This window comes from Phragmites australis, chromosome 4 (assembly GCF_958298935.1).
Source record: "Phragmites australis chromosome 4, lpPhrAust1.1, whole genome shotgun sequence".
Taxonomy (NCBI): Eukaryota; Viridiplantae; Streptophyta; class Magnoliopsida; order Poales; family Poaceae; genus Phragmites; species Phragmites australis.
This window is the reverse complement of record NC_084924.1, coordinates 41,608,813-41,680,495: the sequence shown is the minus strand read 5'-3', so window position 1 is coordinate 41,680,495 and position 71,683 is coordinate 41,608,813. Positions and strand designations below refer to the sequence as shown.

The 71,683-nt window shown below is 48.2% G+C and overlaps 2 protein-coding genes, 1 non-coding gene and 1 pseudogene across 6 annotated transcripts; 2 read left to right on the top strand and 2 right to left on the bottom strand.

Moving 5' to 3' along the window:
• Positions 1–17,948: 17,948 nt before the first annotated feature.
• On the bottom strand, positions 17,949–29,890 carry LOC133916579 (uncharacterized). The gene is made up of 2 exons (XM_062360315.1): positions 29,618–29,890; positions 17,949–18,410 (listed from the first exon to the last, which is right to left on the bottom strand). The coding sequence occupies exons 1-2, from the start codon at positions 29,728–29,730 to the stop codon at positions 18,203–18,205; spliced, it is 321 nt and encodes a 106-aa protein (XP_062216299.1). The 5' UTR covers positions 29,731–29,890; the 3' UTR covers positions 17,949–18,202.
• Positions 29,891–39,933: 10,043 nt separating this feature from the next.
• Positions 39,934–43,607, top strand: LOC133916577 (glucan endo-1,3-beta-glucosidase 7-like). 4 transcript variants are annotated; one of them, XM_062360313.1, is made up of 5 exons: positions 39,934–40,289; positions 40,446–40,567; positions 42,100–42,479; positions 42,581–43,210; positions 43,292–43,607. In XM_062360313.1, the coding sequence occupies exons 2-5, from the start codon at positions 40,495–40,497 to the stop codon at positions 43,499–43,501; spliced, it is 1,293 nt and encodes a 430-aa protein (XP_062216297.1). In that variant the 5' UTR covers positions 39,934–40,289; positions 40,446–40,494; the 3' UTR covers positions 43,502–43,607. The 4 variants fall into 4 exon arrangements, with proteins under 4 accessions (XP_062216297.1, XP_062216295.1, XP_062216294.1 ...); XM_062360311.1 differs by having other exon boundaries at positions 39,934–40,373; XM_062360310.1 differs by having other exon boundaries at positions 39,934–40,567.
• Positions 43,598–50,538, bottom strand: LOC133916578 (uncharacterized; annotated as a pseudogene).
• Positions 50,539–50,618: 80 nt separating this feature from the next.
• Positions 50,619–50,692, top strand: TRNAE-UUC (transfer RNA glutamic acid (anticodon UUC)). The gene has a single exon. It is a non-coding gene; the product is annotated as a tRNA-Glu (tRNA).
• Positions 50,693–71,683: the final 20,991 nt, after the last annotated feature.

Genomic DNA, 71,683 nt, shown 5'->3' with positions numbered 1-71,683 from the left:
TGGGAATGCTTTATTTGATTCAAATTGGGTCAATGCCATGTATGATGAATTAGAAAATTTTGAGAAAAACCAAGTTTGGATCCTTGTAGAGTCACCTCATAATATTCACACTATAGGCACAAAATAGGTTTTCAAAAATAAACAAGGGGAGGATGGGTTTGTAGTAAGAAATAAGACTAGACTTTTGGCTTAAGGTTTCACTCAAATAGAGGGGATAGACTTTGAAGAGACCTTTGCACTGGTAGCTAGGATAGAAGCTATTAGGATCCTCCTTGCATTTGCTGCATCCAAATGGTTCAAGTTGTATCAAATAGATGTCAAAAGTTCTTTTCTAAATGGTTTCATAGGAGAAGAGGTCTATGTCGGTGACGTAGGAACAAGGGATCCCCGAGTCCCGAGGCCAGGACAACAGAGTGCCACGTGGCACCCTCCCTCGGGGATTATTTCCCCGAGGTCCGAGAAGACCAAGTTCTGGGAGAGGATGCTCGGGGCCATGAACAGTGGTCCCCGAGTACCCGAGTTCCCCGAGGACCCGAGAAGTACAAGTTCCGGAAGAGGGCACTCGGGGCCATGAATAGTGGTCCTCGAGTACCTGAGTTCCCCGACGACCCGAGCAAACACAGTTCCGGGAGAGGGCGCTCAGGGCCATGAACAGTGGTCCCCGAGTGCCCGAGTTCCCCGATGACCAAGAAAAGTCATATCCGGGAGAGAGTGCTCGGGGCTATGAACAGTAGTCCCCGAGCATTCATAGTTTCCCCGAGGACTGTAGAAGTCCTCGCTGGTGGTCCCCACAAGGGCTCAGCGGTGAGGTGTCAATTGGTGAGAGGCCCGATACTGCATTTAAGAGGGGGCGTGGCCTGTCACTTCCAACCACTCCCCCCACGCCTGCTGTCAGTCCCTACCACTGCCTGGCAGGGAGGCGTGGGGATATTTAATGCGGCGGGTCCCATTGCGCGTCATCTGGCGCACCTCGGGATATCATCGCAGGGCTCGAGGCATATCGTCTGCCGCCCTGCTGTGTCAGGCTCGCTCTGACCGGGTGGGCACGCGGGGTTACTCGGTGGCTGCCTGGTGGGCCCTCCCCGCTGCACCTGCTAAAAAGCGGGATGATGACGACAGGACCAGACGGGGCGCGTTTTCAACCCCCCCCCCCCCCCCGTAACATCAAACTGCAGCCCATGATGGTTGCTTTCCATTTATGGCGCCTTGGGACTTGCGCCATCCTTTCTGGGCACGCTAGGCCACCCCGACGGTATAAAAGGTGGGGGTGCATCCCGACGACAAGGACAAGTTCTTCAGGACCGAGACAAGCTAACGAAGAACAAGCCACACGAAGCTCTAGACTTAGACAAAAACCCTTGTAACTCCAAAGATTCTCAGAGAGGCATTTCCAGAGCATTTATAGCATACACACAGGAGTAGGGTATTACGCTTCGTGCAGCCCGAACATGTCTAAAATCCCCTAAGCATTTATTTCCGCTAACATCTGATCATCCATCCCACCTGCATCTCATTTACTCTCATTCATTTCACGTACGAAGTAGATTCAGAATCATCCTCCTGGCCGAATCTCAAAGGGGGTCCCTCCGGATCCCCACTTGTGGAGTTCATCCTTCGACAGTCTATGTCAAGCAACCCTCTGACTTTGAGCACCCTAAATACCCAAAAAGAGTGTACAAGCTTCGGAAAGCTTTGTATGGGCTTAAAGAAGCACCTAGGGCTTGGTATGATATGCTTAAATCTTTCTTGCTAGAACATGGGTTTGAGATGGGGTCAATAGATAAAACCTTGTTCTCTCTGAAGCATGAGAATGATTTCCTACTTGTTCAGATTTACGTGGATGATATCATTTTTATGAATCTTCTTATGCACTTGTGGCCAAGTTTGCAAAAATTATGAGCAGTGAGGTTGAGATGTCAATGATGGGTGAGATCAACTTCTTTCTTGAACTGCAGATCAAGCAATGGAAGCTAGGTACCTTCGTCCACCAGATGAAGTACACCAAAGATTTGCTGAAGTAGTTTGGCATGAGTGATGCTAAACCCTTAGTGACACCAATGGCTACCTTGACCATGCTCGATCCGGATGAAGATGGAGAGGAGGTGGATCAGCGAGAGTACATGAGCATAATTGACTCCCTCCTGTACATGACGGCGACAAGACCTGATATTCATTTCGCCATCTGTTTATATGCTCGCTTCCAGGCATCACCGAGGATGTCCCATCACCAAGCGGTGAAACGTATTCTAAGGTACCTCAAGCGCACTCTTGAGTATGGTCTTTGGTTTTCTGCATCTTCTTCTCTTTCTCTTCGAGGTTTTTCGGATGTGGATTTTACTGGCTGTAGAATTGACAGGAAGAGTACCTCCGATACTTGTCATTTCTTTAGTACTTTTCTTGTGTCTTGGTCTTCTTGCAAACAGTCTAGTGTTATGCAGTCTACTACTAAAGCTGAATATGTAGCCGCTGCTAGTTGTTGCTCGCAGATTTTGTGTATAGTTGCTACCTTGAGAGACTATAGGTTAGTTTTCAAGAGTGTAGCACCTTTCTGTGATAACACAAGTGCCATAAGCCTTGCAAATAACGCAGTCCAACACTCCATAAATAAACACATAGATGTGAAAATTCACTTCTTGATAGATCACAATGAGAAGTGAAACATTGAGTTGAGCTACATAGATACCCAACATCAACTAGCCAACATCTTTACCAAGCCTCATTATGCAACCAGATTTGTCTATTTGAGGGGAGAGCTTGGGGTGTGCCATTCCTATGGCTTTGTGTGAGGGGGAGTAGCCTTTGTACATACTCTATTTTAATTCTGTTGTATTTGCATCGCATTGTATTTTTTAAGAAAATCATAGTAGTTGAGCTTCACTTATATGTTCATTGCATTTTCTTATACTAGTTGTGAATTTGTGCTGAGTGGAGTGGATATATAACAACTTGTGCAAGCTTAGATTTTTTTTGAGACATAACATAAAATCTATTGAGAAAGCTTGAATTTTCTAAACTCAAACTTGAAATATGAATCTAATCACCTGTCACCCTTGAGTATTTACTTTAGCTTGACCAGTGCTTAAATTAGGGCTAGTTCTATGAAAAGCTTATGCTAGGTCAGACTGGGGTTTTTGATCTTTATCTATGTAAATGTTTAGGTCATGATTAACTCTTAGGAGAGCATGCGCTCTTTTGTTTTGGTTTTGTGAAAAAAAAATGCATATATTAATCCTATGCTGAGTTAATTAAATGAGTGATAAAGGTTTGAGCTAAAATTGAATCCAATTCGATGGCATAAGGCTTCATGTGATTCGCCAAAGAAGTGAACCCAGGGTTGCTTAAGTTCACCTAATGAAAGTTACATGATGAACTGATAAAGCTAATTTATGCCTTCTTATGTGCTAAGAATGTTCTTTTTTGTCTTGTCAAACTAAGCCTTGGATTGATATGTGGGTGTTTGCATAGCCGTTGGGTTGAACTTGGTTTCTTAGTTTGAACTTGACATAGCAATAGTTTCTATAATGTTTACACTGATTATGAAATTATGGATGCTCTTGTGGTGACACCTTTGGATAATTGAACAACATGATCAAACCATGCTTCACTCTCAGTGCTTGTGACATGGAAAAACTTTGAGACTTTGTGCGCCTTTGAGTTATATTGCTTACTCCTTGCAAGTGCTTTGACATCGCTAGTCCTTACAAGTGCTTTGTGATCTATATGTGAAGCTTTATAGGCTTGCATTTTATTTGCACATCTTTTGTATTGCATGTTGTTTTATCTCAAAAGAGGAGATATATTGTCATTGGTGTTTGCATTTTCAAAGTGAGAGAAAATATGCATTAATCCACAAAGAAGAACCTTGCATAATGAAAGGGGAGAAAATCCATAATTAAATTTGTGCATTAGCATATTCATTCGAGCCTTTAAGGTTTTTGGCTTGCCTCTCGTCTCTTTTCGAGCTTTTGCAATCTTTCTTATGCCTAGTGACATGATTTTGCTCTTGCTTGAGTTTTTGGTCACTTGGATGAACTTCTTGTGCTTTGTTCGAACCATTCTCTGCTCTTTGTGAGGTTATCAATGCACTCATCAAGGGAGAGATTGAGAAACCAAGTTAAAATGAGCCTTGGTTTACATATGATGAGTGATTGACAAAGTGTTGCTTTGGTTTGATGATGTTTTGATTGCATAAGTATGTATATGTGTTGCAATTATAATCATAAGTAACAAAAATTGAAGGAAATAGAGTTGGCGTAGTTCTGTCGAAGTCCATGGAAAATTGCACTCACTGGATGGTCTGATATGTGGGTATTTGCACACATCGGATGATCCGGTGAGCACTTGGAGACAACACCGGAGCATTTAACAAAGATGCAGGTTTTCATTGCTAGAGTTGTTCTACACACCGGATGGTCTGGTGTGAACACAGGAGGAACTTCAGACTGTTTAACAGAGAAGTGAAAAATCATGATTTGATGGTGGTCTACTGACCGGATGGTCCGTTATGAGGGCAACAGGAGCGCCAGAGCATTTCATGTAGAGAAGAAAGTCTTGGCGTCAATTATGAAAAAGTGCACCGGATTGTCCGGCGATTGGACTGTGAGCACTGGAGTGTACACCGGAGCTATTGTTGAAGAAAGGATGCAAACTTGGTCTGGAGGCTTTTTACATGCACCGGATGATCCGGTGTGGTAAGTTGTGAGCACCAGAGTAACTCAGCGGCCATTTCTTGCAGAGAGTAGATTTTGCAGGGCATAGTGGAAGTTCCACACACCGGATGTTCTGGTGCTTAGAGGTTGTGCACACCAGAATATCCGGTGTTCACAAAATTTCTGAGGCATGCTTTGACTTGAGCATTTTGAGTTTGGCAAACCTAGAGATGGTATGGGGTTGGAGAAACATGTTTGCTTGTCTCATGTTTACTTTGACGGCGGGATAATCAGGGCCGAGCGGAGTGCTTGGTGCCAAACGATCGAGGATGCCAAGTGGAGTCAAGGGTGATCCTAGCTGTGCACATGGAGGTCAAACAAAGCTTGGAAGGAAGGATGAAGATGGCGTGGTGACAAAGTCGAGTGAATGGGATTATGGTACAAGTGACAATAGTGACCCAAGGAATCAGGAGTAGGAGAGACTTGCTGATGGTGAAGATTTCAAGGCGAAGTACACGTGTCGAATTGGGATGCTTTCTTGGGGTCAAAGTAAGCAGCAATAAGTCACGCTTTGAGAGCGCGCGCGATGGTTTCGCAGTTTGGCCTCTAAACCGTGAAAGGGTTAAGTGCACATGGCATTATCGTGAAGGTAGAGTCGAGGCAAAGCTAAGTCATGAATGTGCATGGCCGTTCGATGGATGGAGCAAAATATGCACCAAAATGCTCTCGTGGTAGGTAGGAGGCCATTCTAAGCGAGATGTATTTTAGGAACAAGGAAACATGACATTCAAGGCCTATAAATAGAGGCGTATGACTGTTGGGAGACGGTGAGCCAGCCATTTGAGAGCCTCGTGATAGGTTTTGGAGAAGAGGAGAAAATAAAGTTAGCCTTTGTAATATATTAGAGCTTTTGTAAGAGGAAAATATTATGTATTCTGTCTAAAATAGGGTTGACCTCTGTACTTAATGAAGTTTATTTTCTCGTATTTGCTCATGTTCATCTCTTTCTAGTCTCCTTCTTTTGGTTCTCTTGTATTGGGTGCAAGTCTTTTCGGATTTTCGTTTTTCTGTTTGAGCTAAATGTTTTCACCTTGTTGATGCTATTCTCTTTGTTATTAGAGGTATAAAATTGTAACACATATGTGTATAAGTGGGTATTGAATTCACTTGCCTCTATTCCATTAACTTGGAGGTTTTCTCTAGGTAGCTCGTGTTGATTCAAAATTAGAAGCTTTTATGCACAAAGATACATGGAATGATCTTGAATAAAAACTATGGACCATATACCATCTGTAGAGTCATGTTGCCTTGGAACTTCCCTTCTTAAATAGTCCCTCTAGTGTTTTTGCTTCTGTTGAGGTTTTAAGGTGTGTTGGGTGATCAAATAGGAGAAGACCATCAGTTTCAAAAGAAATTTGTTGAGACGTCTATTCACCCTCTCTAGTCACCAATCTTGATCCTACAATTGGTATCAAAGCCGATTTGATCACTTGTTGACCTTAACCAACTGTGTGATCCGTAGGCAGTATTGGAGAGAAGTGGGAAGATTCTGTTGTTTGATGGTCCAGACTTTTTGTACTAGAAGATGCGCATTAAGACTTATCTTTTGAGCCAAGGAATTACAATTTGGGATATAGTTGATTCCAACTATGAGATCTCTGCCGCTCGAACGACTCACCCTGTCGCTATATGACCTAGTATAGGTCATCCTCGATCCCTGAGCGGGCATAGGTCCCCTGAAAGTTGGTGACAAAATAGTCACACAAGTCCTCTCAGGAGTAAACCGACCCATGATCCAGGTTCAAAAGCCAGTACCATGCTAAACCGGCCAAGGCGATCGGGAAATAGTTAGCCATGACTTTTCTATGGTCTCTCGTGGGCTGCATTATGGTGGTGTAAATCTATAGAAACTCCTCATAATTGATCGAGACATCGTACTTTTTGGCTAGGACTAGCCGAAACTTGTCTGGCCAATGCACTTCTTACAGCCAGGCGGACAAAGCGTTGCACCCCGTCCCGTAACAGGGAGTCGCTCACTGATGGGCGATGGCGCGTGCCTAGGGAGAGAGATGACAATCTCGTGGTCCCTGCGATCGGGAGGTGAGTTATAAGGCTGCTTGCCCTTTTCATGCTCCCATCGAGACTGATCTTCTTGCTCTTGGCCAGCCCTTTGGCTCTAGATCACGTCGCGGAGGTCGTGTTGGTGAAGAGTCATGCAGGTCAGTGGGTCAAATGTCCAGCACAGCAGGGGTCTCCAAGTACTTTTCGTCATGGAGGGAGGACATGATCTTTCGTGCAGCGTGGCCTGCAGTGATTCTTGGCGATCACAGCCTTCACTGGTCCCTACGACGGACATGGTGTTCACCGCCATGGTTTGGTGTCGGGCGGTCTCCACCAAGAGGGCGAGGTCGTGTAGCCATGGCGCTACTTACGAACCCTTTGACACGACCACCGGTGGGTGACTGAGAAGCATTCACATAGTTTGTAGATTCTGCGTGGGTGTCATAGCCTCGTAATCGAGCTGCTGAGCATGGAGAGGCGATATATCGTGACAAGAGGAGCCCCCAATGCTTGCATCGTGTGATGATTTAGATGGCGACGCCACCGAGGGTCGCGTCCTATGCTGGGGTTGTATCAGAGTGCCTTCTTGTTCAGTGCCAGGCCGGTTTCCCTCTGGGCGCAAGGCCTGGGGCTCACTAACAGTGCCCGGGACACGAGTGCCTCTATTGCCCCTGCTGCATGGTCTACCATGCATATTTCATGTTGAGTCTCGGAGCTTTCGGGCTCCAATTCGGTGTCCCAGGCTTAGAGCACACCAGGCTCATCTAGGTCATATCCCATGAGGAATACCTAACAGTGACCAGGATCCTCGGAATGGGACTCTGCGGTTGCAGTGGATCCGGTCATGGGTAGCTCAATTAAGTTATCAACACTTACCGAAACGTAAAAACACACCCTACCTAGTGCGTCAATTGTCGTGGGTTAATCCCTGACAATATATTCGGGGTATGTAGGACGATAGGTGCGTGATCAGCGTTTCTAGTGACTGTTGGTGAGTATGTGTGTCGAAGGAACTCAAGAACATAAGGTTTATCCAGGTTTAGTCCTCCCTCAGGATAATAGTTTTACGTCATTTGTATTTTCTTATGAGTTTGATCATCTTGTCACATGACAGGCCTGATCCTCCACCCTTTATATTGTAGGAGGCAAAGCATACATACAAGTAGAATGTGTCAAAATACAGTGATTGTCCTATACCGAACAAAGATAGCTACTCCTAGGTCATCATTACGGAGAGCGGGCATGCCCGACCTAGCCTGGTCATCCTGCACGCCTTATCCCATCTGCCAACCACTATCATGCCTATTGCGCGCTTACCACGCCCGCCTGCCCGATCGTCCCTCGCGCCTTTTAGGCCATCCCCTAGCATTAAATGTTATGGGATGGGTCACATTGTCTCTGCGCCGATCCACAATTTTGCTCGCTGAAAGGGTGCCTGGGGAAGGAAAACGCATGAGTGGATGATATTAAATACGATTAGATTGGTTAGGTGAGTACCTGCCCCGCGACCAGTCCTTTCTGATCGCGAAAATTCCATCTGCAACTAGGGGACTGCTCACGCGAGCCCCTCCTAGTCGCACAAGGGGGCCATGGTTTTGAAATATCAACCACCAGCTAGCATCTACCAGCCTGGGCCCCGCTTGATAGGGGACCCTTATTCTTTACATCGACAATGGTGCAGAGTAAATGTGAGTATTTTGCATGGTTCGATCAACTGGACAATACATTATGTGGTTGCGTGTTTTGCAACGAAGAATTGGACTTGATCACGGTCCTTGCACAAATAACCAACCAGACTGGTTGGCACATACACAAAGGTAGCAGTGTATTGGTGAGTTCATATCAATTATGTGCCTGCAACATGACTTCTTGCTCTACTTATGGCATTAGATTCTCCCGAACTAAAATTTCCCATATCACATCATATATTTTGCTTCAATTAATAGTTGGAACACGAACACTATCCTTGACCATAGAATTAGGAGTGCTCAAAGCATACCACTAATAACAATGACTCACATTGCAACTAACATAATTTAAACTCACATTATGTTACATTACTCAGAACAACGATGCAAGAACTAAACAGAACATGCCATATGTTCTACTGTGCTCCATGACGACTCCATAGGTGCTCCACGAGATCATCACGTAGTTGGTGGTGCAATGCTCGGTTCTGGATTACTTAAGTTACTTCTATATATTGGAGGACAGCTTGGTCTGGATCATGACCCATTGTCGCTTTCTCGCCCATATAGTCACACACCTCCTCCTAATTAGAGCCGCCCCTCTCGTCCTCAATTATCACGTTGTGCATTGTAACACATGCGGTCATAATGTTGAGAAGTGTGATTTCATTCCAAATTCTACCTAAATCGTGAATTATGGCGAACCTCACATGCAAGATGCCAAATGCGCGATCAACACCTTTCCGGACTGATGCTTGCATGGCAAAGAAATGCATGCTCTTGTTCCCCCTTGGTGCTGAAATTGCATTCACTATGGTTGCACATTCGGGGTAAATTTCATCGCCTAGGCAGTAGCCCATATCATATGTGTTACCATTAATTGTGTATGACATAGGACGTGTAATCCCGTCTGTAAGTCTGCTGAAAATATTAGAGCGGTGCAAAATATTTATGTCATTTAGACTACTGGGCATTCTAAAGAAAACATGCCATATCCATAGATCGTATGACGCAACCACCTCCAAAAATATGGAGGGTTTGCGTGTATGACCGGTATATGCATCATGCCACACTTTCGGACAAATTTTCTAAACCCAATGCATCTAGTCGATGTTCCCCAGCATCCTAGGGAACCCTCTCTGCTCGCCAATGGCTAACAGTCGAGCAGTATCCTCCGCAGTGGGAGCGCGGAGGTACTGATCGGAGAAAAGCAAGACAATAGCTTCCACAAATTTTGTTAGGGTGAGTATCGCTGTGCTAGCCCCGATTCGAATATAGTCGTCCATTGCGTCTGCACTAACTTCATATGCCAGTTGTCGTATGACGGCTATCATCTTTTGGAGGGGGCTTAGGCCTAGCTTCCCAGTGGCGTCCCTCTTCTGCTGAAACCATGGGTCATAGTTCTCCACAGCAGCGACAATTCTCAAGAACAATAACCAACTCATCCGAAACCTTAGAGGGTGACCAGTCGTCAGTACTCATCAAATTCTATAAATGTGTTACTACTGAAGATGACCTCACCTATGATGGAACAATATATCATCATACACTGGGACGTTAGAGAAGTAGTCCCGGAATAGCCTAGTAGCACCTTTCTGATGCCCACGGTCTATGAACGCATATCCTAGCACTGTGCAACCTTGGACAGCAAGCTATTCTTCCTCGATGGTGACCAACAACATCAATTCGTCCTCATCGTCGCTCGAGTCTGATGAGAATGACATGAACGGATCTCTGAATGTAGACAAGCTCATTGTGTAAATTTGAATTGAGCCTCTCTACTTTGGCACCCGCCCTCTTTTATATCTATAGCAGTCTTCTTGAGCAAGCAACCTGCGTCTGGCTTCCCATGCAATCTAACAGGCATCTGCTTCCTAGCTTGCACTGGAATAATTGTGACCACAAAGCCACAACATGTAGTTCCTGGCTTCCACGAGAAGAACTATGCCCACAAAGCTAGCTGGGAATTGGGTTTGGAATTAAGACTGTTTACTTACAAAATACATACATATATATATATATATATATATATATATATATATATATATATATATATATATTGCTGGTTGATTTGTGCTTGGAGCCATAAAATGGGTAGCGTGCGTGCTGCTCTACTCTTTGGATTTGGGAAAACAACGAAACAAAGAAGAGAGTGGTAGAGAGATTGGTCGTGGAGCGGATTTGGGTTGGAGACGTAGGAAACATTCTTCTCCCCGTACAAAATACATATATAGTGTATATGTATCATTTATTGAAGCTATATTGTATACGTCATGACAATTATGTGAAAATAAGATAATATTAAAAATCTGTTGAGGAAGCAAATGAAAAAAGAATATTGTTAGAGTATAGAAATCTAAAAGAAATAAGTCTGATAAGGGAATCCCTTTAAGAGATTTTGTCTTCTTATGCTAGAAAGGAAATGAAATGAAGATTAACGGTTAGATGGTCTAAGGATATGAGCTGTTCGTTCAGTTCGAGGGGCGTTTACGTGGGCAGGTGCAACACGACGAGTTCCAAATCTATCGGCCTGGCCATGTTACGGGAGAAAGAGCCATGCCTAAAGTTGAAAACGGCCTACTCCTGGACCAACTTTGTTATTCTGGCATGTTGCTTTTGGTATTAAAAAAAGCTCCTATGCGAGTGAAAGACAGCAGGGTTACGTGGGGAAAATACAGCCGAGGGTGGCTGCTTCTGTTGACGATGTGACGTCCTTGTGGTTACCTGGGCTGTAGGTTTTGTGGGTTTTTCAGAATCATTTCAGGATTAAGTGATATAGCCTCCTCCTTGTCTATGTTTAAGTAATAAAGTAAATGTCATTCATCGTTTGGGTAGGTTAGGTTAACAATGTTTGTCCCTAATAATGATATTTTGTTAATTTAATACACTAACCATCAGCACTCATGACGTTGTGTTCCTGTAATTAGGTTGGTAGAGTCCTATATATCAGGTTTATTCTGCTCCGGTGATTATTTTGGCATTAATTTAGGCAAAAACCAAAGCCGGGTAATAAGATTTGAGAGGACCAAAATCATGGGAAATTGCTCCCAAACTTTCATCGCCAAGCGGCTTAAAGTTTAATTAAACAAGGATAGCACGGATTACGAAATCATAACTGCTCTAGGTTAATTTGAAGGATCCACCTATGTTTACGCACGTTAAAAAACACATGACGTTGATTATATGGAGCAAATGTGGTGCTATATATCATTCTCGTGGAAACTATGCATTCTAAACGAAGCCTTTTAGCTTGTTCTTTTGTTCTTCATCAACCAGGTCTCTGAAAAACATTTAAAATTAATAAAAACATTCTGTTTTGATTTAGAGTAACATGCATGACTTAAAAAACTATACGTGGTTGGATCTCATAAAAATAAGAAAAAAATATCCTGCAATAAACAATAAATTACAGGTGGTTGGATGTACAAACAATTTGCCAACATGTTCTCCTAATTTTTTCCAAAAAGACTCTTTCAAAAGCTAGGAGGAAACTCCAGATTTGATGAAGTTTCATTAAAAAGTCTTTCTTGAAGTCCCACGTCCCGATCCCTTCATTTTCCCTCTTCTCTAGCAAAAAAGTACTCCCTTCGGTAAAAAAAATACATAACGTTTTGATGCATATATTTAACCTTTTTTTAGAACATATATATAATCCAAAATATTTATGAGATTATAAAAGTATTTTTTAAGATAAATTTACACATATAATTTCTATATTTTTAATCTTAATATTTAAAAAACTATTAATAATCAAAGTACTAAAATTTTGATAAGATATTGTCAAAACATCAAGTATTTACGATGGAAGGAAGTATGACATACTAACATGCTCCCCGATGGGAATCAGGCCCGATCATAGTGCGGAAAAAGGGTGCGAATCAGATTCCCCATGTGCCGGTCGCATGTGCACTGACATACATTCAGAGCAACTAGTACTATCTGCGAATCTTCCAGGAGGACGGACGTACACATCCTAGCCGGCGCGGTCAACAATATACAGCTCCAAGGTAGACCGTGGTGCCCATTTCAATGGCAATGTGCGCGGCAGACGCCCACCGAGCGCATGAGCATGTGGTAGAAGTAGAATGCATTTGTGTGAACAGCTCGGAGCATGCAGGTGCATGGGAGGCAGGCAGCCAGGCACTGTACCGCGCGGTACAGGCCATAGTTGCTCTACCCAACTCACGTCAACGTTCAGCTCGTTGGCTTGGCTCAGTCTGCGCTTGGAAATGATTAGGTTGAGGTCAGCAGCACACGAGAGAAAGTTCCATGCTGACTCGCCCATGCGTGTGCACAGGGACAGACCGAAGTTAAGACCACATGTGTAAATGATATCAGTTAAATTTTTATTTTTTAGTACTTTATTATATATAGTAGTTTATATAACATATCTATTATATTATTATTTAAGGAGAAAAGTGAGTCACTATATTTGTTTTTAAGTCACAAAATTACCATGTTAATCAGAAAATAAAAATGATCTAGATTACTTATTCTTACGAGCATCTAACAGTCTAAATTAAACTAAATAGCTCATATCAATACAATTAATAAATAGCTAAATTTGAAACCAATAAATCCACATCAAATATGATTAATAAATACATAAATTTGGAATTAAAAATTATGAAAAATTAGTAGTTCGATTTTCACACGGTCTATGTAAAATACAATTAATCAATAGCTAAAATTCATAATAAAAATAATTATTTTTTAAAAAAAACAGTAAGATAATAAATTAACAAGCAACATGTAACTCAAGGTCATCACGTCAAGCACACAGTAGGAAAGGCAAATATATTTTGATTTTAGTTGAGCTGTCTACATTTGACGTACGATTTTGACAGTTGATCAAAATATATACGAGTCGAACCAATACATGTATATGATTCGGTACAAATTTGAAGTATAAATAATTTTCTTTTTTACTAACATAATTTTTATTTCTTTATCTAATTTTATGTGTTTTTTTAATTAAATAACACTAACCTTATTAAAAAAACTAAAGAGACTAATATTTAATAAAAAATTATCTGATAAAACATTTCAACAAAACTAGTCACGCTATTAGTATAGATCACATTACTAATTCTAACATGATAAATAGGATATCGGATCTTTAACCTAATATATAAGACACCCATCCATTTATTCAATAGCTAACCATCCCAGCTATTACTGCTCCAGCAGCTACGGCCTGATGGATTGGTCCCGAGAGCTGGCCCGCCGGATGGAACCTAACGACGACCGATGAATCGATGAGGCCAAGTTGCGCGCGCGAGATGGCCAGCGGGGAGCAGTAGTTTGTGTTGCCGCTATGCGTCGGTCGCATGGCTCGCCATATCCACGTCGCTCTCGCCCCGGGCGCCGCGCGTCGCCGTCACGCGCGCACGCACTCGGTGACGCACGTGAGATCGATCGGACGCGCTCGCCCCGCGCCATCGATCAATCGGCGGGGTCCCCCGTCTTGTGCGCGTTACGTCTTTCTCCCTCCCGGCCCAACCGTGCGCGCAGAGCCAAATCTCCCGCGCCGCGCGGAGACGACCCCACCACACCGGCCGCGGAGTCGATCCACAAAGCGCCGAGACCCGAGAGGGGGGGGGGGGAGGGGTCCAGCTAGCCGAACGCCGCGACGCGCGTCGTGCCAGCGACGCGCGCGGCCGAAAGCGACGCGCGACCGAGCGAGCCTCGCCTCCGTCTCCGTCGCCGTGGAGGGGTCATGGCGCTTGACCTCGCGACGCTGGACGGTTCACAACGTCCTTCTCCCGGTCAGATCAGGATGTCAGGCGGCAAATCTTGCAGCGGCATGGCTTACCTGCCTGGCCGTACGCCCGGGCCACTCGCTATTCATGAGCCGGGAGCTACTGGTCCTGCCCACTGCATATCATTGGCTCGGGCCCCTCGAGGCGAGGTGCGGAGCTGCTGAGTGCGCCCATCTCGGCGTCCAATCTCCATCGAAAATTAAGGCCCATCGACGGACGGACGGACGCATGATAAATTGGACTGGATATTTGGACTGATTGGGTGCATGCACGTACAGGCGACGCGTTGCGGACTGCCTAACACGCGCACGGCGACGTACTCATCACTGCTGCATCGCCTGACACCGTACGTGATCGATCGCGGCTCTTCCTCTGCCGCGTCGAGACTTTCTGCTCGATCGATCGGTTGGGGACGCTGTGAACCGCTGGGCACTTGGGGGGCGGTCTCTTCTCTACAGACGCGTACTGTGCTGGCCACAAGCACTAGTTTTGTTCTTTGACGCTGTTCACCGTTCCATTGGTGGGCGACCATGGACTCGAACCAATCATGATAGATCAAGATTTCAACTGTTCACACGCGAAGATCTCCGCGAGGTTTCAGTTACCGACGGACCTTAAGATGACATATCATGTTGAAAAACATTTGGTCAAGGACTACGATTACAAAAATATAGGAGCACGAAAACACACTCATTGAGGTAGCACGGTATATTTATTCCTTAAATTCTGGACCACAAGGTCCAAGTTAATTGTGCTCATTCTGTCCAAATACATGCTGGCTGATACAACTTTGTTGTCGCTCTTTTTGTTCTTGGTTTGGTTATCTGGGTGCATGATTTTAGTTCTCTTCCATCGTTGGTTACTATCCCCAGCAGATTGATTGTTTTGTTGAACCTATTAATCACTTGTCTTCATAAAAGCAGGGTGATCCTTGTCTCTAAAAAAATGTGCTAATTCTTGTCCTTAATATATTGAAATACTCTTAAATTCTACTAATAGAATCCGGGAATCTTTTGTTCTGGTCTCTGAACAATATACTTGCAGCTCCAAAGTTTTATTCCAGCAGCCGTCTTTTCGTGCCTGCATTGTTGGCCTCTTCTTTTCCATATCCTTGTGCCTTTGACAAGTTACAAACTTACAACCGTGGACATTGAGAAAGATCGCACACAGTGCCATGCGTAGGGATGGCCAAATAAAGCCTTTGACTAGAAAAGGAGGCATGCCGTTGCACGGGTATGGATTACACACCTCTGCATAATTTCTTATGACCAAACCCCATGAGTGCTGTGCAGTCGTCCTTGGCTTCTTGTCCCTTGCAACAATACTTATCTTCTTTCTGTTAAATATACAAAAGCAAGGACTACTGGCGGTAGCCAGCTCTTAGCTAGTATCAGAAAAAAGTTCGGTAAACACTGACCTGTTTTCCTTCGTGAAATCAGTTCGTTCAGCCTGACCTGCTTTTCTGCAACTAGGCACCCTAATCGTGCGATTGAACGTTGATTTGATCTGATTTTACTAGACGACGTGTCGGCAATCCTGTGCTATAAACAGGTTAAAGAAAAGGGGGGAAATAAAATAGAACACTAAGTGTTGGGAAGGATGGTTTGATGTCTCTCGACATCATGAATGTGCATGAACAAAAGATGATGCCGGGGGGAAGGAAAAGGAGGACTCCATCCATATGCGACACTTCGCTTTTACCTAAAAATGCAACTATGCCAGTGCACAAAGATGTGTCGATTGCTCGACAGACAAACGGGAGCCTATGATCAACAGGCAACTCGATGGGCTTACCATTTGAATTTTTTAAATGTGACCAAGAGGTGACCAGGTTAGACAAAGAGCAGGCGAGAAACCCTCGAGTGCGAGCTGAAGTGTGCCGAGTTCCGTCGCCGGAGCTCAAAAGGACATGCACTCGTGTCAAGGGTCATCTATCAAGGCTCTTCTGGTCCCGATCGATCGTAGCAGCTTTAGCATTCCACCGGGCACTCGTGCGGCACAATTAAATGCTCTTACTTTTCGCTAATCTGCCGCGAGATACTATAGTAGTTGACTAGTTGTAGGAGCTTTCAGCTGAACACGCAAATGCAATGGTTCTTCAGACAGCGACGGACACGTTGGCGCCGGGCACATTTTTATCAGGGAAAGCTGCTACTGCTCGGCACATGATGTCAAATACGCAAGCACATGATGCCAAGACCAGTTGCCTAGCTGGTGGTCAAAGACACACTGATATAGTGATATCGTTGCGTTTGCGTATGGAACAAATTGGGATCCGGTGACCTACTAACATAGGAGAGCGGCGCCAGAACGAACGTGTCAGTGCAAGGGGGCAGGCCTTTTGTGACAGGAAAAAGACGAGAGGGGTCGCAGGGCTTTTCGCCCCACCTTGGGCAGAGCGAGTAGTGGAACTTAGAACCCTGCGATCCGAAGTATAGTGTAGTGGCAGAAAAGCGTGGCGAATGGAGCGTGCAAAGCTGCTTAAACTAAAATGGGTACGTAGATAATGATCGAGTACACTGGTACATGCAAGGAAGTGAAGGTAAGTCATGCCGGACCCATATCGGTGCTGTGGTGCACACGAAGCAGCAGGTCAAATACGCAAGCACTAAACCGGGCCTATACAAGCACGTGCAAGAATTAAGCAGCTTAGATATTTCGTGCTTGTCCCCGGCGAGTCTGAGTTCTGAAACTCTGGTACGGGCGGAAGGAATGGTTGTGCTGAGCTCCGGCCCCTTGCATTTGCTATCTCTGCGAGGAGGATGCTCATGCTGGTATGCCTCCCTCAGTGGATGACAAAACCACCCACTTTGTGGTAAGAAAACAAAGAAGAGCTCTCACCCCGCAATGTACAGCGGATGGGTCAAAAGGTTTCGGATGAGCAGCGCAAACCAACGTCCGCGGGCCAGAATAGATCCGCGGGGATGATGGTGATCCCAGCTCGGTGGGCACGGGCACGATCGATGCCGCCGAGGGCCAGCGCGCAGGAGCTGTCGACGCGCGCGCGCGGCAAAAGGATATGCAGCCGAGTGCTTTTGGCTGGGCCGACGTGCACGGCTCACTCCGTGTTGCGGGGCGTGGGCTGCCGTTCCGCGGCCGCGCCTGGACCGTGGAATGGAATCCCGTCGCGTGCAACGGCCACACACGTTCGTTCGTGGCCCGGCCTGTGCCGGGCGGGTCAGCGGGTGGCGCCGGCGTGCGTCCGTCCGTGGGGAGCGCCACGGTCGATCAGGGAGCGGCATCGGCGAGATGGGCAGCTGGTTCGATCGTCCGGCCGCGGCTCGTGACAGAGGAGCTGTTGCGGGTAACCCATGCTCCTACGAGCCATCACGCCACAAATCGCATTCCGGGTTAAAGATCGTCTTATCCTCTCGGAAAGCAGGCAGGAGCATCAAGCAGTTTTAAACTATGTGATCAGCAACAGTGTGTGTCTGGACTGAGTAGCTAATGTACATTATCCTGGGGTTGCCGACTTGCCTTTCCCAGGTCCTCCGGGTCCGGGGTCCAAAAACTCCACAGAAGCAACCGTCAGGCAGGATTAGACTGAAGAAACAGAGAACATCAAACAGCAGCAGAGTGTATGCTGGGCGGAGCGGACAACAAAAACAGAAGAGGGGAAAAAAGAGAGCAGCAACTGATACCGTATTCCCACATGGGTGGCTAGAAACTGGCAAAGCAGGTCACTGGACACACTGAACGAAAGCTAATTCCAACCGAGGCCACAATTGACCAGACATTTCACATGATTGCAGCCACGAGCAAATGCATTGGATAAACAAGCTACGAGATTTGTCCAAGATCTGCTGTCAGAAACTCTAACAATATGCATTATCTGTCCAGGATTAAGTTTGAAAAAAGAAAAGGCGGGAAACCAGGACAGGAGTGTCGGAGCATATGTACGCATGCGCATAACAGCAGAACAAGTGATACATACAACATTTTGGAAAGTGTAAGCTGGGGCTGTTAATTGAGTAATCCGCCAGGAATTTCCTATCTGTAGTTGAGCAATTTTACTGAAATGTTACAAGATATCAAAACATATTCACATGGACAGAGGTAACAACAATCTCCTTTCTCTTTTCCTCTTGAGCCTTCCATGCCTAGAGATTTTGAGACTTACTGGGAGAAGAATTCCGAAAAATACAAACATGGCTGAAAGTCTGAACCATTTCAAGTAAAGGGCAACATAGCAGGATACCATGAGAAAACAAAACAATACAGCATAGATGAGAGCAACCTTGAGATCCCTCCTGCAAAACAAAAGATAATGAATTAAAAAGATGACTAAATCTGAGAGTTTAAGCTGGCGGCATAACTTAAGCATAAACATGATATAAATAACCAACATACAATAGCTTTTCCACTAGCCAAATTATCAGTTAGGATTTACAAATTGCAAATACATTAGCTCATTCGCACCAACTGTACTACATTCGGGTTTTGATATGATATCTTGATGCATCATGAATCCATTTCCTGATCATCGCATTACATTAGCACATGAGCAAATTGCTGGCATTAGGAAGCTGATGTATCATTTGTACACTCTAATATTGAGCTAAGCTGACACTGTTTCAGAACTTGCCAAATCCAATACAGTTCAGGATAAGGAGCTATGACACAGTGATATCACTTCCTACAATAATAAAAAATACATTCATTATCAATAAACCAAGCTTACTTTGGAGGTTACAAGGATTTAACCATGGCAGGTTTTTATGGTATCAATTAGATGGGTTAATGTTGAGCACAACTTATGACACAACAGTAGCAGCCTTGTCCTAAGCAAGTTGAGGTAGATTAGAGATGAAACCCACAAGATCTAACTAAAAAGATAATGTGAAAATGATAATGATAATAAATGTACTAGTAATAACGGTATAAGAAGACTGATGTATAAGTTATGGTCCTGGCACGTGAATTGCTAACTTCCACACGATTCTATCTGTGGATAGTTTTTTGTGAATATTACATTCCTACAAGTCTCTCTTTCCGAACTCCTCCCATGTTAGGTTGGGTCGACCCCTGCCTGTCTTCACATTATCAGCACACCTCAATATCCTGCTATGCACAGTTAACTCTGGCAACCTCCTTTGGATATGTCCAAACCATCTAAACCGATAGTGGACAAGCTTTTCTTCAATTGGCGCTACCCCTACCCTATCACGTATATCATTATTTTGGATCTGATCCTTTCTTGTATAGCCATAAATCCATCACAACATACGCATCTCTGCTACACTTAACTGTTGGACATGTCACATATCGACTTGTAGGTGGCCAACATTTGACGCCATACAACATCATAGGTCGAATTACCGTCCTATAGAACTTACCTTTCAACTTTTGCAGCACCTTCTTATCACAGAGGATGTCAAAAGCTTAGCACCATTTCATCCATCCAACTTTGATTCTATGACTAACATCTTCATCAATATCACCATCCTTCTGTAGCATCGATCCCAAATATCGAAAAGTATCCTTCTTAGGAACCACTTCTCCACTAAGGCTAACATCTTCTCCCTCATGCCTAGTAGCACCAAAATCGCACTTCATATACTCGGTTTTGGTCCTACTAAATCTAAAACATTTCGATTCTAAAGTATATCTCCACAACTCCAATGCAAAACTTATGATAGCACCATTAAATATTTGAAGGCAATTATGACTTATGAGCATTAATGCAGTAGCTAGTAGCAAATAACACATCTATGAAGAATGCCAGTGTGCTCCAAAATCTGCAGATGAAGAAACTGAAGATGGTTCTCCAACTAGCAAGCTTAGTCGCTTAGCTTAGATAGTAGCACTTAATGAAAGAGTCGTGTATGAAGATTGCAAACACTACCTTACAACTTTGATTGTAGGCTTTGGCTCTGGCAACCAAACTAGCGACCGCGACTGTCGCCGGCACCTCAGCGGCGACCACCGCGTTGGCTACCGATCCCATTCCAAAAACCCACTCCGCCTCATCAACTTCCCCACCCCCACCCACAGGCCGCCTTAAACACCAAGCCTTTCCCACTTGGCAAGATGCCGCATCTCCAAGTAGTCTAGATCTAGCCCTCTGCCACGATCTGCCGCGTGAGTTCGAGTTCTGGAGTTCTGAAGACGAAGAGGAGGGGGAGGGATGCCATGGGCGGCCCGTGTGTCATGGGGTCAGCAGCAGCATAGATCTGCAGGGTGTGTATCCATCGGCGAATCTCGCTTTAAAGTTCGGTTCAGGGGACTCTGTGTTACCTACGGGGTCATGCGTCGCCGACCACCGGTCTCCGAGACCTGTGGCCAAGGAGGACGGTGAAGGATGATGTGCCCTCTCCGATGCGACCGGATGGGAGGATAACAACCATGCCGACCAGACGGCTGCAACTCTTCTGCTGGACTCCGGCCCTGGCCGTAATGTTTGGTCCCACCTCAGGCTCTTGACAACGAGGCGGCAGGAACATGGCGGCTCAGATGCTGCTGCAGGGTGGCTACCGGTGAGGCGCCCACATTAGTAGCGCAGAAATCGCCCCAGGCGACCTCGACAGGAGCGCCGCATTGAGGGTGATGGCGGTGCCCCCTCTCTACGGGACACCTATTTGAAGAAGCTCTAGGGCCGCTGCTTCAACTACCTGGCTCACGACCATCTCTCCGCCCAATGCCGAGAGCCCTTCGAGGTGCTGGGAGTGCGGTGGTCGAGGTCATCGGGCGGTGAAGTGCCCTCGACGTGAGCCGACGCAAATGCTCAAGCGCTCGGCGGCCTCAGCGCCTGCTCTGGGCAACATGGAGCTTCCTGTTGACCCGTCCCTTCGTCCAGACCAAGAGATCTTCATGCTTCCGATGACGGAGGTGATTCGAGACCGCGTCAACTTCTTCGAGCGTTCTGCTTTGTTGGTGTGGATCATCCGTAATCGTTACCAGGTTATGGACGTGTTCCAGTCGGAGTTCGGCATTCACCTCATGGACATCCAAGTCACTAAGTATCATCCCAAAGACTTCTTGGTGGTCATCTCCGACCCTTTGGCTTTCAAGCGTGCAAGCTCTCGCCCCAGTTTCGTCTCCGCCGGGCATGAGTTTCGCCTCCGGCGCCGGTCTCTGCGCAGTCAGGCTAACGGGGATGCTCTAAGGTTCCACGTCATGCTTACCCTGGAGGGGCTGCCGGCGCACCTGTGGACGGAAGAAATTGTAGCCACAATCATCGGTCACACCTGTGCTCTGCGGTATGCTGAGGAAGCTTCTCGACGTCAGAACCAAACTGACGCCTTCAACCTCTACTTGGACGTCGGATCCGAGCGCCATTTCGAAGGCGGTGTGGGTTACTGTAACCGAACCCGAGCTAGAGGGGCCAGTCCCACCGGTGCACGTTCCTCTGCCACAAGCTTATATTGAATGGTCTGAGCCAAGGGTTCCGAAGAGGGGCCGTTCGTACAAGGTGCTTGTTCACTTGGTGCGCCTCAAGGACCTACGGCCGCCCGGAATTGCTATCAACCCCAGGATGAGGAACTTCATCTGGCGCGAGGGCATTCAGGATGGGGATACACTGGTCGAGGTTGTCCAGCCTAGAAATTCATGCAGCTCCTTCGGATGACCCCATCTCTCGTGCCGTTGTGATGATGATGAAGATGGGAGCAGTGGCGGCCATCATGATGAAGGCGTTGTTCGCCCTTGGTCGGACCGCCGGAGTGGCTGGTTTGGTCGCCTCCAGTGAGGTGCTGACCGCAGCAGCAGCTCCTCCAGGCATGGAGACGGCGGCTACCATGTTGGCGATCGACACCAGTCTGAGGATTCTACGATGGGGGAAGCAAGTGTGACGTCCATCGATCGGACGGCGAATGGTGTTTTGCCCGCCTGCGTTTTCCAAGCAAGGACTCAGGGGCACGCCATGAGGAGCACCTGGATGTCACTGCATCACGACAATCTCCCCTGCCGCAAGCTAAGACCACGGCTCCGGATGCTCTGCTCGCCACCGGATCCCGGGCTCTGGCCCTTGCGCTTGGGGTAGACCCGGTGGTCCAAGATGGGTTTCTAGGTGCACCGGTGGTTCCTGTGATGTCACAATGGGCCCTCCTGGAGGATGAACCGATGTCTGTCGAAGTGTCCATTGTGTGCGGTGAGACGGCGAACTTCATCCCACAACTACCTGACACGGTGACTGAGTCTGGCGGTAAGGTTGGGGGCCCTGTGCAGGCGGCGGAGGGGTCAGCTAACATAGACCGCTTCATCTCTGATCTCGCTGTGCCTTCAGACAGATGCCTCATTTCCACACCCAAGACCATGCGCAATGATCAGCCGGCAAGTGTGAATGCAGTTCGACGTAGTGGTAGGCTTGCTGTCAAGAGGATGGCAAGGGTCAAGTCCGCCGAAGAGACGGCTTTGGAGGTGCTTGTGAAGAAGCTAGGTGTGTTGTCTCCGGATGGAAGTGTCAGCGCCCAGGCCAAGGATAATTTGATCAAGATGTTTAATGCCCCCCTGCCGGCTGCAGTCCTGAATGCATTTGAAAGCTTGATCAAGGCAATGAACATGGATATGAACAAGTTGCCAAAGGAAAGGTGCAAGATGAAGACTGGGCTGCCAGAGTAAGGCGACCGTGGTAGCTTTGAAGTGAGCTCGGAGAATGTTGTTCATCAGGTCGGTGTCTGTATTGCTTCGTTCCTTGTTTTGTGTCTGCTGTTTGGGGGTCTTTATTAGTAGGATAATAACTGTTGCGCAGCTGTACACGGTTCTGTGGTTCTTCTGTGGGAGAGAAGAATTATGGTCCTGCTGGTTCCGGTCTAGAGCTCGCCGCTTTGTCATGACCATGGTGACTATGTTGCGTGGTCAGCGGCCCTTGGCACGCCTGTTGCTCAGGCGCCGGAGTTGCTTGCCCCCTCGTCATGTGTCTGTTGTTCGTCCCGTCTATGCTAGATCTATATATCGCCTGCCTCCGCACTTAGCGGGGTTTGGTTTCGGTTTGTGTTGTTAATCGCCTCCTATGAATATTAGTGACATAAAGCTTCTGTGCTGGAATGTTCGTGGCCTCAACACGAGCTTAAGAGACACTGTCCATAAGATTGTTCGTTCTGCTCGTGCTTCGGTTGTATGCCTGCAATAGACAAAGTTGGGTAACATTGATGATGGAATTGTAGCGCAAGCCTTGGGAGCGAGATTCACCTCTAACTACTCCTAAGCAGCAGCGGACGATACAAGAGGTGGAATGCTGATTGTGGTGGATGATGGAAGCATGCATCTGATTTCCTGCACCAAGTCTGAAAATTCCTTGACTGTGACTATTAGACACAAGGATGATGGAGCTGAGTGGAGCCTAACAACTGTGTATGGTCTCAAGGGGATGCAGACAAAGTGAGGTTTTTGGAGGAGCTTAAGGAGATCAAGCGGGATGCTGGGTCAAATGGCTGATTGCTGGTGATTTTAAAATGATCTACAGGGCAGTGGACAAGAACAATGCAAGGCTGAACAGAGGACTAATGAACAGATTTAGGGACACTATTGATGTGTTAGGCTGGAAGGAGTTAGAGCTACAAGGCCACAAGTATACCTGGACAAACGGCCAATCCAACCCTACCATGACGAGGATTGACAGGATTTTTTGCTCATCGGATTGGGATCTCCTCTACCCAACAGCCACCCTCACCAGTGCGACATCCACCCTGTCGGATCACTGCCCACTTATTTTGCATGGTAATTCTGGTTATAGGAAATCACGCTGCTTTAGGTTCGAAGCTTTTTGGATAGCCATGCCGGGTTTCCACCAAGTCGTTTTTGAGGCATGGAACAAGCCGGTCTTCACTGCGGATGCCATGAGGTGCTTACACATCAAACTATCGCGCACTGCAAGGGCTTTGAAAAATTGGAACAGGTCCTGTATTGGCAACATAAGGCTGCAGTTGGAAATGGCAAAATGGGCGCTGCACAGGATTGAGGTTGCACAAGAAACACAAAGTCTTTCCATTTTGGAAACTGAGTTCAAGGAGAGAATAAAAAAAAAAAATGGGACTCGTTGCCATCCAGAAAATCAAGGCAAGGCAACGTGCACGGTTGAACCGCATTAGAACCTCGGATGCAAACACCAAACTGTTTTTCTTACGTGCCAATGGGTGGAGGAGAAAGAACCACATTCATCTTTTAAAAACAAGTGGTGGAGTGGCTGTCACACAAGAGGAAAAGGAGGTGGAGATCCATAGACACTTCAGCGTTGTGCTTGGGTCCTCTTTCAGGCATGAGCACACCTTAGATTGGAGTAAGTTAGGCTTGCAAACGCAGGAACTCTCTGGCCTAGAGTCGGATATCAATGAAGATGAAAGGGAGTACATTTGCTTAACTCTAGGCACTAGCTCCTCCAGAGTGCTGCTCAATGACACCCTGGGTAAACCTATACAACACAAAAGAGGTCTCCAACAAGGTGACCCGTTATCACCAATGCTTTTTGCTCTTTTGATGGAACCACTTCACAAAATCTTGAGCCTAGCTTCTGAACTTAACATCATCTCTCCGGTGCATAGAAATTCAAGGGTCAGTGAGAATGCAATCTACGCAGACGATGTTGCTATTATGCTAAATCCAAGGACACGGGATCTGAGAACTATAAAAGAGATTCTTTTGTTTTTTGGTAAGGTCTCCGGGCTGCACACAAACCTGGACAAATCTGAGTTTTATCCGATCAGATGCAATGGCATCAATCTAGAGGGGATGCTTCATGATTTCCCGGTGAATGTTAAGTGTTTCCGATGTAAATATTTGGGCTTGCCACTGCAAACGCGAAAGTTACGAAAGATTGACTATCAACCTCTTATTGACAAGTTGGCACGACGGCTGCCTGGATGGCAAGGTTTTCACCTAACAAAGGCAGGAAGGATTGAGCTGACAAAATCGGTGCTAATGTCAACTGTTTGCTTTCATGCAATTGTTTTTAAGCTACTGAAATGGCTGTTTAAGGTACTTAATAAGATAAGGAAGCGATTCATCTGGTCAGGACCTAATGAGAATGAGAAAAGAGGGTGTAATCTAGTTAATTGGGAAGTCATGTGTAGGCCGAAAAGCCTCGGTGGGGCTGGGATTTTAGACCTCAAGCGTTTTTGCACAGCCCTTCGGTTGCGATGGCTTTGGTTTTCGTGGTGCAATCCAGATAGGCCTTGGAAAAACATCTCTGTCAACCTTCATGAAACCGAAGAGGCTCTTTTTATGGCGTCAACAGAGGTTATGATTGGAGATGGAACCAAAGCAAAGTTTTGGACCAATCTGTGGCTTGGAAATCAAAGCTTGGCATGCCTTGCGCCCAATCTATTCAGCGTCGCCAGATTCAAATCGCGAACAGTCGCTCAAGAGCTCAGCAATTCGCGGTGGATCACTAATTTTAAAAACTTTGATAACTTGATGCAACTGCGGGAATTCGTGACGGTTTGGATGTTGCTTCAAGAGGTCGTCTAGACGCCAGGCCACCAAGATACAATCAAGTGGAGATGGACTAAGACCGGCTCTTACACGGCGAGGTCCGCGTATGAGATCCAGTTCATTGGTGCAACGCTACCCTTCCAGGACACGTTTTTCTGGAAGGCGAACGTGGAACCGAAGGTCAGGTTCTTCACGTGGACGGCCATGCATGGCAAACTTCTTACGGCTAACAACTTGGAGTTGAGAGGTATAGACAACGGCATAGTTTGTGCCTTATGTCACCAAGATCCGGAAACGGAAGATCATCTTCTACAATGCCCCTTTGTCGTCACTACAAAGGTAATGCAATTGCAACACTTGGCGGGTACTGTTGAGGTGGGTGTTCTTCAGGGCTCTCTCTCGGAGTGGTTGCATGAGACTGTGATGTCAGAACTGAGCAGTGAGCGCAATGTCAGGCTTGGGGCAATCCTATATGCATGGTGGAACATATGGAAAGAATGAAATCGACGTGTCTTTCAAGGATGCAAAGAGGACGACTTGAAGGTGGCATATAGAGTAAAGGAAGAAATCGACACTTGGAGATTGGCGATGACAGGCGCTTATCAGGAGTCCTAGGTTTACATCCGTAATCCCTTTCTCTTTCAACCTTAGGCTTTTGTCTTGTTAGTTTTCACTTTCCTTGCTTGCCTCCGCTGCTTGTCAGCTTCGAGCTGGCGATGCTAATTGGCAAGCTGCTTGCTGTTTTAGTTTGTAATTTGTTTAGTACACTCTCCCTGTCTAAAATGAATAGGCAGAGCACCTGCCACGTTACTTCAGAAAAAAAATGTATGAAGATTGCCAGCAAAGCTACCACAAAGAAAATGAAGACATTTCACTAACTAACATGCTTTGCTTATATAGTAATAATTAGAGTTAAAGAAAGACAGATCTATGGTTAATGCAACCAATGCTGCACAGAGAGAAATTAAATATGCTTACTAAATACAGATTTTTCCCACTCCAGGCATAAAAATAAGTTTCGCATCACAGTGTTGAAAAGCACCCTTTTAACATTGCTCACTAGCTTGCCCCCATGTAGGCAGGCATCTGGTATATCACTCAGTCACAATAAGTGTAATGCACATAGAAGAAACAAACAGATAGACAGTCAAACCAGTACGTTCTTGATTTATGGTAAAGGAGAGCCAAACAATTTCAAGAAAAACAAAAACGAGTTTTGGGAGGGGATACTTGCTTATGCAAACAACCTTTTGTGCTTTCCAGATTAATGTGCAAATCAGTGCAGAAGTTGTTTATGACATACTCAAAAAATAGTTTACTTTTGGTGACTGGTTAGCATCAGAAGGTTACCAGTTCTTCATTCATGTATAGATATGAAGTATTAGAGAACTTAGAATTTACTAGCAGTCTAGCACTGAGAACATCAACAGAAGCAAATCTATTCTAAAATATAAGAAAATGTATCAAATGCAGATCATATGGAAGTTACTTCAGTTGAACTGAATGCACTTTTACTTTAAGTTGAAAAGACATGCAGGCATGATAAATACATTTTGCCTGCCTTGCTACCCTGCATGCTCAGAGTTCAGAGATGAAGGGTGGAACAAGATGTTATAAGGAGAAATGAATTCTGTTCCTAATCATGAACACAGACGACATGTTTTATCTACTACTTCCATTGAATAAAGTCCTACTTGTCACTGTGTACTCGTTTTTTTCTTTGAGGCAATAGTTTTGTATTATATTGTTGTAAGAACCACTCAAATCGTTGCCAGGCCATGAATTCGTTCCTTTTATTTTTGGAGCTTTTCAGTAGTGACCCAAATCTTTTATAATACTATAGGGCATTTGACTGTGCCAAAATCCAATTGAAAATAAGCACAAAATTAATAAGAGAGAAAAATCCAAAATCATTTAACCACTACTTCTTTACTAAAATAACTTGAGTAGGGAGAGAGACGTTCCCCTAGCTTTGCTCATAAAGTATGGTGAGAATCGAGCCCTGGCTGGCTGGGTGACATCTGTCCTCGCTAGCCAGTTGGATCTCAGGGAGATTCACCACTACTCCTTAAACTAGAGCATTTAGGTTTCGTCCGTACTTACAGGAAATGTTACTACTAACAGGACAACTTGCCTAATCTTTCTTCACATGTTCATATTTTCATGCTGAGTGCCACTTCCTTTCTGTTGACATGAAAAATTATGCTTCTGTATTTCTTTTTATTTTAGTCACCCATGTACAAATGGTATATTAGAAACCTTATTCCCAGTATTACAGCATACAAAATGTGTCCATTGACTACATGTGGAGAAGTGAGGGTGCTCACTAGCAGCCATGCAAGCATGACAGTGGTGCCTTTTGCATTCAACCTAGATGACTTTGTGTGGCATTGTGGCCACTTGTATCCAGCTAGATGACCGACAAACTTAGCATAGCTCATAGTGCCAAATGTTAGCTTCTCATCCATGCTGGCCACTGCACAGATTTGCATGGACGGAAAAGGAGTGGCACCCAACAGCAAGGTGTCAACCTGTCAAATGCTGTCATGTTGCAGTAACAGAGAAGTTCTGTCCCTTCCAACAAAATGGAGTACCCCAATTCCCTTCAAATGTCGATTCAAGTTTGCTACTTTGCTCAATTTTATTCACATAGTGGTCAGGGGCCTAGGTTTGGGCCTTCAAGGTTGTCCCCTCCAGACTTAATCTCTAATTCATGCAACAAATGTCAATTGGACTAAATGTCTCCAAAGTTGTATTACATTCCCGCATAGGTCACTGACTCATGACATATTTTTGGCACGCCAATAAATATGCACTATGTACCACTTCAATCCACCCATTATTTAGGCAGCCAAGGAAAAGTGACGTTGCTATCATGTAGGCCTTCCAAATGGTGTCAAATACCATGTGGCATGCCATGTATATGTTCCAAGTCATTTGGAATATGGAGTGGCATGCCATCTACATTGCGATGCATTCAAGTATCTAATATGGGAGACATGGCATCCTGTATCATCTTAGAAAACTCTTTTAATCAACGTATATGGATTATTAGTGCTAACCATATCCAAGATTACCAACTTGCTAGGTATATTCTGAGTCTAAGGATCCAACTGAATAAGTGGTACAAGTTAGACCTGAGCAAATTGAGCCCTCAACCCAAGGTCAACAGGCTTGGCTCAGCTTGAGCCTGGATTTAGGGCCATCGGCTGACCCAACAAGCCTTTTGGGCTATACCTGAGTCTAGGTCGATTGGCTAGAATGGAATCAGGCCAGTAGCAAGCCTGAAGAGCTTTGCTCACAAGTTTAGGAACGTGGTAGCGCTGGTATTCACTTTATTCCTAATTATTCTTAGTTGTCTGTTCAAGAATACCTTTCTTCAGCTATTGAAGCAGCCACCAGACAAATATCCATGGTTTAACAGTGTTCATGTTGCTCAGTTAATTACTCAAGTACATCACCTATATTGAGGGGAAGAGTTGCATTCAAAAAGCAATCTGCGCAATTCATGAGTTTCATCCAAATGCCAACCAAGCACAGTAGCTATGCTATTGTCTTCACACAAACAGTAGGCCCTATCTCCCTCTGCACATCGTGCTCCCAGCTTGCAATGTAATATGACAAATACATTGATGCTTGCAAAGAAGAGCAAAAGAAAAAAAATGGAAACTCCATGCCAACGATTTTCAACAATCCTGATCTTCAAGAAATATATTTTTCTTACTTCAAACATAGGTCTTCTAACATTATTTTTCTTGCAGTAAATCTCCAACTGAACACCTTTTGTCTCTTCAATGAGGCCTTAAACTGATTATTTTTCTTGCAGTAAATCTCTACCTACTCATCCATCTCGGACATCCCTGAAACCCCTTCCTGCTACCACCGTCCGGGAACTAACCAAGGGGGAAAAACTGCAAGCAAGGCCCATGCAGACCAGCCAAGATCCAGAAGATCATGTCAGCAGAAGATCAAAGAAAAGACGCAATCTTTACCGCGCGAATCTGGCAGATCCCTACTCCCTACGCATCAAATCAACACTGAATCGCATGAAATTGAAAATCAGCCTTCAGCAGGTTGAGGGGAGCCTGACCTGGAGGCGATGTGGGGGTTGGGCGAGAAGACGGCGAGGGCGGCTGAGTAGGACTGGGCCGACCGGATCTGGTGGTCCCTCAACTGCTCCACGAGCTTCGCTCGCGTGATCATCTCCTCCTCAGGATACCGCTCCTCCCGATTCACCTGACGACTGATTTCTTGGCCCTTCTGCGAAGCTGTCCCGGACTTGCCGGAGCAGAAGGAAGAACGGACGAAGAGAGCTACGTGGCGAAGAAGAGGGATTGGCGGAAGAGGAACCCGTATGCTCCCAGTCCCCCACTGTTGCGCGTGTAACACCATTAGATTGCGAATCAACGCTCACGATTTCGTCTGCACGAAAATATGCAGTTTGGAGGGTGGCCGTGGCAGATCCGAACGATTTTTATCTACATATTACACGATTAAAAGTTCACAATCAAAGTTTATCCTCTGTTTTCTCCCTTTCAATTATTTAGAAATTTCAATCAATTTAAAAATCTGTAATTAATAGACGATATATGTATTAAAAATAGGTGCATCCTCAATTTTTTATTTTTCAATTATTATTTTTATGAAATTTTTTGGCTATATCATAATATTGATTTTACATGTTGTAGCGAAAATAGTCTCATTAGACTATGATTATGATTTTAGTGATTAATGGTAATATAGTTAATGGAACTAATATGTTTGTCAAAATATATGTTAGTAGATCTCATAAATATAATGCATGAAGAAGTCACCATAGTCGGGACAAAGTCGGACTGAATTGAAGAAGTGTCAGGAAGATTTGTCTCACCGAATGGTCCAATGCTCCTGGTGTTTGAACTCACCGGAGTACATTTATCAAATGGGAGAGATGACTGAAGACCTCACCGGAAGGTCCAGTGTTTGAGCAGAGTGCTCACCACAGCAATTCTTTCAGAGAAGGTGTTGTGTTGAAAAGTATGCCCCACCGGATAGTCTGGTAATCAGAAAGATGAATGCACCGAAGCATTATTAACAGAGAAGGATGCAACCACTGAAGATCGAATGTTCAACCCATCGGATGGTCCAGTATGAATGGAATGAACATCGGACAATGAACAGTGCAAAAGAAGCATAACAAAGTTTAACCCAATGGATGATCCGGTGATGAAGGATGTGAAACACTGGAGCATTATTTTTAGAGAGGATTGCATTGACTTGGTTGGCTGAAGATAACTCACCCGATAGTCCGTGATGGAGTGATGTGCACCGGATGAATACACCGGAGAAATTTACACAAAGAAGAAAGAAAGGCTCAGATGACTCAGGATAACTCACTGGATAGTCCGGTGATGAAGATGAAGTATACATCGGAGTATCCGGTGTGTTACAGAGGTTTGAGTGGGGTTCTAACGGCTGGTTTGTGAGAGTGTACTCACTGGATAATCCGGTGTTAGTACTACTGTTTTCACCGGATCATTCGGTGTTAACAGCTTTTCAGAACCATTGGGTTAACGACTAGTGCGTGAGTTTGAGACTATAAATACCCACTTACTCGGTCATTTGAAGGTGCTAGAGTCCAGAGAAGTTCATGTACACCTGAGAAGATATTCAATCCACTAAAATGCTTAAAGTGATCATTCAAGACAATTAAACACACCATTAGATTGTGATTAGTGCTTATAGGTCTAATGAGAGTGTTGCTAGGTGATTATTGCCTAGAGAGTGAATTAATGAGTAATCTAACATTGAGCCAAGTGATATGTCAGCATATTGGAGTCTTGGTGACTCGCTGGCAAGCTTGTTGACCCTCTGACTTGGTGTGGAGTGGTGGCAAGACGATTATGCGGGAACGCGAAGACCCTTGACTTGGTGGCTCAAGCTCCGAAGTGATCACAACGGTAAAGAACTGGAAGTGAGGACAGTGGTGAGACCTTATCTTGGTGGCTCATCCGACTGTAGGCCTTGTCTTTGTGACTTGGTGACTCAAGAGCCATGACCAGGTACTGACTAGAAGCATATCCTTTGTAGAGCTCCAACATAGACTAGAGGTAGTATTCATGTCATCGATACTAGCAAAAAATCTTTGTGTCAAATTTGCCCTCTCTACCTTATTTACATTTCTGCATTTACATTATTGTAATTTACCTTTTTAATAAGAAGCAAGTGTTTTGATCGGTACAGTAGATACACTAGATAAATCTGGAACATATTTAGATAGAATTGATATTGGTTTATCTTACCTTATTTTTAAGCCGAAATATTTCTCTAAGTGTCTTAATTCATCTTCCCTTAGAACGTCATCCTCTCATAGAACGTCACCGATATTTTCAGATATGTAAAATATGTAAGTAGTTGCTAATTACTGGGGGTCTTGCTTGATAAGGTCCATTTAGAGCGTGTAAGATCCCTGAAGAAATTATAGTGTTTTGTGTAAACAAATATTTTTGCATTCCAAACATCTGCACTTAATATGAGAGATGAGGATTGGTGCTCCATAAAACATAAGTTCCCTCCTAGCATTTTCCAACGAACGAAAGCATTGATCATTTGATCTATCAGTAAACTGGAAGCGTTGTGAGATCCCTGTGTTTGCCTCGGATGTCGCGTCCACGACAGCACCGGAATTTGCCTAGGAACGTACGGCTCCTTGTTTCGCGTGCGCACTCGTGCATTTGACTCTAGTGTTTGCTCGTTCTGCATGGCGTAGGTGTATGTGGAGGCAGTCTTCCTAGCTGTCAGTCCAAAATTGAGCGGGGTAACATTAGTTATTAGGCTTTTATAATTTTATAAAAAAACATAAATCTATTAAAGATCTATTTGTTTTAGCTAGAGATTATAAAAATAGTTGATAGATTATTAATTATAAGAAATTAAATGATAAAAGTTGAATTGCATAATCTGTATAAACTGGTGAAAAACAGATTGCTAAATTATTAAAAGCTGAAGGTTGAATTATTAAAAATTGAATTGCATAATCGATATGCAAACTGCACCACGATCTAAAAACAAGAATTTAAATAGGGGTATATGCCCTTGTTGTTCCTCTTTTGAATTTATCCATACCTAGCTGTCTATCTTAGGACGTGTTTGTTTGAGTTTCTCCACAGCTTCTCACATTCAAAAGCGAGAAGCTCAAACAAAGTGCTCGCTTCTGCACCGAGCTTCACAAAAGCCATATCCTCCCGCTAACACTACAAAAGCTAGAAGCCAACAAGCCGGGGTGGAACGTGCTTTTGCGGGTGGAACTTGCTTCTGCGGGCTGAGGAAACAAGAGTACCCCAAGAGTTCACGAGAAATTACCCGCCTTTGCCATCCCATAAATACATCCGCCAGTCCTCTTTTCGACCATTTGAGTTGCCTCCTCCAAATCGTTTCATCCCGAGCTGTCGAGGCGACTGACGAGGCGACTAGGGTTTTGAACCCGCCGCCGCCGCTGCCCTCAGAGCTTGTTCCCCTTGCCCGTGACACCACATCAGAGCTCTCCCACCGCCGCCGAGGAGCCTAACACCCCGAACTCCACCACGCCGCCACCGCTGAGACCTCCTGACGACGACAAGCCTAACGCCCCGACGTGCCCTCCGCTGCCTACCTCCCCACGACAGTCGAGCTCCACCAGCCCGAGGACGACCCCGACTTGCCTGACACAGAGGTGAGCCAAACCTCCCCTATCATGTGTTTGTTGTAATGCCTCCAGGACGTGGATCCTACAACAATTGAAAAGATCTTGGTGTTCTTTGTGCTTGTTTAGGTTAGCTGAACTCCTTGTCAAACACATTGTGAGCTAAAGGACCATATACTGTTGTGAACATGTGCAGATTTGTTATGTTCAATTCATGGTTCTTGTAGTGAATCAGAAAAAGGAGACAAACACTACATCAGAATAGTGGGTTAGTGCATAATGCAGTGTGCTACATCTATGAGCTTGACCATAAATTTGGCATGATTTTGCAACAAGATATTGTGGATTGTGCAACATGAGATTGTGGATTGTGCTGCATCTATACGATTTTCTTTTTTCTTTGAAATTTTTAGAATGCATCATTCACCTCTCACAAATTTTTACAACTAACGCATTGTACATAAGTGGTCCCAACTCCCAAGTAACCTCATTTCTTCCCCCGTTTCCCACTTTTCTGTGTTTTAATTTGAGCAATAGGTTGCTTTTTTGTTGGATTTGTGAGATGTATGGCAAAAACTGAATTTAATTGGATGACAAAGGCTCCTTAGGTATACTTGTTACTTTTCAAATAATTGCTTCAGTTAAATTGATCCTGTCCAATTTTTGTCATGTCTTTTGATTTATCAGGGGTGTCCTCTTCTCTAGATATTTACAGTTATCAGCTTTATGAAGTGAATGCCTACTTTTTCTACTGTGAATTGACTCATTGTTTAATTCCTACCATTGACTCATTGTTTAATTCCTATCATGTTTTTATTTCCGTGAGATTGTTTCTTCCATGCTCTATTTGGTACAATTAATTTAATTTGAGAAATTTAGATGGATAAGAAGGAGAAGGGTGTAGCAAAAGCAGATTGGGATCCCTATGTTACCATAATTTTTTGCAAGCTTGTTGTTGAGGAGATCCAGGCTGGTAATAGACCTCTTGGTGGGTTGAATGCAAGAGGTTATTAGAGCTTGGGTCAGAAGTTTTTGGCTCAAACAGGGAGGAATTACACTCAAAAGCAACTCAAAAACCGTTGGGACAACCTAAAGATCTTGTACACTTTTTGAAAATCACTCTTGAACAAGATTGGGCTTGGGTGGAATGCAGAATTAGGGACAGTATCAGCAAGTCCAGAATTTTGGGAAGAGGTCACTAAGGTTAGATATTGGATAGCATTGTGTGTATACATTTCAATTTATCATACTATCACGTTGTACTAATTTTTTTCATTGTCCACGGACAAAATCAGAGAGAGAAGAAGGCATTGTGTTATGGTCCACCAAATAACCTCAGAGAATTGGAGTTTATATTTGAGAGGAGTCATGTATCGGGTCTGTCTGCATGCATCCCTGGTGAAGAAGGCACAGAGGGAAATACTGGCAGCCACATAAATGTCGATGATGATGATGACAAGGATGCGGAAGGCATGGAGGAAGATATTACACCCATGATGGCTGCTAGGAAGCAGCTCAAGCGGAAGGGAAAATCTAGTAGCCCAAGGAAGAATAGCCCAAAGAAGGGGAAGAATCCTATGGTTAGGGTCATAACACGCATTGTGGATGATGTCATTAGCTCCAACTCTGTAACCTCGAAAGCATTGACTGGTGACTACACTCGTCAGGCAATTAGAGAGGTGATGAATTTGGCAAAAGAAGCTGGAGCAGTTGAAGGGAGTGATGAGCATTTTATGGCTACAAAACTGTTTGTGAAAGCTGAAAATCGTGAAATGTTCCTCACTTTTGAGACAAATGAAGGGAGGCTCAATTGGCTCAAGAGATGCTATGAGGAAAGGAAGAAGTAGTTTATCTTGTTATTAAGTATCCTATTTATATTGATGTCTTATTTCTAGAACTTCAACTTTTATGTAATAATGTGATATGAGACTTGACTGTTATGTGTGATGTTGCATGAGACTTGGATATTTATGTGTTATGTTGCATTGGACTTGGGTATGTATGTGTGATGTTACATGAGACTTGATTATTTATGTGTGATGTTGCATGATACTTGGATATTTATGTGTTATGTTGCATTAGACTTGGATATTTATGTGTGATGTTGCATGAGACTTGTAATAATGTGGTATGAGACTTGCCTGTTTATTACTCCTTCAAAATTTGGCCATTATCTGATGCTATCTATTGCTTCGTAAATGAGTTCAAGTGACTGTGACAATTCAAGTGATGATGCCTATGCTAAAAAATTGGATATTGCATTGAAGAGGAGAAAGTTGGTTGTAGATGCAACAAATGTTTTTGCTCTATACTATGATGAAACTTTCTTAAAGAAGGCAGCTAGGAGACAACATGATGTGACTGGATATGATTGGGTCATTGTCAGTGAAATGAGATCCGGGGGTCTCCGAGTCCCGAGGCCAGGACAGCGCAGTGCCACGTGGCACCTTCCCTCGGGGACCACCTTCCCTGAGGGGTCCCCGAGGGCCTGAGGGAAGCCAGGTCTGGGAGGGGGTACTCGGCGCCAAGACCAGTTGGTCCCCGAGTACTCGGAGTGCCCCAAGGACCCGAAGGAAGCCAGGTCCGGGAGTGGGCGCTCGGGGCCAAGAACAAATGGTCCCCGAGTACCCGGAGTGCCCCGAGGACCCGAAGGAAGCCAAGTCCGGGAGTGGGCGTTCGAGGCCGAGAACAAATGGTCCCCGAGTACCCAGAGTGCCCAGAGGACCCGAGAAAAGCCAGGTCCGGGAGTGGGCGCTTGGGGCCAAGAGCAGTTGGTCCCCGATCACCCAGAGAGCCCCGAGCACCCGGCAAGCCCCATGCTGGTGGACCTCGCAGGGACTCCACGATGAGGTGTCGGTCGGTGGGAGGGCCGATGCTGCATTTAATGGGGGGGGGGGCATGGACGGTCACATCCAACCACTCTCCCCCACGCCCGTCGTACTGAATACGTCAGTCCTTGCCACCGCCTGGCAGGAAGGCGTGAGCACAATTAATGCGGTGGGTCCCATCGCATGTCCCCTCGCGGGGCCCATAAAGAAAGACGGCTTGAAGATATCTTCGATGGGCTTGAGGCTTATCGCCTATCGCCCTGTTGCATCAGACCGTGTCAGACCTACTCTGACCAGACGAGCATGAGAGAGTACTCAGAGGCTGGCCGGTGGGCGCCCCTGCGCCTGCTAAAGTTGGGACGTGAAGACTGATGGGACCGTCCGAAGGATGTATTTTCAACCCTCTGTAACACCAACTGTAGACTCATGATGGTTATTTTCCATTTATTGTTTGCGGGAACTTGTGCCTTTGTTTTGGGCACCCCCTGGAGGGCCTCCCCCCCGGTAGATAAAAGGGGGAGCACTTCGTAGAAAGGGGCTCTCGCTCACTCTCTCTCTCCTTAGGGCCAAGACAGCCGATAGAACAACAAAAGCTAGAGACAGAAAAAAGGAAGCTCAAGACTTTAGACAGTCGAAAGATAGGCCCCAAACCTTGTAACACAGAGAAAAACAAGAGAGCTAGAGATCCAATCGAGATACAAGAGACATAGAGACATCCGAAGAGCATTAATAACATACAGACACACATGAGTAGGGTATTACGCATCCGTGCGGCCTGAACCTGTATAAACCCTTGGTGCATTCTTTTCCACTAGCTGACGACGATCCATCCCGCCTAACTCCTATACACTCGCATTAACCCCACGTACGAGGTAGTTCTAGAACCAGCCCCCTGGCCGAATCTCAAAGGGGGTCCTTCAGGATCCATACTTGCGGTGTTCATCCACCGACAGTCATCAAAACTTTGAATCGACCTAGAGCTTGTTACAAGATGCTTAGGATGACTAGACCAGTGTTTGATAGTTTGTATGATACATTGATGTCAAATTATAGACTGAAGTCAACTAAAGGTATGACCTCTATCGAATGTTTGGCCATGTTTTTATGGATTTGTGGTGGTCCACAATCTTTTAGCCAAGTTGAGAATTGGTTTGAGAGGTCTAGTGAGACTATCAGTAGAAAGTTGACACATGTGTTGAATTGTTTGAACAATCTAGCTGCGGATATTATCAAACCAAGAGATTCTGAGTTTGTTGCAGTGCATTATAGGCTTGAAGATCCTCGTTTCTCACCTCACTTTAATGATTGTATTGGAGCAATAGATGGTACTCATATTCCCGTTGTTGTGCCTTGTACTGAGACGGTTGCACATGTTGGATGATATCGATATACTACTCAGAATGTGCTGGCTGTATGTGACTTCGATATGAGATTCACTTTTGTTGTTTCTGGATAGCCGGATTCTGTGCATGATACAAGGGTGTTTAATGAAATATTAAACAACTATGGTGATAAATTTCCATTTCTTCCTGAGGGTATCAACATTACCTCTAAATTATTTTTATTTTCATCATCTAGTTCCTATTGCTGACGTATGTGTTATATGTTTAGGAAAGTATTACCTTGTTGATTCAGGCTATCCTAATCGGAAGGTTTCCTATTTCCATACAAAGGCGAGACGTACCATTTAGCGGAGTTTCGACAGGGCCTGGGCCCTAGGGGTAAGAAAGAAGTATTCAACCATTTGCATTCATCCCTTCGCAACGTGATAGAGAGATCATTTGGTGTTCTCAAGATGAAATGGAGAATACTTCTTCACTTGCTAAGTTATCCAATGTGAAAGCAATAAAAAATTTATCATTGCATGTATAGCCCTTCACAACTCCATTCGAGAAAGTCATTTGCAAGATAATCTATTTGAGAGATGCGATCAAGATGAAGATTACATTCCAAATGTTGGTCAAGCATCATCATCTCAACATGATGATACCACTAGTGCACTAGGACATGAAGAGAGCACTAGTGCACTAGGATATGAAGAGAGCGACATGAACACCTTTCGTGACAATATTACTAATGCTTTGATGAGCATGAGAGGATAGACTACAAATTATAATCTGTGTCATCCTTTTGTACTTTTGAACTTTCATGATGCTCAGGTAATCTTTTGGTTATTTCTTCTGATCTAGTTTAACTGTGTTACCTGTGCTTATGTAAAGCGAGATAACCGTGTGGAGGCTGAAATTGTGTAGTGGCCAGATAGTTCATTTCTTTTGTCTTACTCTTGATCTCTTTCCTAGTAGTACTTCTATGTCTATTTAGTTTATTTTGGAAGAATTGCTATGGATCTCTTTTTACTGATCATGTGGTTTCGTGTGCCTTTGCAGGTCAAGAAGTAGCAAAAGCTTCATTTTGTGTGGTAAATTGTTGTGGTCATATCAAAATTCTACTTCAAGCATAGATCTTTATTTTGCTAATGGATGCCATGTGTTCAGCGAGCAGAATTTGTATTTTGTACCAACTGGAGCATGTAGTCAGTCCTTTCGATCAACATCCCATTTATCCAAGTGTTTCTTAACTACCTTTATCCCATACATCAAACTCTCTGCTAATCTGAATTTGTATTTTTGCTAATTGGATCCTGAACTCTTGAAATATATATACTCAATGACATGACATTCATATATGTGTTCCATGGTTATATCATACACATTTCTTGACTCGAAAATGGTTGCCTCTGTGAATACATGATGCTAAAAAAGAATAGAAAAAATTTCAAGAGTTTTCTACTTGCTGACATGAAATGGTTCGGAAAAATGACACCTTGTTTTAGAATGAAGTATGCAAGTAGCAACCAGGAAGCATATTTTGATAATTCAAAAGCATGCACTGGTACTTGTTTTAGAATGAAGTATGCAAGTAGCAACCAGGAAGCATGTTTGGATAATTCAAAAGCATGCACTGGTATGTACCCTCGACAAATACCAACATGAAACTAATTCATTCATTTACAACCAAGATTTATTAGCAAATTTTCATCCATCCTGGAGAGCAAAACCAAAGAAGAATCGTCGACAAGATCACAAATACACTTGAGAGACAAATTTTAAACTCCAAATGGATTGTAACTACAACCATTCATATATTATAGAAGCTCACAAGTTTATTTTCTATCAAATTTTAATAATAGTTTGTACAACCTAAACAAATTCACTTCAAACAACTAAGGACATAAGATATATTTTAGCTCAAAAGCCATCATCCATAGCATCCAAAAGCAGGGTTGCCAAACAGATCACTACTTCTGTAGAAGCAACCCCTCTTCTCCCGAAGTCAGAAGCAGGCTTCTCCAGAAACAGAAGCCCAAACAAACAGAACCTTAATATAATACTAGAGCTACACGTTTGTTTTTGTTTTTATAGCTAAAATCTATAATCAGAATCAAACACAAAAAATGATTAAGATTATTGGAGTACACGTGATGTATTGATTAGCGCGATTACTACCCGTGTGGCTGCTCGCGCGCCACAACGTAATCCTCTGGCAGAGGGCACGACATAACTCAGAAACTTGGAAGAGGCTGACAGGGGAGACTTGAGGGAGCAAAATCCCATCATCATTAAAAAAAAACCCATCATCACGACTTCACGAGCCTGCTAATTTCGACGAGACAGGCACAGGGCGCAGGTGCACAGCCACATCCTCCGGGATGTAATTCCTGGAACCGCCATAAATTCAGCGAAACCAAAGTGATCTCCGGTGCAAGCAATCGCCGTCGTTCGGTTCCATTTTCCTCTCATCGATCCCTGCCTTTTGCCAATCCAGCTGATCTGATCCAGCCAGCAGCCAGGAACATTACATTACACCTGAAGCAAACCATTCTTACTTACTTCTACTGAGCACCTATAAAAGCAGTGACAGATACAGAGAAGCCAAGTAAAACTATAGAAGGCTCATCCACTTCTTTATTTTACTCTTTTTTCTCAATCTTTTCTTCTTTCTCTTTTTGGTCCATGACAGGAAAAAAATATTGGAAGAAGATCAGGGGGCTTTCACTGACTGCCAAAACAGTAGGAGGGGGCTGAAGCCCCCCGGACCCCTTCGGATCCGCCCCTGTATAAAAGACTCTAGGCATGGAGACCAGCGAGGTGTAACAACAGCTCGTGCAGGCAGAGAGATTCATCAGATACGCACAGAAGAAGCATAGCAGACGGCGACCAGCTTCTGCTGCACACATACAACGAACGCCTCTCGTCCTGCCGCCCGCGCCCACGGTGTCGCCTCGCGCGCTTTGTCTTCTTTACGCAGGACACGAGGGGAAAAGGCCGCGGCCAGCCAGCGACGACTCGAGTCCTTGCGTGCGTCCCCCGTCCCTGCCCCTCGCCTTCCTTTCTTTCCTGAGCTCCTTCGTCTTCCTCCTCGCGTTTCAGCACCACAAGGTAGCCATTGGAGAAAGCATTAGGCGATTGCAGTGCTAGCATGGAGATCAAGAGGTGGCTGGATTTTGCTACGATCCTTGGGCTCCTACAAACCCTCCTCTTCCATTTGGCGAGTGAGTTCATGTCACTTTTCTCCCAGCTAATTACTACAGCATACTGTATGTTCTTCAGAGTTGTTCCTTCCTCTCTTTTGCAATTACATGTCGAATATGTTTAATGCGTCCTCCTCTTCTAACTGTTTCGTCAGTTCTTATCGACTCCCGAAGTTTAGGATTCCTTTCTTGCTTTTCTTTACAACCAGGATTAAACTTGCATTTAGTTAGTTCGTGCCAGCGTTCAGACCTTGATTGTTTAGGCCACAAGAGCTGGTTAGAAAAGGGATAACAACATGGCGTACAGAATAACATCATCGAATCATCATTTCGGTGCCGTGTTTTTCATTCCTCTTGAGAATAGATCCTCTAATCAAACAGCTAGCTCGATGGTGATTGATGGCACGATTTCCGCTAATCTAAAGGCGGGACGGATTTGCTGAGATCTTACTTTTGCTCCCCATTAGAATGAAATTTCTCCAACAATTAATAGAGAAAAAAAAGCCGTGGAGATAATTTCTCTTTCACTGTGGTTTGATTGAGCTCTAAAGCCCCTGAGTCGATTGAGGGGAAATAAAAGACCGAAGATGCCTTCCCGGAAAGGCACCCATGGAATTTTCACACTCGTCGATTCAGCCATAGTCATAGTCCCAACGTCTAGATAAAGAAAGGAATTAAGTAGGAGCTGCTCTCAAAGGCGACGCTGAACTACACAAAATCAAACTATGTCAAATTGGAGACACGTTGTTATCAGGCCCATGCATGATTCTAACGGATTGACGTACGCAGCAGAACAGAGCAGCATGCCCAAGTGTTCATTATAATCGTTTTTTTACCGGTAAATTTAAAAATTAACTCGAGGTCACCAATAAACATGATTTATTGGATATACCGGGCCAAAATTCAAACAAATTCAAATAAATTTTAAATAAAATTCAAACAAAATTAAAAATAAAATACTGTGTTATATCGGATATAACAGTCTGGATTTCCCCTGTTCATTAGTACTGTGTTAGAGGAAACAAATTTGCTTAAAAAAAGGACGAGTATGAGTGACTCGTAAGCAACTTCACACGAATTGTTCCTTGCTCAAGCATGGGTCATGCTCAAATAAAAATTCGCATGAGGCGACTTTGACCAATGACTCGCACACTGAGTCAGTCTACCAACCAGTTGGTCAAGGAATCTAGCAGGAGCATTCCAATCGCCAAATTATCAAATGCACCGGCATGAGTGAATGACAGATGATAGTGGCCAAAGAGGCCAAGGCTGTACAACGGTGCGTTGCTACCATTGCTATCTAACGACAGCTCCCGAGGTACATTTGCATGCGACCGAACCCGCATCAAATGGGCTCTCTTTCATTTGGCCTATTCCAGAACCTGATTCTTTTTCTCTGAAACTTAAAAATTCCGATTCGTGTCATCATCAGTTTTGCAGGTCCAATGTAAGTTTTTTGTGTGTGTGTGTGAATTGATATCGTGTAAAATAACCAAGAAATGAACTGCATGTGCACCGTAACTTCGACTTCTCATGCAATTCACTATCAACAGCGTCGCAGTCGTTCATCGGCGTCAACTACGGGACGATCGCCGACAACCTCCCGCCGCCGGCGTCGACGGCCAGCCTCCTCATGTCGACGTCCTTCGGCAAGCTCCGACTCTACGAGCCCCAGCCGGGCCTCGTCGCCGCGCTCGCGGGCTCCAACATCTCCATCCTCCTCGGCGTCCCCAACGGCGACGTCCCGAACCTCGCCTCCTCCCCGGCCGCCGCAGCGTCCTGGGCCGCCGCCAACATCCCCACCACGGTGCCCGTCTCCGCCATCTCCGTCGGCAACGAGCTGCTCAACTCCGGCGACCCCACCCTCGCGCCCCAGCTCCTCCCCGCCATGCAGAACCTCCTCGCCGCGCTCCCCACCGGCTCAACCACCAAGGCACGTATCGATCTTCTCGTCACATGTGATCAATGCCTAATTAACGTAAAATGCATGGTTGGCCGTATGGTTCTTGAGCAAGTCAAGTTTGCAACGAACAGATCTCCACCGTGCACTCCATGGCCGTGCTCGCGTCGTCGGACCCGCCGTCCTCCGGCGCGTTCCACACGGAGCTCGCCGGCAGCCTCGACCCGGTACTGGACTTCCTGCACCAGCACGGCGCGCCGTTCATGATCAACCCGTACCCGTACTTCGCGTACACCTCCGACACGCGGCCCGAGACGCTGGCGTTCTGCCTGTTCCAGCCCAACCCGGGCCGTGTCGACGCCGTGTCCGGGCTCACCTACATGAACATGTTCGACGCGCAGCTGGACGCCATCCGCGCGGCGCTGGACGCCAAGGGTTACAGCGACGTGGAAATCGTCATCGCCGAGACCGGGTGGCCGTACAAGGGGGACGCCGACGAGGCCGGCGCCACGGTGGACAACGCCAAGGCGTACAACGGCAACCTCGTGGCTCACCTCAAGTCGCAGGTCGGCACGCCGCGGACGCCCGGCAAGTCGGTGGACACGTACATCTTCGCGCTCTACGACGAGGACCTCAAGCCCGGGCCGGCGTCAGAGCGGTCGTTCGGGCTGTACCAGACTGACCTGACGGCGAACTACGACATCGGCCTCGCGAAAGGTGGCAGCACGGCAGCCCCGACCAGTCTAACTCCAACTCCGGCACAGGTGCTTCGCGATTAGTGCTCGCCAGTTCCGCTGCCTTTTCGATAGATGGAGTGGGCGTTACTGATGCTATCGACTTTGCAGGGCACGCCGCAGCCGAGCAAAGGGGCCACGCCGACGGGGTTCTGTGTGACGACGGCAGGCGTGCCGGGCAGCACGCAAGGCCAACAGGCGCAGCAGAGCAGCTCGTGCTACCTCCAGGCCGGCGCCGTGTCGCGGCGAGCTGACGACGGCACTTGGCGCCTTGTTTGGTTTGGTGTTTTCCTGTGCCTGGCAATGGTTGCCGGCAAGTAGTTACAGTGTCTGTATGTCATCGGCTAAACGAAACGAGCACAGGCTTTTGTGACCCACTCGCTACAGTTGTGCATATGAATTCAGCACCAGATAAGATTTTGCAAAAGCTGCACATAGTCGAATGTTGAGCCAGTTGACCTGCGCCACTTTGGAAGTTCAAAAGATATAAAAGTTACATGAGCGAACTCGTGCTTTTATCTACAGAGCTAACTATAATTAGTTTCGTGGTATGAACAATTGCGCAGTCTGTCTAAGCAGGTGGCACCTTCTAGTTGTGCGCTTCAGCTCACCATAATATGCCAGTACGTAGAAGCATGCCATGGCATCAATATTTTGGCACCATAATGGCACCAGGCTTCCAATCTTCTAATCCAAACTTTTAACCTTGGGAACATTCCTTTCTAATCGCAGCTGGAAACATCGGCATTATCATGATTTAAGTTTGTTCCTAAGATAGGCTGCTTTTCTGCTGATTGGGTCTGCTGAGGAGCCTTCTGCGTATGCTTCCAAAGCTCGTAAGAGTTTTACGAATTTGGACCCATCATCCTGAAGCAGTATGTCACAGGAATTTAAGTGTACGTAGGAAGGTGTAGCATAAAATGAGCACAATTTAGATGTAGTTATTTTTCAAAAAATAAATGATGCTAAATTTTAAGTCACCTGTGGCTTCTGAAATACAATGTCGGCTGTCTTGAAAGGAACCATATAAGGAGGAAGATCAGAACCAATGTGGCCTACAAGACAACAAGAGAGTTTGGTTCATCAATGATTTATTAACAAATAGAAAGCAAGAATTTTTTACAGAAACATCAATAAAAGAATACCAGGTTTTTGCAAAGGATTGCCTGTTCTGAATGACGTATCCAAGCCTGTAATGAACCACATTAAACTCAGTTCATCGATGTCATTTGATAAACCAAAATATAATCTATATGACAAGCGAACAATGATGTGAATAATGAAGAAGACGCCAGATTAATTTTAAGTGTAATAACTCAAATGATATTCCAATTCCATTGCAACAAAGGTCAAAGGCGTCATGTCAGCATTGCTGGAGTTCCTGTGCACAGACACATGTGCATGCTGATACATGCAGAAAAGGGAGGGGAGTTATCATGTACAAGATTGAGAATGGTCCACATTACCTGTTTAATTCGTTCGTCCTCAATTTCATCCACAGATTTCAGTAGATTCTTCTCCAAGGAACCTATTTAGAATTTTCAATAAAATAACATCATTGCTATGCTTTTGAAACGTCTTGAGATGATCACTTTGGTGTGTATGCAAGACATCCTTTATTCTATCAGCATGTGTACTTAGATCAATCAGTTTGCACCAAGCTAAAATCTAAAAGAGAATATGCTAAGCATACAAATCTTAAACTAATTGATCCGGATTTAATTTGTCTTCCAGAGTGCAAAGTTTTTTTAGACATACCGAACTTAGTTATCAGCTTTACTGCATTAACATCTCCAATCACTTCAACTCCTGCAAAAGAAATTGTTTGCAGTCACGTCCTAAGCATCTCACAGTCAATAGGTTCCAACAAAGATAATTTTTTATCAGAGATATGCAGAGGCAAGGAACGATGAAAAACTAAATGAACCAATAACTAAACAAGGAGAAGAAGCACAAAAGAATATTTCTAGAAGACCATGAAATTACCATTTTCTCTGGAAAAAAATATTTACCGTAAAGAGCGCAAGATGCTGAACGTCTGTATTTGCTTTCAAGTTTTCTACTACCTTAACATTGACTTTTTACAGTTACTTCTCTTCATTGTGTGGGATTCTCAGTTTCAGTTAATTTTAGAGCTGAAATGATGATACTAGACTACAAAAACAAAGGTAGTCAAGCACAAGAAGGCAGTATTTTTAGATGGCAATAGCTAACTGCTGTGCTTGGTTGCCTAGCTTCAAGCAAAAGAGAAATGAAATCTGCTTGTCTGTAAGAAAATAGCAATCAGAAAAGACTATAGGCCAAGGACATGCAACAAACCAACCAACCAAACCAAAAGCAGGTTATATCTAGTTACCCTTTCCTTCTTACTCATACTCTTCAATTTTTTATAAACAAATGTGAGAAACAATAATAATAAGGGAAAACGATATCGAATGCTAGAAAAAGGTACACATAATAGGACAAAACTGTAACAGAAGACTACCTGGTATATTGTCAGCTTTGTCTCCTGGAAGTGCAACATCAACAAACTGTGAGGGTTTCAGTGCTCCATATCTCTTGACGAAGTCTTCAACTCCAAATGAAATCATCCAGCTGGTCCAAATCATTAAATTAATTATTTGAATCGTTCAGTTACACACTTAAGAAATGTAACAAAACATTTAAACTGACCCTGAACCGCGTGGAACAATCCTCAGCAAACGCAAAGAAGGTGATAAATTTGGAAGAAATCTTTATCAGGTGAGACAATTCGTACCTTTAGAAGACAGGCATTTTAAGACACAAATGTACCAGTCATAGATAAAGATCAGAGTACATGAGAAGATATCTTGTGCGTATACACCTGTTGTGTTCTGTGGGGTGTGTCTAGGGGGACTGGTCCAGTTCCGATCGCTGTGTGAATTTTCTATTCAATTATTTTTGAGATTTCAAGTTTCAAATAGAAGAAGCAATTCTAAGCATATCAATGATGAGTAACAGAACACAGAAGTATTGGAGACCGACTCATGAGTTACCGACGAAATTCATAAAAAAAGTTTTACGAACAGTTGATGGATACAATAGTTGAAAAAGGATCCATGGCACAATTATTTACCTTGTAACCTGCCGACACACTGTTGACAGCCAGGGTGCCAATGACATCATCAGCTTCAACACCTGGAACCTGCATCAATCATTTAACAATGCCAAATATCAACAGCTCCTCCAATTCAGAAATGTGCAGCTCTCTTGCGCATTCTCGAAATACGCTGAATCTCTATCCAGATTGTAATAAAATGGACAACTGATCATTTTTACCTCAATTACTTTGATTCACATTGCCTTAATGGATGCCTTCAAGTATTGCATGCCCTGGACAATGGTGTCAGGTGTTGGGGTGCGGTTGCTCTTGTAAGCAGGATACAACATATGTTGAAAGGTCATTCCTAAGGGAAAAAAAGAATGATATTATACTATTCATTGGGCCCGCCCATGTGCGGGTGTCAGCCAGGAGCTGTGGGAGGCGGCCGACGTGCATGGCGCGCAGCGCGCTGAGCAAGCGGGCGCGCGAGCCAGAGGCGAAATGCTAGAGCAGGATTTCCGGGAGCGAAACACATGCGAGCGGAGTAGTAGAGATTGAGTGGCATGAGGTGGGTAATTTCTGCGAAGTTTAGGGGTAGTCTGCAAGACTAGAGGCAGGACGTCCTGCCTGGTGCGAGAATCACTACGTATTTTTTAAGTAGTAGAGATTTTTATAGGTTAAAAGACATAAGAGGAAACAAGAGACAACAGTTGCAACTGAAAACACTCAATTGGCACCCAACCCTCCAAAAGCAATGGCATCTTCTGATAAGTAGTTAAAAATCCGCAGAGGCTAACATTATCTCATGCAAGCATTGGTGCTGACATGTTCACATTCCAATGTGTAAACAAACTATCTCTAAGCACTTGCCATCTTGGAGCATTGGAGATGCCCTCATATGTTCTTGCTCCCAATATACTACTCTGTGTTTAACTATCAGTCTATTAGTAGAGAATGGGACAATTTGTAAAGAGAATCAGAAACAAGAAACTAAGCGCTGTAAAAGTCTTAAAAAGTAAAAGTTGGTGATGCTGCAATGGTAAGATGCAGTATTCAAATACTGCTTTATCAAACTTGTATCATATCGTTCCTACTTGCTACTGTGCCTAACACTTTCTTGGCCAAGGAGTGGAGTATGTCAAAACACGGCTTATGTGCAAGAAGTCAAGGGCTCCAGGCCATCCGGCACACCATATGTGGATTGTGGATCAGCCTAAAATCTTAGATGCATCCCCTAGATGCTAATGACAGCCACAGATTACCTTCTCCTATGGTCCCATCAACTTACTTGAGTGCATCTTACTCTTACCTTTTGCCATGTGACATTCTTTTGATGGCATGGCAGTATAATGACCATATGGAACTCCTGAAAAGAAAAGTTTGGCGACTTATTTGTTACTCTAAGAACTTGAAGGAAATGCATCACTTTAAATTTGCGCAGCAAGGATGCTGGGTTCATCTCACAATCTAATATACCAGGATGTCCACCTTAAAGAAGAAATACAAGAGAGAGAGAGAGAGAGAGAGAGAGAGAGAGAGAGAGAGAGAGAGAGAGAGAACTAGCCCCACAAAAATCCACGAGAACACAAGTATTGATTTTGAATTTAGTCAAAACAATATAGTGAATGAAAATCATTCAAGAATGGTAACAAGAAATTTGATAGCAAGCCAAAGCTTCCGGCAAATCAAGATGCTGGAGTAGTGCAATTTTTAGCTCAATAAGTTGAACAATGTAAACATCATATTATGATGAGAATCCAATGCTTATTGAGAAAATGCAGCAAGTGTGTGCTGCAGAGAGTGATCAACAAAAGAATCACTGAAAGGATACTATATACAATCAGAATATGTATACTCAATGAAGATGAGAATTATCTGATGGACACAACTCACCATCATGGTCAAACACAACCTGCAAACGAGTTAACAAATTCATAAGGGGTCGGAAGGCTTACAAGAAGACAAACAGAAAACGATGCCCGTAGAAATTACGCTGAACTGAAACATACCACAGCATGAGATGGAATGAATTCCAGCATGTCAAGAAGCTGCAGAAACGATTCAGCAGAATTACAACAATGAATAACAAACAAAGCAAAAAATAAACTTCTACAATCTTAATATGTTGTTTGGCACTTTGCTACTAAAAAATGTGCAACCACAAAAACACTTTATGTAGTCAAGTACAAAGTAAAATATACACTAATGTTAACTGAAAAAAAAACACATGTAACAAGCAAAACATCTTAATCCTGAAACAGGCAGTTATGCGCAAACTTTCCTTTTGGTCTTGCCAGTGAGTCTGAAATCCCAATGGCTCATCTAAATGACCATCTACGTCCATGTCAATAGACTTGGTAAAATACGACACAAGTGTCTGTCAGCAATATCTGTTGCAAGTAATTCCTTTCTCACTATGACAGTTAAGCTTGATCAATTCCACAACATCATTAAAAGACAGCATGAGTGGGCAGGACTAGCACGCACAATCCATTTTCTCTATTGGCAACAAATTAATTAGAAAATAATATTGCAAAAAATGTATAAAATATAAGGAGCATAGTTTTTGCGCTACTTAGGATCAAGGACACTGCTTGGCTACGGAAAAATCCTACTTACCAGGGACAGGGCTTTGAATATCATTAAAACCCAATCCCCACTGCCATCAGCATGCTCCAACTGGCCGTGCTGCAGCTGTGCTACACCCATGGAAACAAAAATACATGAGTTGCAGATTCCAGCAGTGAAAAAGCATGCGAAGAATGCAGAAAAAATTATGATGAAGACAAAAAGGTAGCAGAAAACAATCTTACTGTGATTGGAATTAGCAGTTGCTTTTGGTGAACTTCAATTTTATGGAGGAGGAAGTTCAGGTGGTTTTGCTAAAGACGGTTTTATTGTATATAACTTTGAAAGGACTATACTAACATAATTACAGAAGGACAAGATGTTTTTTTAATAGCATAGAACAGAGTTCAACCAGAAAGATAAGATTTCAAGATAATGGATATGCATAACTTAGACTAGGCAATCCAGCAGCTAAACCGTCAACCTGCGTAGGAAATGCACACCTTATGGGTAAATGACATGAGAGAAATGCTTCCATGTTATGAACATGAAGTCAAACTTGCACGTCTAGGCATGCGAAGGTTTGATTTATTTCCTGCTATACTTTTGCATCCATGAAGCTTTACTTAATTCTTCTATACCCTTAAGGCTTTAACATCATATAAAACTAAGGACAACAGTTTCATAACAACATTTAGTTCCAGCATTTCATTTACTGATGAAGGTACAAATTTAAATACAGAAATCAAGGTGTTTCCTCTTTAGAAATTTACTTATAAGAAACAGGAAGCAAACAAAATAACAAAACAGATCAACAAAGCGGTGCAATAATGAAGAAACGGGGAAAACACTAACCTAAGATCTTGTAATAAGATCTGTACATCACAGATGTTCCATCAACAAGCATTATCCTACTCTTTGAAGGGTCAGCACGAGTGACACCCTCGCTGGGATTCGACAATGCGTCCAATATACCTGAGGATATGCTTTCATGATACAATGGAATCCGTGGAGTACTCTGCACTGATGGTCGTTGAAAACTCTCGATCGAGTCTGTGATTGGCAAAACTGAATGCTCCAAAAAAACCCTGATATTAAAGTGAAAATTTTAGAACAATAACTAATTGATGCTAGAATCCTTGAAATTATTAAGATGACGAACCCCTTGAATCACTATCATTTCGAAGCGGAAAAAGAAAACGCTTGGCCAATCCAATACGCAATGCAACTATGAGCAAACATAAAAATCCCGAAGGGACCACGGAACTGTAAATATGCGGTTGCCCTTAACTTAACAGTAGACGAAACTATATAATTCCGGCTGTACATTGATGAAAGTTGAGTACAACTAAACCACGGCAATGCCATCCAAGGACCAGTAGAGTGGCTCATGGATTTCCTGGTGCTACTAGGGCTAACGGGCATCCCACAAAATTTTCTCGCTCCCTCCTAATCCCCAAGTTGTCACGGCATGAGAGGAGGAAGGGATTTATAACATTTACCTTCTTGAATACGGCGAGCGGCGACGGGAGGTGCCGCAAGGCGGCGGCGCGGAGGTAGCAGCAGGCCATCGGCAGAGGGTACCTCTTCCGCATCGCCCGCGGGGAGAAGGGCTAGGGTTTAGGGGATGGGGATTGGGTAGGCGGAGATGGAGATGGAGGTAGAGGAGGACGGGGTGTTCGACGGAATGCGCGGGCGGAGCGGTGGAGCAAGCGAGAGAAGAGACAGAGACTGGGAACGAAGTTTCGTTAACGAATGGCAACACTCATTATATAATAGGTAAAAGTAGGCATTAACAACCACAAATCCATTGTCGTCTAGTCCGGTTAGGATATCTGGCTTTCACCCAGACGACCCGGGTTCAAATCCCGGCAATGGAATATTTTTTTTTTCCCGTTTGAGGCTACAGAACTTTGAGATTTTTAGTAGCAAGTGCGCGCACCAGCATAAGCTCACAGCTTCAGAGTCACAGTAGTCCCCAACTGACAACTTACAAACAGTGTAGCAATACTATTGATGCGACAAAGCACGTCCAGAAATTATCTGTACACCAATCAGAGCGTTACAAAATGGACTATCTGAGAATATGCACGAGGCGACTAGGCGTCTGTAAGCATCGAGGCTTCAAGAGTTTAGTACCACTATTTTTATCACAAACGGGTATATGTGAAGGCTACCTACGGGCTCTACACTATTTCTGTTTTTGCACAGGAGACGTGGATGTTGTGCTTTAGCTGCTGGCGACAATCTCGTGGATCTTATCACTGACTTCGGGGTCATCTGATCTGACAGCGAGCTTCATTGCCACTTCATTGGGCCCACTGAGTCCAAATGACAACCTGACTAGAACCTTTAGATCGCTGATAAACACACCAGATAGCTGACAGGTGTGCGATCTTGCATTTCTTGGTACAACTTCAGTGCCCTGAAAAACAAGAGTAACTGGAGCACTTGGGAATCTTCCAAATTCCAATTTCTAAAAAAAAAAAACCAAGTTCTGATCATGTGATCTTAGTCCAACTAGACGACATTGTTACCATCTATCATTATGCCAACTTAACTGCCTACATATTCCAAATTAAGAACATCACGGAGCCAACTATTTCACTCTTGCATGTTATCCATCCTAACCCCATAACAAGGCAAAAGGATATCAAAGACCAACATAAATGTAACGGAATAATGTGTCATTTGATGGGCTTCTAAATTTTTAGATTGAGTTTTATTGATGATTCTCCAAGAAATACTCCATCCGTTCAAGAATATAAGACGTATTTTGTTTCGAAAGTCAAACTTTTATGTTTTGACCGATAATTAGTCAAAGTATATGTATGTTTAGTATATAAAATTTGTTTCACCAGATTTGTATTTCAAAGTACTTTAATATGATGTTAATTTTATAGCGATTGACAACATATTATAAGATAAACTAATGGTCAAAATTTACTTTTAATGACTTTTTCAAAACAAAATACACCTTATAATCTTGAACAGAGTACCTAATAATGCACAGGGAACTTTACAATTGCTTTTCTTAGATCATGTAACTACAAGATTACCATACCCGATTCTTTTTTATAAACATTAGTCAAGATTAATATTTACCATATTATGACAACACACTAGCATATCTACCCTTCATTAACCATGACTCATCAACGACGATAAGCAATAATCATACAAAAGCTAGTAAATCGTAACATGGGATTCCAATTTTAACAAGCATGCAGTGAAGGATAAACAACTATATAAATATATTATCATAGGAGCAAGATGTTCAATGACACTTGCCTTCAACTGAGGGTTGCTTGAGGTCTTCGAAAGCTTGATCTTGCAGACTCACGAACTGCTCACCTCCTAATCGACACACCGGAAAAACATACAAGGAAACTACTAAGAACAGTACACCAAATAGTACTTAAACTAGGTAAAACCCTATAAAAAAAGATTATACACGTCGCTACGAACATTTGAGCGCGAAAATCGTCCAAATCGGAGCTACGAACAAAAAACTTATGAGCTTTTGAAGTTCTAGGGGCTTTTCTGTAAATTTTACTTATTTTCCGGGAATAAACCGATTTGTTTTTATACTAAAAATCTTATTTATGATGCCATAAACCAAAACAAGATAATTTTCCAATTGAAAAACACGTGAAAAGGTTCGTGGGCTCATGGACCACGGCCTCGAGACCGGTCCATGGGTCTACGGTGGACCGATTATGAGATGATGAAGGGGTACGTGATCTTGGCCATTGGATCTCGATCGAACGGCCGGGGGCGAAGAGGGTTTGGACCATTGGCGGGGACACGGGCAGCGGCCGCCGACGGCGGTGGGTTGCCAGCGCATTGCTGAAGTGCGCAAAATTGCGCATCCGACCACGGATTGCGACGGGACAAGGTGCAAAATGAAGAGGAGGGCGAGAGGATCATCACCGTGAGCTTCTCATCAGCAGAGAAGGGAAGAGGGAGGCCGACGACAAAGAGAGACGGACGTTGGGGCTCGGTCATGGCGCGGGCAGCACTCCGTGGGTCGGGCGATGCCAAGGTGCGGCCGAGAGCTTCTTCGGTGACCCTGCGAAGCCTTAGAGGGGAGGAAAGGGTTAGAGACAGCTCGACTATGGAGAATTACGGCGGTGGCGGAGCTCTCACACGGACATGAAGAAGAAGACGACGCTGAGGGTGAAACCGAGCAGGAAAGGAGGGGGAAACGGGTTGAATTGGTGCGAAACCTCGCCACGGAGACAAAGGTCGGCTTATAAGCACAAGAGGGGAAGTGCATCAGCCGGTATTCGAAGAGATTGGCTGGTGGCCTTAAAGGAGTCGAATGCAACATTCCGCATTTGAGGGGCGTAATGGAGGGGGAAACGGCCAACGCGAAGTGATTAAGGGGCGGGGATCATGGCCACGACCTTTAATTAACGCGAAACAGCACGGGGAGGCTCGGATTTGAACGGGCGGCGTAAGATTTGGGGGCGGAGTGAGCTTGGGCGGGAGGAGGAAGAAGAGGAGCCAGCGGGCGGGCAGGCGTCTTGGTGGCTCGGCTCCAGCCGAGCCCATGTGGCAGCGAGAGAGGGCGGGGAAGGGGCGGCTCGGCTGCTACAGGCAGGCTGGCTCGGGCGGCCCTGTGTGGGAGGAGGGGAGGCAACCCACGCGGCAGGAGAGAAAGGGAGAAGGGGAGGAAAGAGGTTGGGTCGGGGGGGAAAGGAAATCTGCCCGATGAGCTTTTAACAATTTTGAAATCCCTTTTGTATACACAGGATAGGCAGGAACCGTTTGAAAATACAAGAACTACAATTAAAATGGAGTGTAGAAAAAACATAGAGATTTGTATACACAGAGGAGTTGATAATGACAGCGACTGTCGGAGGGTGAACTCCTGTCGCAGGGATCCCGAGAGACCCCTTTTTAGAGATTCGGCCGGGGGGATGATTCTGGAAAAGCTTGTTTGGGAAATAAGCGGGAACGGAAACAAATGCGATGGCTGGCGGGAGATGATCGCCCTAATGCGAGAAAAAAGTGGGTGCACCGGGGTTTAGACAGGTTCGGGCCGCACGGAGGCGTAACACCCTACTCCTGTGTGAGCGCTATATTTATCCTTGAAGGGAATTCTTCAAGGATGTATCTGGTTCTAAGGGGAGAGCCGTTTACAAAGAGCTTGAGGCTCTCGTGTTCTAGCTTGGCTTGAGCTGGTTCGAGCGTCTGCGTCCTCTTCTTCACACACTTTCGGTTCCTTCGGTCTTGTTCGTCTGGGGGTCCTCTCTTTTTTAGTGTTCTCCATCCTTTCCTTTTATAAGCGCACCGACCTCAACATATCCTGAATGGGAAAGAGGGGATGCGAATGCCAAGGTGCCACGGAGAAAGGCGTAATCATTTCATCTCGAGGAAGTGACAGGGGCGGTGGAGAAATGCGGCGCGCATCCGACCACCCGCCACTGTGGAAGCCCTCGGGCGCCATAAAGGGGGCCCGCCGGGCAGCCTCAGATGTGTCCGGGGCGCCCACCCTGTCTTGTTCTTCCGCCATGGCAGGGTGGCAGATGGAGCACTTCGATCTTGGCAACGTTATCCCGAGGCACCCGGATGAAACGGGACGGGACCCGTGCATTTAATGGACCCACGCCCCCCCTGCCAGTGCATGGCAGGGTCTGACACTGAGGCGTGGGCAGCTGAGAATGTCAGGATGTCAGGCCACGCGTGCCTATTAAATGCGGTATTGGGCCTTTGACTGGATGACACCCTGACGACGGGACCCTTCGGGTCGTCGAATGATCTTGCGCGAACCTTCGGGGAACCGAGTCCTCGGGGGCTGCCACGTGCAGCCCCGAGCACTCTCCCCCGAGTACTTGAGTGAGACTTTCGGGGAACCGAGTCCTCGGGGGCTGCCACGTGCAGCCCCGAGCACTCTCTCCCGAGCACTTGAGTGAGACCTTCGGGGAACCGAGTCCTCAGGGGCTGCCACGTGCAGCCCCGAGCACTCTCTCCCGAGCAGTTCGGTGGGACCTTCAGGGCACCGAGTCCTCGGGGGCTGCCACGTGCAGCCCCGAGCACTCTCTCCCGAGCACTTCGGTGGGACCTTTGGGGCACCGAGTCCTCGGGGGCTGCCACGTGCAGCCCCGAGCACTCTCTCCCGAGCACTTCCTTCTTGGTATTTGGGCTCTGCGGATCATCGGGGAACTAGGGTGCTCGGGAACCAGAGGCGGCGGCCCCGAGCACCTTCTCCCGGGACTTAGCTTCTTCTTACCTTGCAGGGTGGTGACATGTGGTGGATGGCCGGCCTGGTCTCGGGACTTAGGGACCCCTGGTTCTGAATACACCGACAGTAGCCCCCGGGCCCGTTGGTAGCCGACGGGACGGAGACTGCGAATGGGCCCTTCGTCGCGACCGAGGCCAAGGCTGGCGCGGACGCCATGTTGCAAGCTTTCGAGAGGTGGCCCTTGCGGACCTAGACCTCAAGTACGTTCCAACGGGAAAATGAGTGGACGCGTGTCCACACAACTTCCGAAGGGTATGATAACCATACGGGCGGCACGTGCGGTCGCCGCGCAGATCGAGGAAAATACTTCTGGCAACCGCTGACATCGCGCGATCGGCGGGAGATTCGCCTGTCAGTTGCGCCGATCGAGGCGACGCTTCGCCGAGCGAACCGTTCGGGCGGCAGTTTTTGAATTTTGAGATATAAAAGGGGGAACGGATCGGTCCGTTCCCCTTTTTACGCTCTCTTGCACTTGTGCTCTTGCCTTCTTCGTGCTCCGAAGCCTTTAGGGGATTCTCAGGCAACCGGAGCATTCTTCCTTCTTTCTTCCTTCACCACCAAAAAACACCTTCCATCCTGTCGAGATGACGAGGGTTGGAGGAGGTCGCCGGGACAAGACTTCGGACAGCATTTTGCCGGAGTCTCGTCTGAGGAAAGAGGAGGCGGCGGACAAGATTAGGAAGCTGCTGGTGCCGGAGGGTCAGGAGGGTGCTGTGGTGGTGAGGCCGGCGACCCTGACGCCGGCGACGACCGACCCTGGGCGGACCGTCCTCTTCACCTCCTTCGTGGCAGCGGGGCTAGTGCCGCCGTTCTCCGCCTTCTTTCTGCAAGTGATGGAGACGTACGGCATTCAAATGGTGCACCTAAGCCCCAATTCCGTCGTGGCGTTGGCGGTCTTCGCGCATCTCTGCGAAATGTTCGTGGGGGTGAAGCCGTCGGCGACACTGCTTCGCCACTTCTTCGTCCTTCGGCTGGTGGGGAAGAAGAGGGGGCACTCCACGGCGGACGTCGCGGGGTGCTGCAACCTTCGGCTCCGGGAAGGCCTGGGGGACCATTACATTCCCCAGGTGATGCGCAGCAAGTGGGAGGAATGGCGACGGGACTGGTTCTTCGTCGACATCGACCCCCACGAGCGCCTCGAATTGCCAGAGAAGGCGGCGGAACCTCGGCGATCAACGTGGGAGGCGCCGCCACCAGAAGATGCGAGACTGAAGCCGGTGCTGGAGCGCATTCTGGAACTGCGCGAGGGCGGGCTGACCTCAGTCATGGTGGTTGTGGACTTTCTGCGCCGTCGGTTGGCGCCCTTGCGAGAGCGGGCCCGGCCAAGCTGGTTCTACACCGGGCCGGAGGACATCACCAGGACCCAGATTGGCGCGAGCTGGGATCTGGGGCAGGCGGAGCTGCGGGGGATGACCCGAGTGATCACCGAAATGGAGGACATGAGCCGGACGGAGCTCCCGTGGCCGGAGATGGCGCTCTGCGCCAACCCCAGCCGGGTGGCCATTATGGCGGGGCTGCCGGAGTTCGATGCCCAGGGGCCCGTGGACCGGCCAAGAAGCCGGAGTCCTGAGGCCTCCGAACTCCCCGGGCTGGAGGAACTACTTGGCGATGAGGTTGCTGGTAGTTCGGCGCAGGTTGGCGAAGGGGTCGCCGCAGGCGGCAGCCGCCATGCCAGAGAGGAGGGTGCCATTGAAGTTGTTGAGGAGTTGGCGCCGGGAGATCGGGGAAAGCGTCCCCGGGCCTTGATCCTAGTGCCGGATTCTCCGCTGTCGCCGACGGCAGCGGCGGCATTTCTGGTGCTGGAGCTGCGCCTGGTGCGGATGGGGCCTGCATCGGCGCCCGCGACCTGCACGGCGGAGACCGAGACCCGTGCGGCGGCACCCGAGGCCCGCACGACGGCGCCCGTGGCCCGCGTAGTGGCTCAGCCGAGCCCCCAGCGGAAGAGGCGGCGGGAGGAGTCCGGACCGACGGTGCCGGACCCGGACATCAGGCTCCCAGCGGCCAAATGGCGGTATCGGTGAGTCTTCTTTCTTGCTTTTCCATGGGCATTTTCGGCCCGAACTAAGTTTTGACAATTTTCACTTGTCTCCCGTAGGCCGGCCGCAGGCGCTGCTGCGACGGAGAGAGAACAGGTGCCGGGGCCAGAGCCGAGCCCGTCCGCTGCGCCGACGGAGGCCGGCATAGGAACGGCGGAGGCGCCAATTGACGTGGCGGCCCCTGGAAGAGAGGCGGAGGCGGCGGCCAAGAGAAGGGCGCCGGCGGAACCTACCCCGGGCGCGGAGAGCCCGGGGCGGATAACGGTGGAGGTGGATGTTCTGCCGGGGCCGGCGGACAGGGCGGCCGATGCGGGAATGCGGTCGCCGTCCGAGACCTTGGCTCCGGCGGAGCCTACCCCGGGCAGGCAGAGCCCGGGGCGGATGGCGGTGCAAGGCCCTGCGGAGAGCTCGGTCCCCCTGGAGGCACTCTGCGGAGAAGCCTGGGCCCCACCGGTGCCCGGTCAGCCCGCCGATCCTTTCCTGGCCGCCATTGAAGGTGTCCAAGTAGTGGTTGGGCGGCTGGGCGCAGTGGTGAACGCCAAGGAGGGGGAGCTCGAGGCCGAGCGCGCCCGCCTGGCACTAGAGAAGGCGCAGGTGGCGGGCGCCCAGGAGGAGGCCCGTGCGGCAGCCGCGCGGGAGCAGAAGCTCCTAGAAGACATCCGCGCGGAAGCCGCGCGGGAACGAGAAACTCTTAAGACCGCGCGGGCAGAGGCCGCGCGGGAACGAGAAGACGCCGCCCGCTTGGCTGAGACGTCGAGGCAGCAAGCTGCCGAGGCCCTTGCCAGGATGGGGCAGGCGCAGGAGAGGGAGGTGGCAGTCGCAGCCCGGGAGCAGGCTGCGGAGGAGCGGCAAGCCGAGCTGGCCCGCCGGGAGGGCGCGGCCGAGAAGACGCGCGCCGACCTCCAGCGCTGGGAAGACGATCTCCGGAAGATCAGAGAAGAATTCAAGCGCTGGGAGGAGGACGTCTCCATCAGGGAAGTGGACAATGAGCTATCGGCGTCGGATCTCGGTGCCCGAGAGGATTCGGTGGCCCAGCAGGAGGATGTGTTGGCCCGGCGGGAGAATGAGCTGAGTCGCCGAGAAGGCGAACTGAGTCGCCGAGAGGGCGAAGCTGCTGCTGTGTCGGCCGTCGCGGCTACCAGGGCGGAGGAGAATGCGAAGCACGAGGCGGAACTGGCCGAGCGCGAACGCGCCTTGTCCGAGATGGTGGCCAAGACGAAGCAGGCTGCCGCCCCCACCGCGACTGGCGGTTCTTCCGGTCCGGCCGGGGACCAGGGACTCGAGGCACAGCTGCGGGCCGCCAAGGAGAAGCTCGAGACCTCCTTTGTCTCGCGGGTCAACCTCGAGCATATGCCGGAGGACATACTCCGGCGGATGCGACGGGCCGTGGAGAAGGGTGGTCTTGGACGGCTTGTCGACGACACGAAGGGCGACGGCCCCGCACGACAAGTGTTGGGGCTGCAGCAGGTCTGCGAGCGCCTCGAGGCCCTGCCTTGGGCGGTCCAAGAACTCGCCGCCCGGGAGGGACGTGGCTTGGCGCATGCAGTGGCCGAGCACGTCCTGGCCTGCTACCGAAGCAGGGACCCAAACTTCCCACTGGAGTCAGCACGGGAGGGAGTGGTCGAGGCTGAGGGGGAGGCTGCCCGGGCAGCGGTCCGGAGTACCGCCGCTGAGGTGGCATCCGGCTTCAGGCGAGAGGTGCCGCCGCCGCCAGTCCCCGGGGATGACTCAGAGGATTCAGCCGACGCCTCTGCCGCCGACTAGATCTTTTGTAGCCTCTTTTCTTTTGTTATAGATGTAGGAGTGAACCCTTAGAAAATGCCTTGGAAATATCCTGTGAATATTAAATGGCTGTTTTTCCCTGGGCTCGCAACTCCAGTTTCTCTGTGTGTTCGATGCTTCTTCCGATGTTTTACTTCGAAGTCCCGGGGAGTACTCAGTCGGGCCATTCCCGACCTTCCCGTCCCCGAGGATGAAGTTGTCTTGATCGCTGTTGCTGGCACAGTCGGCCTTCAAGCTCTCGCGAATCCGCATCGCCTAAGTTAAGAACAAAGACACAGACTTCCTTGCCCGGGAGATGGATCGATCCCGCTCGGAACACGCCGTGCCTGATGAACACTTTTTCACCTTGCGACCACTCAGTTAGTAGAAGGGAGACACGTGCGGGCGAGAATGTGACCAAGAGTCCTCGCGGTCCGGTGGTGCCCGGGCTTTAAACGGGCCAGGCCGAGCACTGACAGCCCGCCCCCGAGACCTGAGCTCCGGACTACCCGAGTAGCTCGAGCGATAGGATTACCCAGGGCACCCGAGGACTCGGTAGTGCTCGGGGTCCTGAAAAGCGGACCGAACACCACGACCACCACGAAGGGCTTCGGTCAGACGTTATCGCAAGCACGCTACTCTTTTCTGCAGACCGTTCTGTCGTTCTGGGAGAAAGTAGTCATGCGGCAGGGTTTTGCGTGCGAGGAGGCCACCTCGCCGAACAGATTAAACCGCGAGAGCCCCCGAGAGTGACTCAAGGACATAAATTTACTTAAAGAAGACTTGTCTGAATATAACCACTCACCGAACAGCTGTCGGCCTTCTGGCTCATCGATCCAGGAGGGATGTGCTTCCGAGCTCGGGTGCCCGGGGACTCCATTCTTTTAACGGAGCGCCCGAGTGCCCAGAGGCATACGAGGCTCCTAGGGTCGGGTGATCTCGACCACCCATGCCTAAGTGGTAGGACCGCCCGAGGACGCTGGAGCCGACCAGAGACCGAGGCATTGAAGCCCTCGCGGCCGAGCTGCTCGTGATCGCCAGCCTGTGACTTAAGAGAAAAAATAGGATTTCTTTGTCTGGTGCGCTCTGTCAGTGCGGTACTTGCTATAGACTGCTCTCGTTTTCGACCCGAGACCTCTCGAATACCCAAACCGGCGGACAAGAGCGGTCAGAGGCATAACCCAGAGGTCCTATGGTTTGGTGGTGCCCGGGTATGACAGACCAGACCGAGCACCGACAGCCCGCTCCGGGGGCCCGAGCTCCGGACTACTCGAGCAGCTCAAGCGATGGGATTACCCGGAGCACCCCGAAACTCGGTAGTGCCCGGGAGCCTGTCACGACACCGAACACCACAGCCTACCATGGCGGACGTAAGTCAGTAGCGACTGCTCACATGCATACCGATCGGGATTCTTTTGTCAGCGGGGAAAAAAGAGAGAGAGCGGACTTTTTCTCGCACAACCGAGCTCCTCACCAGACAGATTAAACATACAGAATCCAGAAAAAGTATTTTGACATAGCGATTGCTTATTGAAATACTTAATGTGCAATATTTACAAGGTTGGGCGACAACGACTTACCCCACGGGGCGAAGCCTTCAGACTGCTCGGGCGGGGAGAAACCCCCGGCCTTGCTGACCTGAGCCGCGAGCACGACCATCTACGGGTAGAAGCGTCGGAGATGCTCGATGTTCCACGGATTCGGGAGTGGCTGTCCTTCCTCCGTCGCCAACCTGAAAGAACCTGCCCGGGGGACCGCGATCACGGTGAATGGACCTTCCCACACAGGGGACAACTTATTCATTCCTTCACGCGACTGGATGCGTCGGAGAACTAGGTCCCCCACCTCGAGAGACCGGGCCCGGACATGGCGCAGATGATAACGCCGCAGACTCTGCTGGTACCGAGCCGCCCGGACAGCAGCACGCCGTCGGCGTTCTTCCAGGTAGTCCACGTCATCACGCCTTTGATGTTCCTGCTCACCCTCGGAGTATGCATGCACTCGAGGGGAGCCCAGAGTGAGCTCGGAGGGGAGGACTGCTTCGGCGCCATAGACGAGGAAGAACGGAGTCTCCCCGGTGGCGCGGCTTGGCGTAGTCCGATTGGCCCACAGCACGGCTGGCAGCTGGTCTACCCATCCCTTCCCGTGCTTAGCAAGCACGTTAAAGGTCCGGGTTTTGAGGCCCTTCAGTATCTCCGCATTGGCGTGCTCGACCTGCCCGTTACTCCGAGGATGAGCGACGGAAGCGAAGCAAAGCTTGATGCCGAGATCTTCGCAATAGTCCCCGAACAAGGCACTAGTGAACTGGGTGCCGTTGTCGGTGATGATCCGATTGGGGACACCGAAGCGGCTGGTGATGCCGCGTATAAACTGGAGCGCCATGTTTTTGGTCACCTTGACGACTGGGACCGCCTACGGCCACTTGGTGAATTTGTCGATAGCGACATATAGGTATGCATAGCCCCCGACTGCTCGGGGGAATGGACCCAGAATGTCCAAACCCCAGACCGCGAAAGGCCATGACAGGGGAATGGTATGGAGAGCCTGAGCTGGCTGGTGAATCTGCTTTGCATGGAACTGGCACGCCCTGCAGCGCCGAACCAGCTCGGAAGCATCCTGGAGGGCTGTAGGCCAGTAGAAACCTTGCCGGAAGGCTTTCCCGACCAACGTGCGGAACGATGAATGGCCACCGCACTCGCCCTCGTGGACCTCAGCGAGAAGATCGCCGCCTTCTGCCCGAGAGATGCATTTCAGGAGGACACCTCCTGCGCTACGTCGGTAGAGATCCCCATCTACCATGGCATAGCGTTTGGACTGCCGAGCAACCCTTTCGGCAGACGCCTCATCCTCGGGTAGGAACTTTTCTTTCAAGTACCCTCGGATGTCAGACATCCACGAGGCATCTTGAGAACATTCGGCGAGCACAGCGCACTCGCCGGACGGCGGCGCCCTGACGGGGCTTCCCACTGAGGGCACCGCCGAGGTCCCCTGAATTGAGTTCGAGGTTTCCCCTTCATCCTGTTCGGCAGGCAGGACGGAAGGCCGTGCGAGTCTTTCTTCAAAGACTCCGGCAGGGACGTGCGCACGTGAGGAGGCCAGGCGAGAGAGCTCGTCGGCCGGAGCATTGTCGCGGTGAGGGATATACCGCAATTCGAGGCCGTCGAAGCGTCTCTCGAGCTTCCTGACTGCAGCTACGTACACCGCCATTTGAGGATCCGTGCACTGGTACTCCTTGGATACCTGGTTGACGACCAGTTGGGAGTCCCTTTTGACCAGGAGGCGACGAATCCCGAGCCCCACCGCAGCCCGGAGGTCGGCGATGAGACCTTCATACTCCGCCATGTTGTTGGATGCGCGGAACTGCAACTGTACGACGTACCGGAGCTCTTCACCCGTTGGGGAGGTGAGAACCACTCCGGCCCCTGCGCCTTTCAGCGAGAGGGAGCCATCGAAGTGCATAACCCAGTACCCGGGCGCGTCGCGCCCGGGATAGGTAGAGATCTCTTCTGGGACGACGCAGGGGACGTGCGTCCACTCTGCCAAGAAGTCGGAGAGTGCCTGGCTTTTGATTGCCTGGCGACAGACGAAGTGTAAGTCGAACTCCGCCAGCTCGACCGCCCATTTGACAACGCGCCCGGTGCCCTCCCGGTTCCGGAGAATGGGTCCCAGTGGGTAAGTGGTAACCACCGAAATCTTGTGCGCCTGGAAGTAGTGGCGCAGCTTCCGGGAGGCGACGAGCACGGCATAGAGTAGCTTCTGCGCCTGGGGATACCTTGTCTTGGCCTCCCGGAGGACCTCGCTGACGAAGTACACCGGTCGCTGTACCCGACGGGCCCGGATGGTGGCCCCACCCGGGGGGCTGCCACAGCCTCCAGGGTCGGCGGTATGGTCGGGGCTGGCCGGGCACTCGGGCTCGATTCCTTGGCTGGGAAGAGCAGCATGCTCGGGTTCAACCCCTTGCCCAGGGGGAGCCACGAGGACAAGCGAGTGGTCGGGGGCCTCTGGGAGCTGGGACCCAGCACCCGGCCCCGAACACTCGTCGCGCTCCACCACCAGTACTACGCTCACAACCTGAGGAGTGGCCGAAACATAGAGTAGCAGGGGCTCACCTTGGGAGGGAGCCACCAACACGGGTGGCGAAGTAAGGTACTTCTTTAAGTCGCGGAAGGCCTGCTCGGCCTCCGGCGTCCAGTCAAAACGACCGGATTTCTTCAGAAGCTTGAAGAGGGGGAGCCCTCGCTCCCCGAGCTTGGAGATGAAGCGCCCGAGAGCTGCCATGTAGCCGGCGAGGCGCTGGACTTCCTTGAGTCGAACCGGGGGTCGCATCTGCTCGATGGCCCGGATCTTCTCTGGATTGACCTCGATCCCTCGGCCAGAGACCAAGAAACCAAGGAGCTTGCCCGCCGGCTCCCCGAAGACACATTTCTCCGGGTTGAGCTTGAGGCGGGTAGAGCGGAGACTGTTGAAAGTCTCGGCAAGGTCCTCGAGCAGGGTGGCACGGTCTCGGGTTTTGACCACGAGATCGTCGATGTAAGCCTCGACGTTGCGGCCAACCTGCGAGTTAAGAGTGATACAAATAGCGCGCTGGAAAGAGGATCCAGCGTTGCGCATGCCGAAAGGCATTGACATGTAGCAATAAGTCCCCACCGGGGTAGTAAAAGCAGTTTTTTCCTCGTCCCCCACGGCCATGCGAATCTGGTGATACCCAGAGTTTGCATCTAGGAAGCATAAAAGATCACATCCCGCAGTTGAATCTATAATTTGATCAATGCGAGGTAAGGGGAAAGGATCTTTAGGACAAGCCTTGTTAAGGTCGGTGTAGTCCACGCACATGCGAAGCTTGCCGTTGGCCTTCGGGACGATGACTGGGTTTGCTAGCCAGTCGGGGTGGAGGACTTCTCGGATGAATCCGGCGTCGAGGAGCTTGCGGACCTGCTCGCGGATAAACTCCTGGCGCTCTGGCGCCTGCCGCCGGACCTTCTGCTTCACTGGGCGGGCGTCCGGACGCACGGCCAAATGATGCTCGATCACCTCCCTAGGGATCCCGGGCATGTCGGACGGTTGCCAGGCAAACACGTCTACGTTAGCCCGGAGGAAGGCGACGAGCGCGCTTTCCTATTTGCTGCCCAGGTCGCTGCCGATACGGACAACCTGGGTAGCGTCTTCGCCCACCTCAACCTCCTTCGTTGGAACAGAGGTGTCGGCGGCGAGTCGGGGTCTGGATAAAGAGGGTCCCGGGCCCCCTGTAGAGCCATCAACCTCGGCCTGCGCTGAGACCAGAGCCATGTATGATTGTTCAGCGCTGGAGACGGCGCCGCCGGAGTCGGCGATCACGGAGATAGAGCCTGCGGGGCCGGGCATCTTAACCGTAAGGTATGCATAATGCACGGCCATCATGAACTTGGCAAGCGCCGGACGCCCTAGGATAGCGTTGTAGGGGAGAGGGAGCTCCGCAACATCGAAGAGGACGCACTCCGTGCGGAAGTTGTCCCGGCTCCCGAACGTGACAGGCAACTCAACCTGCCCGAGTGGCAGGGAGTGCCCGGGAGTTACTCCACAGAAGGGGAGTGACGGCTTTAGGCGTCGGGAAGATACTTACAGCTTCTCAAAAGCCTCTTTGGAAAGGAGGTTGAGGCCGGCACCACCGTCGATCAGCACTCTGCCGACCTTAACATTGCAGATAGTGGGAGACACTACCAGAGGTAGCCGTCCCACGACTGCAGTACTGACGGGGTGATCAGCCATGCTGAACGTGATCGGAGCATCCGACCACCTCAGGGGTCTTGTGGCCTCCTCGCTCGGGGTTGCCGAGCACACTTCGCGCCGCATGACCTTGATGCCACGGCGCGAGCAGGGTGTGTAAGCGCCCCCGTCGATGAAGGCGACCGCATGCTCGGGCTCTTGGAAGCCGAGCTCGGCGTTGTTGGGGATGACCTCGGTATCGCCTCCTCCGCGGGACTCGTCGCGCTCCCTCTGGCGCTGCTCCACGAGTCCTTTGACCGTACGACACTCCGTGAGGTCGTGCCATCTGGTCAGGTGTATGGGACACCATTTACCTGGCTCGGGCCCCGCGGGAGCGGGGGCCCTCGCTGGAATAGGAGCTCGGCCAGGGGCCGGGGCTCTTGCTGGAGCTGGCGCCCTAGCCGGTGCCGGGGCCCTCGCGGGCACAGAGGCCCGAGGAGGAGCCCGAGCAGGGGCCCTGACGGGGCGTCGATCGACACCCGGCCAACGCTCTTGCCGGTGATCGGGCTCTTGCGGCACCCTGTGAGCGGGGACTTAGGCTGGCTCGACGGGAGCGGCCTCGCGCTTCCTTCTCTTTTTCTTTTCCCGCTTATCAGAGAGGGAAGAACTTGGCTGGTCGGGAGCGGGGCGAGGAGCATGCCACGCCCTGGCCTCCGCAGCCTTGGCGCACTTATCGGCCTGTGCGAAGAGTTTCGCAGTGGTCTCGATCTCGTGCGTACCTAGCTTCTCGAGCATCCGCTCATCACGGACGCCCTGCCGGAAAGCAACAATAACAGCATGTGGGGCCACTCGCGGAATAGTGTTGCGAACCTGGCTGAAACGCTGTATAAATCGCCGTAGCGTCTCCCCTTCCTGCTGCTGGACGGCGTGGAGGTCGCACTCCAAATCGGGACGCGTAAACGTGCCCTGAAAGTTGGCCACGAACTGGTGGCACAGGTCATCCCAGGAGCCGATAGACCCTGGGGGTAAGTTCATAAGTCAAGAGCGGGCGGAACCCCTCAAGGCAACATGAAAATAGTTTACCATCACCTTTTCGCTGCCTCCGGCCGCTTGGACGGCCGTCGTGTAGATCTGGAGGAACTCGACGGGGTCGATGGACCCATCGTACTTCTCCGGCAGCTCGGGGCGGAACTTGGAAGGCCACCTAACTCGGCGGAGCTCGGTGGTGAAGGCACGACAACCGGTGCCGTACCCCGCAGCGTGAGCGGGGGTCCTCGGTGGTGAGAAGCGGCGAGCCGGGGATCCCCGGTGGCCGCGGGCCGGGAGAGAGGAAGCCTGGTCCTCTGCCCCAACCCCCTGCCGGGTCTCCCGCTGACGTTCGAGAGTAACTCGGGCATCCTCGTGGCCCCTCCACTCATCAAGGTGTAAACGAAGGTCCCGGGCTTCAGACACGGCCAGGGGGACGGCGCTCCGCCTGGAGACCCCTCGGCCCGTGCGGGTGTTGCCCGTTGAGGAGCCGGCTCTGGCGGCACCATGCTGAGAAGTGGCGCGAGGACTCCCGGCCTGCACCTGGCGACGAGCAGTGCCGACCAAAGCGACGACATCTTGTATCCACCGGCCTTCCGGAGTGTTTGGCGTGGCCTGAACGGGCGGGTGCCTGAGGAGAGCATGTGCTGCAAGCAGCGCGCTTCCTGGGCTGGCCTCGCTGAAAGCGAGCCTGCGCCGAGGCGGCACCCGACGTGGTCCAGAGGCGGACCTAGCGGCCGGGGATCCGACCACCTGCTGGGGGTCGGAAAGTACGTCGGCAGCGGCGGCGGCGGCCCTGCTGGGCCCAGCGCCTTGATTCCCTTGCGCGGGAAAAACCGCGCACGTGGATGGCGGCTGCCGCTGGTACGCAGCAGCGACGGGGCTCTCTCGGTCGTCGGGCAACGCTCCGTCACTGGAAGTGGAGCCGGAACGCTGGAGACGGTGCCCGCCGGCCATCTTTTCCTGGAAAAAAAAAGTGAAACAAACAATCCAGGGATATTCCCCCCTACCTGGCGCGCCAGCTGTCGGAGGGTGAACTCCTGTCGCAGGGATCCCGAGAGACCCCTTTTTAGAGATTCGGCCGGGGGGATGATCCTGGAAAAGCTTGTTTGGGAAATAAGCGGGAACGGAAACAAATGTGATGGCTGGCGGGAGATGATCGCCCTAATGCGAGAAAAAAGTGGGTGCACCGGGGTTTAGACAGGTTCGGGCCGCACGGAGGCGTAACACCCTACTCCTGTGTGAGCGCTATATTTATCCTTGAAGGGAATTCTTCAAGGATGTATCTGGTTCTAAGGGGAGAGCCGTTTACAAAGAGCTTGAGGCTCTCGTGTTCTAGCTTGGCTTGAGCTGGTTCGAGCGTCTGCGTCCTCTTCTTCACACACTTTCGGTTCCTTCGGTCTTGTTCGTCGGGGGGTCCTCCCCTTTTTAGTGTTCTCCATCCTTTCCTTTTATAGGCGCGCCGACCTCAACATATCCTGAATGGGAAAGAGGGGATGCGAATGCCAAGGTGCCACGGAGAAAGGCGTAATCATTTCATCTCGACGAAGTGACAGGGGCGGTGGAGAAATGCGGCGCGCATCCGACCACCCGCCACTGTGGAAGCCCTCGGGCGCCATAAAGGGGGCCCGCCGGGCAGCCTCAGATGTGTCCGGGGCGCCCACCCTGTCTTGTTCTTCCGCCATGGCAGGGTGGCAGATGGAGCACTTCGATCTTGGCAACGTTATCCCGAGGCACCCGGATGAAACGGGACGGGACCCGTGCATTTAATGGACCCACGCCCCCCCTGCCAGTGCATGGTAGGGTCTGACACTGGGGCGTGGGGCACCTGAGAATATCAGGATGTCAGGATGTCAGGCCGCGCGTGCCTATTAAATGCGGTATTGGGCCTTTGATTGGATGACACCCTGACGACGGGACCCTTCGGGTCGTCGAATGATCTTGCGCGAACCTTCGGGGAACCGAGTCCTCGGGGGCTGCCACGTGCAGCCCCGAGCACTCTCTCCCGAGCACTTGAGTGAGACCTTCGGGGAACCGAGTCCTCAGGGGCTTCCACGTGCAGCCCCGAGCACTCTCTCCCGAGCACTTCGGTGGGACCTTCGGGGCACCGAGTCCTCGGGGGCTGCCACGTGCAGCCCCGAGGACTCTCTCCCGAGCACTTCGGTGGGACCTTCGGGGCACCGAGTCCTCAGGGGCTGCCACGTGCAGCCCCGAGCACTCTCTCCCGAGCACTTCGGTGGGACCTTCGGGGCACCGAGTCCTCGGGGGCTGCCACATGCAGCCCCGAGCACTCTCTCCCGAGCACTTCCTTCTTGCTATTTGGGCTCTGCGGATCATCGGGGAACTAGGGTGCTCGGGAACCAGAGGCGGCGGCCCCGAGCACCTTCTCCCGGGACTTAGCTTCTTCTTACCTTGCAGGGTGGTGACATGTGGTGGATGGCCGGCTTGGTCTCGGGACTTAGGGACCCCTGGTTCTGAATACACCGACAGCGACCACTGCTGAACACCGAAAACAGGCAAGAACCGTTCGAAAATTGCAAATTTGCATCTAAATGTATGTATCATACTTGGGTAGAAAATTGGAGAGCTCTCTGAAAGCCGTCATTTCATCATTGTAGCAGAAGGCAAGCGCGGAGCCAGGCTATTTTGTAGGGGTCAGCTGATTCCGACGGTTTTTTTACAAAATCAGTGAGAATTCACTGTTCTGCTATGGTAAAAACTCTGACCTACAATGGTGAATACCTCAGCGTTGTTCTCAACTGGCTTTGCCCCTGGCAAAGGACGAATACCGAGCGCTATCACCCAACACAGGACTGGGGCTGGTGATTGATCATTTCATTAGCGGCACCATAGGACGAAGCGATGGCAGATCTAATCCATCTAGAGGGGCTTGCATCATACATTATGGCACTGACACAATATTAGACCCGGTGGGTAGGAGGCTCTTCCTCCTCCACCTCCTCCTTTTCTCCTATTCCTCTCTCTCTAATCTTTAATGAAGTTCCCCACGACAGATACGATTAGAAGAGTTGATTAGCAGTAGAGTGGTACGCAAATCTGGGCAGCATGTCACCTACAAAGCAAACATGTACATCTTACCATTCTTGCGTCGCTATCAGAGCAGCAGAATTTCAGCGAAGAAGTTTTTTAGCACACGTATAACTAAACTCTGCTTATCCTACATTACTGTTAACACTTAGTCAGAGCTGAGAACACATGAAAAAGAAGTTCTTGTTTCAGGAAAGGATGTGCCTGCCTTGCTTGTTGGACATTTGTTGAACTCATTTCAGAGATCTTGGTACGCTTCTATTTACTTTTACTTTTCTTTGCCACGTTTTCCCCTTCCTTCGACAATGACAAAAGGGGGTTGCTTCAGTTTTTCCTAGGCCTGGTGTTTGCGCAAAGAACACTAGGCCTGATGCTGGGCTCAAAAGAGCAAATTACACCTATGTCAATCTGAACATCAAAGTCAAGGGTTTGGGCCACCAAAACAACAGTATACTTCCAATATCCTCTTAAAAAGGAAAAAAGTCTATTTTTGACTCCCTCAACTGTTGCATAAGTCCAATTTTCCTCCCTTAATCGCAAAAACAGATATGCAGGGCCCCTCAACAATTCAAACCGTTTAGTTTTCCTCCTTTTCCCATCCAAAGGTGATTTTGCTCTGACGTGGCACTGATGTGTCAGTGGTTTTACTACATGGATGATGATATACACAATACATCGAATTGTTTTCGCATCCAATCGTTCGTGTGGTCGTCGGAGGGCGTCGAGAGGGACATACCAGCGGCCGAAGATCACCGGAGACAGGTGGCACCCAAATCAAGTAGTAACAAGGGGCTCATGGCGGCAGTTCGCTCGGGATTGGTGCAGGTGAAGGGGCCGATGACATTAGTGGATGATCGTAGAGCTCGTAAAGCTAGCGAATCGGATGGAGCGGCGTCGAGGCGGCTGGACGATGGTGGCCCGAACGGCTAAAGCAAGGGAGGTCACTGTGGTCATGCTTCCATGGCACATTGCGGCAGCAACGAGTTGCATGGCCGGCTTCCTGGCCTCATGAGGACGGTGTCAGAGCAAGGAATCAGGTGGTGATGGCTCCTACTGGTGGCGTGACGGTGACAACTTCACAAAGCAATTCGCCACCATATAAGGGATATCGTGGAGCTTCGTGGCATCCTAGAGATCATGCATGCGCGGTGAATCGGCCAGAGATGCACCCAGATCGGTGGGGCATCGGAGAGGGGTGACAACTGAAGCAGGGCGTCGACACCGAAGAAGATGGGCCTAGTTCCGCTGAAATTGAGCACGGTAGAGGGTAAGGGAGAAAGAGGTGACGCTCATAGAAAAGAAAGAAAGGGGATTGGCTCACTGAGCTGCTAGAATCGGTGCGTGTGACAGTGGTAGTTTTTGCCGGTGCCAAGGAAGAAGATGCCATACGACTTCGGCCGGCTTGCGCTCCACCACGGATGGCTAAAATGGATCCCTAGGTGAGGTTGGTCGGGCCTAAAAGGACAATGATGTCGTATAGATGGCAGTAAATAGGTGTTTTTACAAAAATTCGTCCCCTTGTACCGTTGGCCTAAACTTGCAGTGGAAAATATAGTAACTGTCACGTCCCAAAAATGCTAATTTCGTAATTCAGCATGCATAATTGTTATCGCATATGCTTACACGTGTTTGCCTATCAAAGAATAGTTAAACATGTTTCAAATACCTTAGAAATGATTTATAGCGCTTTGGAGAATCCCTAAATACCTTGGAGAAGGAAAAGAATAGAAGGAGGTTGATGAGGGGAGACTTAGAAAAAATTCAGCAAAAGGATCCCCTCGTGGTCTGACCGGGGTCAACCACAGTCTGATTGCCAGGTACGCTACCACGTGGATTTTCTGCGGTCCTATCAGAGCCAGTCGCGGTCTGACCGCCATCACACAGAGGCTCGGGTTAAGTAGATCGATCAATTTCTTTTGCTCTCTCTCCCTCACGTGCACACTCTCTCACACCCTCTCCCTCATTTTTTTTCCCCAACCAGCGAAGAGAGTTGGTGGAGAGGAGGAGCAAGGAGGGGAGGCCAAGGAGGAGGTCTCCGACGAGCTCCCCCACCGGAGGTGGTTTTCCCCGTCGAGCCTAAGCTCCTCGGCAACGCTTCTTCCTCCTCAAGCCGTCCACCACCTCCCCGACAATGATTTTGAGCTCCGACCATTCCCCAACCTCCACAACCAGACCACGGGCTTGCTAGGACGTGTGAACAAAGAACCGGAGCGTGACGCGATCGTGGTTGAAGGTGACACTAACCTCTCGAAGTTCTATGAGTGTTGTGCAGGGAGTATCAGGCAACCACCAGAGCAGCAAGTCAAGCATATAAGCATATTGCACCATTTGAATTGAAGTGTGGAGTCTAAAATTGATAAGATATGCTTTATGTATGTTTGCATGTGTAACGAGTCAATGTCGGGTTTATGTGGGTAGAATCTATGTTGATTGCATTACCTCTACCTTGAGTTATTGAATATCTACATCTTTATAGCCTTCACGATATTTTTGATGTCTAATTTACAAGGTCATTCGAAATGCTTAGCGATGCATAGGTCACATGTAGAAGTCGCGTGGTGGAGTGTTCCATCGCTCGCGAGCTATAAGTTTAATTACGGTTCATTATGATAATATTGATGATGTTGGTTGGGTGAGTTGTGAGGATAAGACGAGATGTAGACGGTGTTAGGGATGTCTTCTGCCCCGGAGGAGTTCCTCGGGGTAGTTCGGGAGAGGAGCCCAGACACTATAGACCACTTTGCATCGTTTAAGCACCGTCCGTCAGTGCCGTTGGCTTCAACACTTTCCGTACTTACTACATGTCGCATTAGGGTAACGACAAGCTGAATATTTTTGTAGCTGTGGCCTTTTGACGTGCGAATCGATGGTGTGAGCGGGCGGGCTTGTAGGGGTATCTAGTTTGCTTCGGGAGTAGTTCTGGATGACCCCCGCACTTATCAGCGTATGAGCAAACAGTTGGGGCTTATTGGGAAATGTTGACTCGAGTATCCCCTTGCATGGGCCTGTGTGGGCACGTGAGTCGTATAGTCCTCAAGTCGTGTAGGTAAAGGAGTATCTCCTGCAAG

What these genes read in the sequence shown, in the direction of transcription:
- LOC133916579 (XM_062360315.1), bottom strand. Translation starts at nt 29,730, where the DNA reads ATGATCACGCGAGCGAAGCTCGTGGAGCAGTTGAGGGACCACCAGATC. An exon ending in AACCCCCACATCGCCTCCAG is followed by an intron (nt 18,411 to 29,617) that starts GTCAGGCTCCCC and finishes TTTGTTTTGCAG; the next exon opens with GAGGGATCTCAAGGTTGCTC.
- LOC133916577 (XM_062360313.1), top strand. Translation starts at nt 40,495, where the DNA reads ATGGAGATCAAGAGGTGGCTGGATTTTGCTACGATCCTTGGGCTCCTA. An exon ending in CCTCCTCTTCCATTTGGCGA is followed by an intron (nt 40,568 to 42,099) that starts GTGAGTTCATGT and finishes CACTATCAACAG; the next exon opens with CGTCGCAGTCGTTCATCGGC. An exon ending in TAACTCCAACTCCGGCACAG is followed by an intron (nt 43,211 to 43,291) that starts GTGCTTCGCGAT and finishes TCGACTTTGCAG; the next exon opens with GGCACGCCGCAGCCGAGCAA.